General features: G+C 35.9%; 1 protein-coding gene across 10 annotated transcripts; it reads right to left on the bottom strand.

Annotated features, from left to right (window-relative positions):
- Positions 1 to 14,708: 14,708 nt before the first annotated feature.
- LOC127086001 (uncharacterized) lies at positions 14,709 to 66,599 on the bottom strand. Of its 10 annotated transcripts, none has more exons than XM_051026617.1 (6): positions 66,442 to 66,599; positions 65,150 to 66,121; positions 43,826 to 43,894; positions 43,343 to 43,687; positions 15,143 to 15,280; positions 14,709 to 15,073 (listed from the first exon to the last, which is right to left on the bottom strand). In XM_051026617.1, exons 1-6 carry the CDS (start codon positions 66,493 to 66,495, stop codon positions 14,903 to 14,905), a joined length of 1,749 nt encoding a protein of 582 aa, XP_050882574.1. In that variant the 5' UTR covers positions 66,496 to 66,599; the 3' UTR covers positions 14,709 to 14,902. The 10 variants fall into 10 exon arrangements, with proteins under 10 accessions (XP_050882574.1, XP_050882572.1, XP_050882575.1 ...); XM_051026615.1 differs by having other exon boundaries at positions 15,143 to 15,418; positions 43,412 to 43,687; XM_051026618.1 differs by having other exon boundaries at positions 43,412 to 43,687.
- Between the last annotated feature and the right edge of the window lie 5,490 nt (positions 66,600 to 72,089).

The following is a 72,089-nucleotide window of genomic DNA, read 5'->3' as shown; positions in this document are numbered from 1 at the left end:
CTCTGATCAACGGAACCAATAGTCACCATCAAAGTCACCATCTGAACCTGCATCTGAAAGAATCACCCTCCCCTCACAGGTAAATTCTAATCAGATCATCCTAAGGCGGATAATAGTCTCGACAATCGGGCAGAGATACTCAATGGGTTTGCCCTTTCGGGTGTGCCATCGTAGCTCTCCTGAGATCGTCTAAACCAAAGATCCGGGAAATGATCGGTGACCAGAGTCAATACTTTAGATGAAGTGACTCAACCAAAGTGGAGTACCCCACAAAGGAAGAGCACTATCAAATGAACCTCGTCCGGCTTGTGGTACATCACGTTGCCAAACACATGTTGACCTAACATGAAGGAGGCAACATGAGACCACACTAATCCTAGGTGTATACTCGGGCCGGGGTTTTAGCCCCACTCAGAACACCCACCCCAAACAGAGGAACCACCTGCACATAGGACGGCAACATGATAGTATGATGCATGCAAATATTTATGCAAATATATACAGTCAGAATAATAATAAATGCAATAAATAAAGCACAAGCAACCTAAACTATCCTAGAACGCTAGGAGAGACTCGCTTAGGGAAAATGGACCAGCACAGGTCAACATCTATGGTATCCCCAGCAGAGTCGCCAGCTGTCGCATCCGCGAAAAACAACCGGTGGGCTAAAACAAAACAACACAGAGCCGCCACCGTGCGTTATTTATCCCAAAAGAGGGAAAGGAAACGCTCAGAGTAAACCTGGGAAAAGCATGGTCTCGCGACCAAAGAGAATGGGATCGGGAGTCGGTTACGCAAGGGGAAGGTATTAGCACCCCTCACGTCCGTCGTACTCGACGGGATCCACGCTCTAAAATAGAAAAAGGTTGCTAAAACAAACATCACACACACAAGAAACACAACGCAGGTGGGGATAAGAGGAACGGGCTCGCTAGGACATCGCGTCCTATGCCTACGTATCTCGTCTGGAACGAGAATCAGAGCGACCGTAGTTCGGCTCACGCACGCCGAAACAGACACACACAAACTCAGGCAAACATGGAACCCGAACGCCAATAGCTGGACTTATATCGGCTTCCGAACCAAACAAACACAATCAAGATACGGACAGCCAATCGCTGGGCTTACATCCATATCCTGACACACAAAAGGGTTAACAAGCAAACACACACAAAAAGGAAAAAAGTGCCCGGAGAGACCTCGCACGGTCTCCTGCCTACGTACCTCATCTGGTATGAGGATCAGGGCGACGTAGTTCCCCCCAACGGGGAAGAAAGACTAGCCAGACACAAAGGGAGACGCACTACTAGGGAGCTGGACTCGAGCCTAGGTGTTATCATGCATCATTGCCCTATGTTAAGGTTCACTATCTACTTGCACCACAGCAAGCTAATCCTATCCAGGAAAAACAGGCATGCAAGCATAAACAAAACAAATCAAACATTTCAGATAGCACACACTATATCCAGTCAAAGTGGGCTCAAACAATGGGTCAGACTGCCAAGGCAAGTCATCTGTACAAGGGTGGTGTTAGCTCTTAACCCTGACATTGAGAGTCAGGGTGAAGCCAGATGAAAGGTGAGTGAAGATTAGACTTCACAGCTCTTATCCCTGTCCAGGGAGAGCTTCAGACAAAGGAGTGTGGGTTCAGAAAGGAGGAACCCTTCTACACTCATGACTCTGACACAACTGTACAAATGTACAAGATCTTGGGTTAATGTCCCAATGCGTCAACACAGTGGTGTGAGCAGAGGGGACTCAACAAGAATAGCAGGGGATGGATTGCACATCCCTTGGGTTCTGCCAATTGCCTTAATCAAGGTCTTTTCCTGCTTGGGGACAAAATTAAACAATCACAAACATCGCCTCTTAAGGAGGACTTCAGACAGTTGCCTGGCCAAGTAACAGGCCAGGTCTTCCAGACTACATGGAGACAAGAGAGTCTACCTCAATTGGTTTATACAACCAAGCAACAGCAAGCAAGTTCTTAAAGAACTGTTGGCAACTAATGTACCTGAAATCAATCAAATATCATCAGTATACCAGACAAACCAACAGTAAACAGCAAAGGTCAATCTGTACAGTCAAACACAAGTTAATGCACACAAGTGCAAGCCATGAGCTCAAACTCAAGCATCAAACCCTACAACACAAAGTCAAGGTTAATCATAAACAATTCACAAGTCAACTTAATTAACTTGAAGCAATCTCCTTAAACCATTTGCATCTCAACCTGAAAATCCAAACCAAACATGAGAAACAAGACCACTAGGCCAAGCCTAGGGTCCAAAGGAGGTAAAAAATCAAAACAGCAAGTGAAAATTATCCAAAATCACAATTACACAATTTAGAAGCAAATGCAATTGGTCCCATGCTCATATCAATCACCATTATCATTTCATGCACAAAGAGGTATCACACATGCAATTTGCAACTTCAAAAGACCAAACAGAATGATCAACATCAAATCCATACCAAAACGTTTCAATAAATTCCACAAAAATTCAAGTATCAATAGAACATCTGGAATGAATAGCATATCAAATTTCAGCTCATTTGGATTAAGGGAAGTAGGTCAATGAAAATCATAAAGTTCATGCAAGTTCAAACAAGCCAACACAAGGCATCAAAACAAGCATCAACTTCCAAAAATCATAAAACAGTGACAATACATGATAAATGAATGGGATCAAAACCATAATGACCTATAATGTGTCTAGAATTCACATGTCAAATTTCACATCCATCCAATTAATCATGAAAATTTCACAAATCAAATGCCAACATGTGTCACAAAATGTCACAAAATGATCCAACAGAAGAGAAAATCTCAATCAATTAGGAAATGCCATCAATAAATCCAGAAAAATTCACATGTTATCTCAACATACATATGCTCATACATGCAATATTTCAGCTCAATTCATCATCCCTAAGCATACCAAATAAAATCATGAAGTTCATCAAGCATGGTGTGACACAAATTGTCACACCTCTAATCAAAAATTCATATCTCCTCAACCAAGTATCCAAAAATTACAAACTACATACCAAAATCACCATCAAAGAGTCCAGAATAAGCACAAAACATTTCATGAATTTATTTGGAAACATCATCATTTCATGAGTGATATGGCAAAGCATGTACAAATTGCATACATCCAAACAATCCCTAAGCATTTTTATTTTCCACATGTGCACAAAAATATTAAAAATCATCATTAAAATCTACACATCACAAGGAGAACAATGCAAAAAGTCTCACTAATTTTGGACAAAAAATGAATTAGATATGAATTTCTAAAGATCATGTACCAAAGTGAAATGGAAATTGAAAAAAGAAATGAAATAAAATGAATTAATATTGAAACAATGGCAAATTCGTAAATATGCCCAGCGAAACTCAAAACAATGTGTTTCATTTAACTTGTTGGCGCGCCATGATTGGACAGTGGTGGCGGTAAACAGAATTTGAAATGAAAAAAGCCAGGCGCAAGATCAAACACGCGTGTTGCTCATCATCTTCAACAAACACACTTCCAGAAAATCCAGAAAATTGACATGATCATTTTTTCACCAAAATGAGCAAACTCTATATCATTGGAACCGTCTCTCAACCTAGATCATGGATATGTAACTAGTTTCTCCTAACTCTCAACATGTTAACCGGATCGATCGAAAAAAGAAATGCACATCAAACTTCAACGCACGATTTCTCATCCAATACTTAACCAAATCAAAAACTATAAACAGCATGATAATCTACGTTGAAAGATCTACAAAAGCCATATGATAGTTCATGCAATGGAGGTAATCGAAACTCTACCTCTTGGAGATTGCAGATCGTGATTTGTGCTTTTCAAGGTCCAATTATGCGAAACAGATGAAGTGCAAGGCTATGGAAGATGTTTGGAAAAGATTCCTCAACTCAACGATGCTCCAGTTGCAAGAATCTTCAAAACTCCATTGATGAGCATATGTATGACAGTCCAAATCCAGCAATGTTTAGCCACGAATTCAATGGAACAGTCCTTCACCAAGGCTTATGGAGTGTAGACCAAGCAAGGATCAACAAGATTGATGAAGATTTGGACCAGAATCGATGAAAAAGTTGAAGAAGCTTTGGAGAATTTGGAGAGAATTTGATGAAAAAGTTTGTTAGATCTTGGAGAGTGTGATGTAGTTAGCATTTTCTGTTACAGTTAACATTATATACCAAGGCTTAATCAACTTCTTTAATCCAAATTAGCAAATTGAGATGATTAGTGCTAATGAGATTCTTAATGAAATGTCCAAAATGCCTTTTGCCAATTAACCAATATAACAGTAAAATGACAGTTCACACAAGTCATATTTGGCATTTGGAGTGTGTTAGAATTGGTTCCATGTGCATAGGCCTTGTATTTCTCAATTTCACCATTCCACACCAAAAATACAAATGAATTCACTTGAAAAATGACTTTTTGCCTTGACCATTTTTGATGAATCTTGATCATGCATCATGAAAGTACATGTGAAATGGGGTTTGCTCAAAGAAAGATCATCCATTTTGGTCATTCCATGTGAAAGTTATGCCACTTTGAATTTAGGCATTTTTGGAAAATGATTTGATCATAACTTGCCAACCATTCATGAGAAATTCATGTTCTTGGACTTTTTGGAAAGGTGAGAGCAAGATCTACAACTTTCATGTTGAACAAAATTTCATTTGAAGCATTTTTGGACATGTAATTTTGAGGTGAAAAACTTTCCATTTTTGGAAACTTTCATTACAAGTCACTTTCCATTTTTGGAAAGTTTTCTCCTGACTTTATTTTCTTCATTCTTGATGTTTGAAATGTCAAATGAAACTTGTTTCAACATGAATGAAATGTATCCAACCCTCTCCCTCCTCCAAATCCATAAAATCAAGCACAGTTGACCACAATTGACTTTTCTGATTGATAGATGAATTTGGATATGCACTGATCAAGTTGAGCCCCAAACTTCTGATGAAATGGCTCAATGATGAAACCCTGGCTCCCATAAGCTCAATATAATCACATGATGATCCCCATATCCATTGTAGACCCCATCTCCATGCCATGCCCTGATTGGCCCAATACAACTGATTAGGGTTGACCAGTGGTCAAAACCCTAATCTCAAGGCATCTGATCAATCTCTTGAATCTCTTGGATGATAACAAGACCATGATGATGATGATGTATCATTTCCACCAAGATAAAGACCAATCTCCTTGAGAAATCATGAAACCCTAATTTGAACCACCACCCTCAGATAGTTAGTGATCAGTCCATTCAATCAAACCCTAATTTGCATCATGACCTCTTATCTTCTGACCAAGACTTAGGAGGATGACTTGCACAATGTAACCACATGATATGCAATATGCAATGCCTAATGACCTAAAATGATATGCAATATGTTAAGCTAGTCCCAAGAGAGGAGGGCAAATTTTGAGGTGTTACAAGATGGCTCGAGTTCAACCTCCAACGATGGATCGTGAGTTTGTTGATCTATTTATGGGAACTCTTCAAGGAGTTTACTATGATTGTTTGGTTGGTTGCGCTACTGCTGGTTTCCCAGATTTGGTCACGGCTGGTGAGCGTGTTGAAGTGGGTATCAAGCTTGGCAAGATTCAGGTTCCTAGTTCTAGAAGTTCATCTGATAAGGGTAAGAAGCCTTTCACAGGCTTTTCAAAGAAGAAAGAAGATTCTAGTGATGCTTATATGGGTAAAGGTAAATCGATAGCCTATTCCGAACAAGTAGTTGTTGTCATAATTCCTACTGTTGCGTGTCGTCAGCAAACTCAACAACCTAGACAATAACAACAGGCTGCTCCTCGCCAGAGAAATGCTCAACAATGGACTAGGGGTCCACCTAGGAAATTCACTCCTCTGCCTATGACCTATGCTCAGTTGTTTAATCATCTTCGCCAGATCAACTTGACTGAATTGAGAAATTGGACAGTGCTAGACCCTTTCTCTGCTAGTCATAATCCAAATGCCAGATGTGTGTTTCACTCCGGAGGTGTTGGGCACGACATTGAGAACTATTGGGCGTTCAAACACAAAGTGCAATACCTTATTGAAATAAGAATATTGAGTTTGAGCCTCCTAATGGACCAAATGTGGTACAGAATCCCATGCCACCTCATAGAGGTATTGTTGTGAGTGTTATTGAAGTAGATGAAGAGTTAAATATGATCATGGATGTTAGTCTTGTGACTACCCAACTGCCTTTTGTCAAAGAATATCTTTTAAAGATGGGGGTCTTTCCTGGTTGTGCTGCTGATTGTAAAAATTGTTTATATCAGTGTAATGGTTGTGATTGTCTGAAGTCTGAAATTCAGAATCTAACTAACGAGGGGTCTCTATAGTTTGACCCTCTGAAAAAGAAAGTTGTAGAGGAAGTTGACGTTATCACTATTCTTGTGCCTCCAAAGAAACCCACTATTCGTATTACATTACCAGGCCTTGTTCCTTATAGCAGTGATAAAGGTGTTCCATGGAACTATGGGGCAGAAGTATATTACCAAGGGCAGAAGGTTGATGTTAAGACTCCTAATTCTGATGTTAATGATGTTGGTGGAACTAGTCGAATTACTAGAAGTGGCCGTGTGTTCTCTCCTGTTCAAAAGACTCATGAGGTAAATGTTGAGGCTTTGGATAAAGCCAAAGGAAAGAGAGTTTGTAGTTGAAGGAACTGATGCTAAGCCAGAACTTTCTGTTCCCGAACCTCCTGTGCAGAACACTCAACCTTCCGATTCGAATTCGGGGATCCCATCTAATGAAGAAGTTGAAAAGCTTATGAGATACATCCGAAAAAGTGACTATAGAGTGATTGATCGGTTAAGCAAGACACCGTCAAAAATATCTATTTTGTTCTTTCTGCGAGATTCAGAAGCTCATAGAAATACCTTAATAAACCTGTTGAACACTTCCTTTGAACCACAAGAGATATCAGTAAATCAGTTTGAACATGTAGTTACGAGCATTACTACAAGTAATGGTTTAGGTTTCACTGATTTTGATTTGCCTCCTGAGGGGAGAAAGCACAACAAAGCTCTTCATATTTCTTTGGAATGTACAGGTGTGACTTTGTCCAGTGTGCTGATTGACACGGGTTTGTCTTTGAATGTACTCCCAAAAGCAACGCTGATGAAATTAAACTATCAAGGGGTGGAGATTCGACCAAGTGATTTGATTATATTCCTAGAAATCCGGGAAGAATATCCACAAGTTTGTCAATTTTGTCCCATGTCCAAAAAATTATTATTTTGAGACTTGTGGAGCAAGACATTATAGTTCACTTTTGAGAATTATGAGTCATTTTCACCATTCAGCCATTTTCTAGCCACTTTTTGGGACTTTAAAGGTTTCAAATCAAATTTCTTCCAACATGAAACTTGTAGGGCATCTCAATAAATTTCAATAACATACAAGAACTTGAGCTAACTCTCAAAATTGAGAAAATTATGGTCATGAGGCCAAGGGGTGGTTTTTGTGAATTTACTAAAACCTAGTTTTACATATACTCCGTTTTCTCAAAATGTAGCCATTCGTTTTGACTCAAATCAAGGCCATAACCTATTTGTGTCTTGGATGAGAGTACCTTGCCTTCTATTTGCACCCATGCAACCATTTTGGCCAATTTTGCAATTAAAACCTCATTTTTTCCAAAAATGGTAACTTTGATATTTCTCTCTCCATACTCCAATGACCTGTACCATCTTTTTCTCATGTACTACAACACTTATGAGGTTTCCAAAACACACAAACCCCTAGCCAAATGTGAGCAAAATGTAACCTTGCTTAACAAGTTAATTTTTGGTCGTATCTTCCATTTATGCCCACCAACATCTCTTTGCTTGCAATGCCTCTTCTACCCTTACTTTGGGGGCCTATAAAAGCAATCCAAGTCATCCATTTTACAACACACAAGCTCTCTCTTCCCCTTTCACAAAAACCACCAAATTGGTCTTATCTTTCTACCTCTTGAATCAAGCTTTTTATCCATAATTTTTCAATATCAAAACTCTTTATTTGAGTTCAAGGAAGAAGATTTTACAAGAGTTTCTGGGTTTCTTTTGGTTTTGGAAGCACAAGAGGGCAGTGGACTCTTTCTCCACTTGGTAAGCTTGCAAAACCCTAACCATGGTATTTAAAAATCTGGAAATTGTTGTGTGTGTTCTTGATGGTGTTTAGAACATTTTTCATGTTGAAACTTTCCATTGATTCTTGCTTGATTCTCTAGTTTTTGGATTGGAAGTTATTTGATGAAAATGATTTTTAGCCAACTTCTCGCCCAAAATTCTCTCTCATCTTTCATCCTTTTGAAAAAATTTATAAACCAAAGTTGTAGATCTCTCTGAGATCTACAACTTTGGTGTTTACAGATTTTAATTTCATCAAGAGATGAATGAGAAAAATGGAAGTGAAGTTACCTGAGTGAAAATCATGAAACACGATTTCAAGTGAAAAAAAATACTTTTTAGCCAACTTCTCGCATAGATTTCTCTCTCATCTTTCATCCTTTTGAATAAATTTCTAAACCAAAGTTGTAGATCTCTCTGAGATTTATAACTTAGATGTTTACAACTTTTTATTTCATCAAGAAGTGAAGAGAAAAATGGATTGGAAGTTGGCCTGCTGGGAAATCGTGAAACACGATTTTGGTAGTGTTTTTGAAGATTTTTTCATGTTGCATGGCCACATGGCGTGTTTTGACCGGCTCACCTTGTTTTTGTCCTCTAGCATCCAATGATTTAGTTTGTTTTCATTGGCTGACACGGAATACCATGTGGATTTATTTGACAAAACATTTCTTTTTAGTTATTCATTTTCATTTATTTTCTTTTACTTGTTTATTTTATTAAAAATATTTTTAATTATCAAAAAAATACAAAACATATATGTGTTGAAAGGTATTTGTGTCTACTTTTTATTTATGATTTTTTTTCATTTAGTTTGCTATTTTTGGTATTTTAATTGCTGAAATGTGTTTATTTTGTTATTTCTTTTATATAGCTTGTGTATTTAATTATTTCTGGCCAATTTATGAATCCTAAAAATCCCAATAAAATATTTTCATGTTCCCTTAAGTTTTCTTGAATTTTTGGTGGTCTTCGACCAAATTTATTTTTAGTTTTGCTTTGTTTTCAAAATTTGATAAGATTTAAATGGTTTTTTTTAGGTTTTATGGCTTCTACATGAAGTGTCAATGTAATTCCTCCACTTCCATTGGTCATAAAAATTCATAAAAATATTGTATAGCTTCTCTAAGATGTCAAGTTAATGTTTGTTGTTTTTGTAGAGTTTTTGCTTTTGTTTTTGTACCTTATTCAAATTTATTTTGTTCAAAGGTCTTTTTTGACTAGTTTGTGAGCTAGTTTCAACGTTTCTTTTTGTTTTGGTGCTTCTTGATCTTTTGGCTTGAGCAAGTATATGTCTTTGATTTGTTAGAGGTTTGATCTCCTGTAAATATTTTTTTTTGGATTTTATATTCTATTTTTCTATTTGCTTTGGTTTTTTGATCATGAACATCCCTTTTGCCTAGTGTAATTGGACCCAACTTCATTTTGAAGCTTGTAGACATAATTTAATGCTTATTTTTGGGTATGTTATGATCATATGGATGTGTCAACTTATTTTCAATTGTTGGAAATTTTAAGTTGATCATTTGGTTTTTACCTTAAGCATATAAGTTTGTGTGGTTTGTAAAACCTAGTTTCTTATCCTTTTGATCTTTTGAGCCAACTTTTGTTTTGACCTTGACTCCATTGATGCTTAGAAGAATGATAAGCTCAAGGATAGTCTTCTAAAAGACTTGAGAGGCATTTGACTTCATTTGATCACTTGATCTTTCTCTTTGAATGTGTTTCTTTCTTATGCTTATTTGTGGATTTTGGGAGATACATGGAATACATTGATGCAAACCATTAAGGATTTGATTCTAATTTCTTTATCTTATTCTCATGACATGTTTAGGGACTTAAGATCAATTTGGTTGATCCATTTAAGCTCCCTAACTTGTGTTTGTTATGTTTTTCTTTGTTTCTTTATTTTCATTCATATGTGATCAAGGTTAAGAGATTGTTTTGATGCATTCCTTTGCCAAATACATTTGATCCATATTGAATTGAACCTTGTGTGTTTTCTACTGACTTCTAAAGTCATAGTACCTTTAAGGTATATCTTCTATGATTCTATGGCTTGCATTCAATTACAAATCCATTTTGATGACTTTTGGAAGCAACATTTATCCTCCTCCCACTTTGTTTTCATTCCTCTTTGATGGTGAGACCTTTAGGGTTGAGGATCCATATTTGGATTGATATTTGAAGTATGTTTTCATGTGTATGTGAATGTTGAACTACTTTCATCTTTGTCCTTCCTTTTTGCTTGCATTACAAGTTTGCTTCCTTTGAGCTTTGTTTGATGTTTTGGCTAGTTAGTTTTGTATCTCGAGGACTATTTCATTTGTTGAATGGTGTTCAATGATTGATACTTATTCGTATGTCTTAGCTACTGCCTTATCTTTTTTATTTTGATCCTTTAGTGATCATACCTTCCTTGTTTGACCTTTGATACATGATTCCTTTGTGCGATGATATTTTTCACTTGTGTGAATTATGTTTGTTTTGTGTTTTAGCCTTAGTTCTTTGATCATTTGGCATCCTTTGTGATATATTGCTGACTTTGGGATTGTCATTGCCTTGTCACATGGATATTTAATCATACATTGGTTTGTTTTGTTTTGCATAGATTGCTTGAGTATTGCTTCGTGTGCATTACATCTTGTAGTAATCTTGTGCATCCTCTTCGTGAGTTGTTTTGTTGCTTGACCACGTCATGCATGTTGCTTATCCTTGATTATTTCCTTATTCTTTGTTTGCCAAAATCCCTTAGGATTTGACTTCATCTTGTGCAAGATAAGTCATTAGACCTTAGGATTCTATCCATGCATGCAAATATTAGGGTTTTTCTTAGTCTCCCCAATCCTCGACTTTAAGGGCCACTATTGCATGACAACACTAGGGATTTGTGTAGTCTCCCCTTAGTCTTTTCTTCTTTATTTTGCATTAGACCTTCTTTTTCTTAATAAAATTCAAAACACTAAGCTATAAACTAGTTGGTTCACATGTTATGAGACTTAAGTAATAGGAGGGTAACGAGGCGGTACATTCCGTTTACCATTATTTCTCTTATTCATAGCCTTTTATTGTGGACCAATTCTCAAATCTTTTTTCATAAAAGTAGAGAAGGAAGAGTGTCCCTACATTGGGATTAACTCATCACTATCCATAAACAAAATTACAAACCAAATCAAACTCTTTTTGGCCTCTTGATCCTTTTTTCTTTTGCAAACCTTTTTTTTAAGGATATGTTATTTCCATTCCACGCAATGAGACGTGTAAGTCCCCAAAGGTCGGGCAGTAAGTTGTAAAAATACTAGAGTGTGAATGTAACATTATCCGCCTAAAAAACACAAACAAACCAACTTTTAAGGTGAACTACGAATGCCCTAATCCCTCAGGGGTACGTAGGCATAAAAGTTCACAACCATGTCGGGCACATTAATAAAAACCTTTTCTTTTTCTTTGTAAATAAATCAACTTTCTACCATGCATTGCATTCCCCCTTAGCTTTTAAGCTTTAGATTTAGACATCTTTAGAACAGACAGACTTGTGTGGATACCATAGAGTACTACAGACGTGAGGGGTGCTAATACCTTCCCCTTGCATAACCGACTTTCGTGCCTAGCTTTCTTTAGGGTTTTCTCGATATTTTTCCCTTTTCCTTTTGGAATAAATAAAAGTTCGGTGGAAACTCTGTTTCAATCGAGTTAGGTTAATCAATAGCTTACACTCAGAATTTTCCCACCACGACAATGGGTGAAAGATAAAGTCAAAGAGATATTGCTTCTGTTTCCATCCAAACCATCCATGAGCATCAAGCCTCTTGAACCCGTGATCAATCATACTTATGAAGTCGATGAGCTGAAAAGAACTATCAAGACCCTAGAGAAAGAGAATGTCAATCTCAAATCTAAACTTGGTAAGCTGTCCTTGGAGAAAGAGACTTTGAAGTTCAACCTGAATCAGAAGAGAGATAGAGCACGTCAGGAAGACTGCGAGGTGAAGGCCAAATTGCACAAGAGAATGAAAGTGGGTAAAACACTAAAAGAAACTTATACTAGCCTGTCACCAAATAAGAAACAGCTAGCAGAAACTCAAAACCAGGCTTGTAAAGTGGAGCTCAGTTACAAAGAATAGATCATGAAAGTTCAAGACCAGCTGGAAGCTTACAAGAAATGTCTGAAGGATGAACAAAGTCGCGTCAAGTAGCTAGAAGTCACTTTTCATCATAACCAGAGTGAGCTAAACCAGAGGTTTGAAGAGATTCGTGAGTTAAAGGATCAAGCACGCAAAGATTTGGAAAAACACCAACCTACTCAAACAAGAGAATGATCGTTTGGAAAAGCATAATGGACACCTTCAAGGGCTCCTAGACCAAAAGGCTACATTTGTAAGAAGAATTCTAGATGGACCTGAACACATCCTACCGCACAACCTCCTCGAAGGGCATGCAGTACTGGGGGGAAAGGCGTGCACGCCTGACCCAATTCGTTGAACACGCCATAGAAGACTTCCCAGATTTGTTGCACGAAGCTTTTGTCGAATTGTTTCCGCATATTGTCCTTTGGGCTGTATTTCATTTCATTCTTGTTTATAGAATGGTATGCATTAGACTCAAAGCTGAGATTATTATAGCCAGTCGGGCAGATTCTTGATGTGTATTTGTACTCCACTTTCTAATATTGAATAAAAAGAGTTTCTTGGTTATTGACTTCACATACTGTCTCTCTCTTTATGCTTTATGATTGCTTATGTTAATGAACAAACTCAAGGATTCCTTGGAAATTTTTATTTATAAAAATAAATGTTGAAAATGAACAAATATGCATATGTCAAAACTATTTACATACATTCATGCATCCACACATTTATTTGCTTAAGCCTCCAGAAAACAAAATGCTTACCCTCTCCATCTTCCTGCAGCAAAAATGAAGACTCGTCATCGCTACTATACCAGTGCAAACAAATCAAAGATTATAGCTGATTACGAATCTGATAATGCTATTGTCAGGGAATCTCTTGATCAGGTTTAAGGTGAGATGAACCTCTTCATGAGCAACATGGATTCCATCTTGGAGATTCTCCAAACTCGGAGGGACTTTACCTCTGTTAACTATGTTGCTGCCAACGTCACTCATATTGCTGGGGTGACCAATGCTACTGTTGATGTTGCTGCTACGGTCGAAACTCCTGTGGAGACTATAACACCGACCATTGTGACATCACTTGGTTCCTTATATTGTGAATAGGCTTGTTGTGCCTATCCCTGGGGGATACCCCAGAACTTTGCTTCTCAGTTTGCTAATGGGGATGCCTTTAACACTCATCAAACTCTTGTCGCCCCCAATGCTGCCAAGAATGCTATTTTCCCATGGGGTGCACCCACGATTTAGACTCCTCCCACGGTTGATGCTACCAACCCCGAGGATAACCAAGGTCAGGTTCCTGCTGAAACTCCTAAAAATGAAGATAAATACTGAGGCCCGCGCCTCCACTTTTGTGTTCCATCCCAGGATGCTCAACCTGTGAATGTGAACTAATTTCAAGCTGCTCCATTTGTTTACCCTGGGGAAACCTCTATACCAATGCAGACCTATGCACCTAACAACCCTGCACTTCAGTATGTGCAGACTGAGGCACCTCAGGCCCCTGATGCTCAAGTTGGAGGGCAGTTCCCTCATATGGCGCATGTTGCTTCCCAAACAGTGCCTATAGGTATCTCTTATCCTCCGCATGTGTTGTTTGCTCCTCAAAGTGCCCTTGTTTAGGAGATGGCTCCATCCACCTCTCGACCATCCAGTTAGGTCGGCATCCCCACTACTATTCCGGCCCAGCCTACGGATTACCAGTCCTCACCGAGAACTTTATCTATTTCTTTTCCTTTTTCTATTCTTTTGCGAGTAATCTTTAGATATAACACTAATTCGAGCGAGAACAATCAAAATGGTTCCCATGGAGTACCATGGATGTTTGGGGTGCTAATACCTTCTCATTGCATAACCGACTTCCTTACCCAGCATATCTCTTAACCAAGGGTTTTATCGATGTTTTCTCTTTCCTTAGGGAATAAATAAAGTTCAATGGAGACTCTATTGTATGTTTGAGCGTGCGATACGTTCAAGTATATTTCTGCTAGTTTCATCCATCATAAAAAATACACCAAAGTTATGAAAGTTACCAAATAGCTTGGATTTGTGTAAGGTGGAGTTTGACAGGTCATGTTTTTAATACATATAATCCTTTATTCTATGGCATATATATTTCCTTGTAATCCTTTTTGGTGTTTTAGTCCGATCTTAGACGAGGATAAAGTGAGATTAATAGATATTTATTTTTATGATTAGATAATGATAAAAACTGATTCTTTACAGAATAGAATTTGAACACATAAATCACACTTAATATATAATACTAGAATAATTGTATTATAAGGTTTCAAGAGTCTTGACATCTCATCTTCTCAAATGTATGAGAGTTTGATATCTCTATTCCTTTATTTATTTTAAGAGTAAACATGTTGAATTAATAAAACATAACTTCACCTCTAAGGTTTGAAAAACTAAAGAGACACCAACTCAATCTTTATCGAATTAAATTAAGGTTTATTTTAAAAGACAAACATCTAGTTCATAGTAACAATAGCTCATTAAGCACATAAACGAGACCTTACCTAGTACATAGAAATAAGATCTTGCGGTACATAGAAGTTAAAAACATAAGTTTTTTGAATGACATAGACATTGGCAAACAAAGATATGAACTAGTTTCGAGTATCTTTTAACCATCCATCAAGGTAAACTTGTTTGGAGTCAGGGGCGGATTTCGCTTTCTCAGCTCGAATATCTTTCAACCATCCATCAAGATAAGCTTGGTTGGAGTCAGATGTGGATTTTGCTTTCTCAGCTCGGATATCTTTCAACCATCCATCAAGGTAGACTTGGTTGGAGTCAGATGTGGATTTTGCTTTCTCAGCTCGGATATCTTTCAACCATCCGTCAAGGTAAACTTGCTTGGTGTCAGAGGGAGATTTTATTTTCTCAACTCGGGTATCTTTCAACCAACCATCAAGATAAACTTGTTTGGAGTCAGATGAGGATTTTGTTTTCTCAGATCGGGTATCTTTCAACCATCCATCAAGGTAAACTTGGTTGGAGTCAGGGGTGGATTTTGTTTGCTTTGCTCGGGTATCTTTCAACCAACCATCAAGATAAACTTGGTTGGAGTCAGAGGTGGATTTGACTTTCTCAGCTCGGGCATCTTTCAACCATCCATCAAGGTAAACTTGGTTGGAGTTTGAGGTGGATTTTTCTTTTTCTGATCGGGTATCTTTCAACCATCCATCAAGGTAAACTTGGTTGGAGTTAGGCGTGGACTTTGCTTTCTCAGATCTGATGTCTTTCAACCATCCATCAAGATAAACTTGGTTGGAGTCATCAGTAGATTTTACTTTCTCAGCTCGAATATCTTTCAACCATCCATCAAGGTAAACTTGGTTGGAGTCAGAGGTGGATTTTGCTTTCTCTGCTCGGGTATCTTTCAACCATCCATCAAGATAAACTTGGTTGGAGTCAGAGGTAGACTTAGCTTTCTCTGCGATTGGTTTTGTTTTTTCAGCTCGAGTATCTTTTAACCATCCATCAAGGTATACTTGGTTGGAATCAGGGGAATATTTTTCTTTCTCAGTTCGGGTATCTTTCAACCATCCATCAAGGTAAACTTGGTTGGAGTCAGAGATGGATTTCGCTCTCTCAGATCGGGTATCTTTCAACCATCCATCAAGATAAACTTGGTTAGAGTCATGGGTGAATTTTTGATTCTTCAATGGATTTTTGAGCCAACCATCAAGGTAAGGCTGATCAGCGTGTTTTTCTTCTACATTCTCTTGCTCAAGTTTCATATATCGAGCAGAGCTTCCTTGCCCATTCTACAATACAATTGAATGAAGGGATATTATTGAGTGATATTTAGATGGTAGATTTGATTAAAAAATGTGACATATTTTATTGCACAATTAAGAGATAATCATTATAGCATATGGATACAAAATTTGAAATAAAAATAAAAGAAAATTGATTATGAGTGAATGCGATGAATGCAAATATAGATAATGAAAAATGATAGATTACGATATTTAGCTGATGAAAAATATAAATTTAAGAGATAAAAGCATGCAGTAACTTACAATCAACAAGAGCAGGAGAAAAGGTAGGAGAAACAAAACATCTTTGTGTGTCATTTCTTTTCTGCTCTGTTATTGTTGAAAAACTATTTTAGTGTAAAAGATGCATTGAAGTGGAATTGAGTTGGCCTATTAATAGCTGAATGAGAAGAAAAAGTACAAATAATAGGACTTTAAGACTTTATTTGGCAAAATTATTTCTTTTAATTATAATTTATATCTTTTACATTATTTATAAGTGAATAAAAAGAAAATGAATAAATAACCAAGATATTGAGATTTTAGTTGTGAAGACTATTTTTTAAAATTTATAATTTATAAGTTCATACATCTAAATACAGTTTATTTACTAACATTTATTTTTTTCTAAGATCTTTTAGGTGTGTTTTTTGAGTTTTTAAAAAAATGATTAGTTTCTTTTAATTTTATAAATTCAATGAGTTAGTGTGATAAAATGTCCAATTAATTGAATTAGAATATTATTCAAATATACATGTAATATAATAATAGTGTTGGGATAGAGGAAACCTATGCTATGTAGTCTGTGCTCAGAAGTAGTATGTGGAGTCCACATCCTAGGTTCTTGTATTTTGTGCAAGAAATAAGACCCATTTAATTTTTAATATTTAATTTTTATTATTTAACAAATAAGAAATAGTAATGAAAATAAAAAAAATTCATTTACTACTACATAGCCAACAATAAATACAAAATAGTCTTAGGAAGAGACTTGCATGTTTAAGATGTTCACGTGAGTCAATTGAGAAGAAGTTACAGCATTTTTTGTTTATTCTAATCAAATATTATAAGGTGCAGAAGTTATGTGATGGTAAAAACCAAAAGATTGAAGGGTTTGAATTAGTAATAATATAAGGACAGAGATTTTATGATGAAATAATGCTCCAAGTACTCGTTCCATCTCATAATAAATATTATATTTGAAATATAGCAGGTTATATTGATGATGTTAATTTATAAAAAAAATCAACTATAAATATTTGTTTTGTGTATTTTTAATACATTTTTATTATTCACATTATTATTTAAAAGATATAAATTAATTATAAAGATTTGGTTGTAAATGTGATGGTGGTTTAGGTAACTACATAAGATTAACCGTTAAGCAAAAAGGAAAAAAAATAAAAGAAAAAATATAACAAATTTAAATATTCATATTCAAAAGATAATATAATATACTTAGATGTTTAGTCTCCTTAAAAGATATATATCAATGTCGATCTAAAGGATATTGAGACTTATGACGAATTTTATAACAAAAATAAAAATGATAATATTTAACATTTAAATTAAAAAATAATTAATTATTATGCATTGTTAATATAAAAAAATTTATAGTGTCGGTTTATCACCATCACCCGTTTGTATTATTTTATAAATTTTTAAAATAAAAGTCAAATTTTTTTTAATATCCGACAACCATGATTAACTGACGGTATAAAATTATTTTACACTGTCGATGTATTTCAATTAATTGTTACAAAATGAATTAATAACTAAATTATCATAATATTTTCATTTAATATTTATTTTCCATCGTTAATAAAATAAACATATCTAATCCTTATTAAAACACTATTATTAAAACATTATTGATATGAAATAAAATTTTATTAACTTTAATTTATAAACCATTAATGGAAGAGTTATATTACTGCACTATTTTAAAATTCTTATTATATTATTGTCATATAAATTTTTAGTGGTGTCTACTATCAAACATTTTTTTTATCAATAAATCAATATTTAAAAAGTTATCATTATCTATGTTTTTAAATTTATCTGTATATCTGACTACTCCTAATAAGTTTTTATTTTTATTTCTTAAGTTATAATAATATATTTGTAGATGATTCGTAAAAAGTGGTGTGGAAAATTCACTAATGAATGATGGGGGCTCTTCTTCAAATAAAATATTTGGAAATATTTTTTTTAACAATTTTGTTTCAAAAAGAGGCAAAGCAAAAAAAAATATATTTTCTAAATTTTACAAAATCAAAGTTCTATCGGATAGAGGAAACCCTATCCTATGTAATCGGCTAAGAAGTAGGTGGAGTCAATATTCTTGGATTTTGTATATTGTGAATCATGAGTCATGTTGTTTACCATAAGCTTATGAATCTTCTGCTTCCAACTCCTAGGATTTCACTACATAGCTAACAATAAATAAAATAGTCTCACAATAAACACTTAAATAGTGTGAAGAGACTTGCATGCTTGTTAAGCTCACATGTTTGCAAGTAGGCTGACATGCTTATGTAGTTAACTGAATTGAAGAAGTTACAATATTTTTGGTTTACTATTAAATTGTTGGTTTAATCAAAGATGATAAAATATTTCTCCAAATAAATTAGTAGTCATTCCTTTTCATAACAAGTATTCCCTTTGAAATAATTTTTTTGTAAAGATAATAATTTAAAATATTAATTTTAATGATAATATTATAGTAATCTTATAATTAATAATTGATTAAAACTAAAATTCATAAATAAAGATATATCAATACCATTGATGTGCACACTCTGGTGCAATTCTACGACCCTCCGTTGATATGCTTCACTTTTCAAGATTATCAGTTGACACCCATGTTGAAAGAGTATTCACATATTCTGGGTATTGGGATCAAGAACCGAGTGCCCTATGTCTGCACTAAGGAACTCCCCAAATATCAAGTCCTTGTTGAAGCCCTCCACGTAGGGAAGAAGGAAGTGGAGTTGGACCTAAAGCCTAAAGGTGGAACCCATGGTTTTACCTCAAAGTTTCTAGTGGATAAAGCTACTACCTTTGTTGATGATGAGAGTTGGACACCTTTCAACGTCATTCTAGCTCTACTTATGTATGAGATCATACTGTTTTTGAACATGGAAGAATTCGTGGATCTGGCTGCTATTCATATTTTCTTAACTCAGAATCCCGTTCCTATTATTCTTGTTGATACTTACTACTCCATCCATGCAAGGACTTAGAAGAAGAAGGGAACCATCATCTGCTGTACCCCTTTGATGTATAAATGATTCATTTCGCATTTACCCAGCAAAGGTCGTTTCATTGAAAACAAAGACAATTTGAAGTGGTCCTAGAGGATCATGTCCTTGAATGCCGAAGATATTTCCTGGTACTCTCGAGTCTACGACAACGTCAAACTCATCCTCAACTATGGTGACTTCCCTAATGTACCTCTTCTTGGTACAAAAGGGGGATTCAACTACAACCCGAGGTTGGCACTGCGACAGTTTGGATACCCCATGGTAGATAAACCTAATTCTAAGAGTGTAGAAGGTTTTGTTTTACATGAAGGGGTTGATGATCCAGAGTTACTCAAGAAGATTATCAAGGCTTTGGGAGAAATTTATCCTCAAGGAAGAGCATAAATGGGTAAGAAGAACAGCATAGCCATGGAAGCTTACACCAGATGGGCGTTGCACCCCAAAATTTTCTCACTTAGTTTTCAACCATCATATGCTTATTGCTTCTCATACATTGCATTTACATTAGTACTTGTGGGCGGGATCAAGGATTCCTAGAGCTTGTGATCATCAGTTGAAGATGAAAGTTTTCTAGAGCTTGTGATCATGAGTACCTTATTGATTCAAGATCATTGGATTTCTGAATTCCCCAAGAGAAGAATCTCTGAGGAATCAGGGTGTGGCTTCAAGTTACTTGTCCCCTAAGCCTTTTGATCAGGAATTAGGGTTTTGGCCCCTTTCAAGAATTGAGTTGAATTTTCATCAAGACTTGGTTTCTTTGTTCAATTGATGGTCCAAGGTATCAAGTATGACCATTGGATTCATCACAAGACTTCTCAAAGCATTGCATTCGATGATTGTTGAATTTTGACCTGATTAGTGAAAAAGTCAATTGTTGGTCAAAGGCTGTTTCTAACAAATTTCTTGAGCAACTTGGTTATCAATGGCTTTTATGTGTACTAGGGCATCCTCATTTGAATCATGGACCTTTGGTTGGTATCATTTGATGTTCAGTGGCTTATTCTTGATTATTTGATTATTTGAGGCAAAAGTCAACAAAAGTCAACTATTGACCAAGTGGACTTTTGGTCAAAGTTGAAGTCAAAAATCATTTTTCAACATCATATGGATTTTGATGGAAGAAACTCAAGGGAAATGTGGTTTTGGAAGCTAACTTGTTCATGAAGTAACTTGGTGAAGTGAAAATTTTTCTAAGTATAAAAGTTACTCCATAGTGTTGATTTTGTAAAATTCATAACTTCCTCATTTTTTATTGGAAATTTGAAAACTTTATATTCCTGGAAATATGGTAAGAATACCTACAAGTTTTTCAATGTGGTCCCATGTCCAAAAAATGCTTATTTTGAGACTTGTGGAGCAAGACATTATAGGTCACTTTTGAGAATTATGGGTCATTTTCACCACTCATCCATTTTCTAGGACACTTTTTGGGACTTTAAAAGTTTCAAATCAAAAATTTCTCCCAACGTGAAAGGTGTAGGGAATCTCAATTCATTTCTAAAATGTGCAAGAACTTGAGCTAACTCTCAAAATTGAGAAAGTTATGGCCATGAGGCCAAGGGATGGTTTTTGTGAATTTACTAAAACCTAGTTTTGCATATACTCCATTTTCTCAAAATGTAGCCATTCTTTTTGACTCAAATCAATCCCATAACCTATTTGGGTCGTGAATGATAGTATCTTGTCTTCTATTTGCACCCACGCAACCATTTTGGCCAATTTTGCAATTAAAACCTCATTTTTGCCAAAAATGGTAACTTTGATGTTTCTCTCTCCACACTCCACTAACGTGTATCATCTTTTTCCCATGTACTACTGCATTTATGAGGTGTCCAAAATGCACAAACCCCATAGCCAAATGTGAGCAAAACACAACCTTGCTTAACAAGTTGATTTTTAGTCTTATCTTCCATTTATGCCCTCCAACGTCTCTTTGCTTGCACTGACTCTTCTACCCTCACTTTGGGGGCCTATATAAGAAAGGCAAGTCGTCCATTTCACAACACACAAGCTCTCTCTTCCTCTTTCACAAAAAATTACCAAATTGGTCTTATCTTTCTCCCTCTTGAATCAAGCTTTTTCTCCAGAATTTCTCAACATCAAAACTCTTTATTTGAGTTCAAGGAAGAAGATTTTACAAGAGTTTCTGGGTTTCTTTTGGTTTTGGAAGCACAAGAGGACAGTGGACTCTTTCTCCACTTGATAAGCTTGCAAAAACCTAATCATGACATTTAAAAATCTGCAAATTATTGTGTGTATTCTTGATGATGTTTAGAACATTTTTCATGTTGAAACTTTCCATTGATTCTTACTTGATTCTCTGATTTCTGGATTGGAAGTTATTTGATGAAAATGATTTTTAGCCAACTTCTCACCCATATTTCTCTCTCATCTTTCATCATTTAAAAAAAATTCTAAACTAAAGTTGTAGATCTCTCTGAGATCTATAACTTTGGTGTTTACAATTTTTTATTTCATCAAGAGATGAAGGAGAAAAATGTAAGTGAAGTTACTTGAGTGAAAATCGTGAACCATGATTTCAAGTGAAAAATGATTTTTAGCCAACTTCTCTCCCAGATTTCTCTCTCATCTTTCATCCCTTTGAAAAAAATTTCTAAACCAAAGTTGTAGATCTCTCTGAGATCTACAACTTTGGTCCTTACAACTTTTTATTTCATCAAGAAAAGAAGGAGAAAAATAGATTCAAAGTTGACCTGGTGGAAAATTGTGAAACACGATTTTGGTAGTGTTTTTGAAGATTTTTTCATGTTGCATGGCCACATGGCGTGTTTTGACTAGCTCACCTTGGTTTTGTCCTCTAGCATCCAATGATTGAGTTTGTTTTCATTGGCTGACACGGAAGACCATGTGGATTTATTTGACCAAACATTTCTTTTTAGTTATTCATTTTCATTTATTTTCTCTTACTTGTTTATTTTATTAAAAATATTTTTAATTATCAAAAAAATACAAAACAAATATGTTTTGAAAGGTATTTGTGTCTACTTTTTATATATGATTTTTTTTTTCCATTTAGTTTGCTATTTTTGGTATTTTAATTGTTAAAATATGTTTATTTTGTTATTTCTTTTATATAGCTTGTGTATTTAATTATTTCTGGCCAATTTATGAACCCTAAAAATCTCAAAAAAAATATTTTCATGTTTCGTTAAGTTTTCTTGAATTTTTGGTGGTCTTCGACCAAATTTATTTTTAGTTTTACTTTGTTTTCAAAATTTGACAAGATTTAAATGGTTTTTTTTTGAGGTTTTATGGTTTCTACATGAAGTTTCAATGTAATTCCTCCATTTCCATTGGTCATAAAAATTCACAAAAAAAAATTCTAGCTTCGGTAAGATGTTAAGTTAATATTTGTTATTTTGTAGATTTTTTGATTTTGTTTTTGTGCCTTGTTCAAGTTTATTTTGTTCAAAGGTCTTTTTAGACTAGTTTGTGAGCTAGTTTCAACTTTTCTTTTTGTTTTGGTGCTTCCTTGATCTTTTGGCTTGAGCAAGTATATGCCTTTGATTTGTTAGAGGTTTGAACTCCTGTAAATATTTTTGTTTGGATTTTATATTCTATTTTTCTATTTTCTTTGGTTTTTTGATCATGAACATCCCTTTTGCCTAGTGTAATTGGACCCAACTTCATTTTGAAGCTTGTAGACATAATTTAAGGCTTATTTTTGGGTATGTTGTGATAATTTGGAGGTGACAACTTATTTTCAATTGTTGGAAATTTTAAGTTGATCATTTAGTTTTTACCTTAAGCATATAAGTTTGTGTGGTTTGTAAACCCTAGTTTCTTATCCTTTTGATCTTTTGAGCCAACTTTTGCTTTGACCTTGACTCCATTGATGCTTATAAGAATGATAAGCTCAAGGATAGTCTTCTAAAAGACTGAGAGGCATTTGACTTTATTTGATCACCTTGATCTTTCTCTTCGAATGTGTTTCTTTCTTATGCTTATTTGTGGATTTTGTGAGATACATGGAATGCATTGATGCAAACCATTAAGGATTTGATTCTCATTTCCTTATCTTATTCTCATGACATGTTTAGGGACTTAAGATCAATTTGGTTGATCCATTTAAGCTCCCTAACTTGTGTTTGTTATGTTTGTCTTTGTTGCTTTATTTTCATTCATATGTGATTAAGGTTAAGAGATTGTTTTGATGCATTCCTTTGCCAAATACCTTTCATCCATATTGAATTAAACCTTGTGTTTTTGCTACTGACTTCTAAATTCATTGTAACTTTAAGGTATAACATCTATGATTCTATGGCTTGCATTCAATTACAAATCCATTTTGATGACTTTTGGAAGCAACATTTCTCCTCCTCCCACTTTGTTTTCATTCCTCTTTGATGGTGAGACCTTTAGAGTTAAGGATCCATATTTGGATTGATATTTGAAGTATGTTTTCAAGTGTATGTGAATCTTGCACTCTTTCATCTTTGTCCTTCCTTCTTGCTTGCATTACATGTTTGCTTCCTTTGAGCTTTGTTTGATAATTTCGCTAGTTAGTTTTGTATCTTGAGGACTATTTCATTTGTTGAATGGTGTTCAATGATTGATACTTGTTGGTATGTCTTAGATACTGCCTTCTCTTGTTTTTTTTTATCCTTTAGTGATCATACCTTCCTTGTTTGACCTTTGATACATGATTCCTTTGTGCGATGATATCTTTCACTTGTGTGAATTGTGTTTGTTTTGTGCTTTGATCATTTGGCATCCTTTGTGATATTTTACTGACTTTGGGCTTGTCATTGCCTTGTCACATGGATATTTGATCATACATTAGTTTTTTTTTGCTTTGCATAGATTACTTGAGTATTGCTTCGTGTGCATTACATCTTGTGGCAATCTTATGCATCCTCTTTGTGAGTTGCTTTGTTGCTTGATCATAACATGCATGTTATTTATCCTTGCTTACTTCCTTATTCTTTATTTTCCATGATCCCTTAGGATTTGGCTTCATCTTGTGCAAGATAAGTCATTAGACATTAGGATTCTATCCATACATGCTAATATTAGGGTTTTGCTTAGTCTCCCCAATCCTCGACTTTAAGGGCCATTATTGCATGACAGCACCAGGGCTTTGTGTAGTCTCCCCTTAGTCTTTTCCTCTTTCTTTTGAATTAGACCTTCTTTTTCTAAATCAAATTCAAAACACTAAGCCATAAACGAGTTGGTTCACATGTTACGAGACTTAAGTAATAGGAGGACGAAGCAGTACATTCCGTTTACCGTTATTTTTCTTATTCATAGCCTTTTTATTATGGACCAATTCTCAAATCTTTTTTCATAAAAGTAGAGAAGGAAGAGTGTCCCTGCATTGGGATTAAGTCATCACTATCTATAAATAAAAATACAAACCAAATCAAACTCTTTTCGGTCTCTTGGCCCTTTTTCTTTTGCAAACCTTTTTCTTAACAAAGGATATGTTATTTCCATTCCGTGCAATGCGATGTGTAAGTCCACAAATATCGGGCGATAAGTCGTCAAAATGGTAGAGTGTGAATGTAACATTATCCGCCTAAAAAACACAAACAAACCAACTTTTAAGGTGAACTACAAATGCCTTGATCCCTCACTAAGGGGGTACGTAGGCACAAAGGTTCACAATCACGTCAGGCACATTAATAAAAACCTTTTATTTTTCTTTGTAAATAAATCAACTTTCTAATATGCATTGCATTCCCCCTTAGCTTTTAAGCTTTAAATTTAGACACCCTTAGAACAGACAAACTTATGTGGATACCATAGAGTACTACGGACGTGAGGGGTACTAATACATTCCCCTTGCGTAACCGACTTTCGTGCCTAGTTTTCTTTAGGGGTTTCTCGATATTTTTCCGTTTTACTTTTGGAATAAATAAAATTTCGGTGGCGAATCTATTTCAATCGAGTTAGGTTAATCAATAGCTTACACTCAGAATTTTCCCACCGCGACAGCTGGCGACTCTGTTGGGGACTGAGGCAATTGCCCTAAGCGAGTCAATCCTAGCACTTGTTTGTTTTGTTTCTTTGGGTGTTTATCTGGTCATTGCTTTATTTTCTATCACTGTTGTATATATGTTTGCATGCATCTGCATCTGGGATACCCGGTTATATACACTGTTGTTTTGCTGTTGTTTTCTTGGTGGGTGGGTAATACTATGAGGTAAAAGGCCCTGTACCCAGGCAATAGATGTCACTTAGGAAACCTACGAATAGAGTAGAGACATGACGACTATTCAGGGGAAGATCTATTTAGTGCGGTCATGTGAGCTACACACATATGAGGTTTTCGATGTGGGATGCTATCGTTATGCACACTATGCTTCTACTATGATAGTACTTTCACACAGACCGATGAATCTGTGGACCTTTCGACCTTACCCTAACCAGGTTTTACCTATGAGTGGGGTGAGAATTCTTGAACATGTACATGCTACAAAATTTTGGTACTTGGTTCCGTGGTATTTCTCAGTTGACATCGAACTTTTGGTCCTATGATATCTGGTTATTTCAAGACACAGACAACAGAACTTCAGTGTCCATCAACCTTGATCCCACTTGCTTGTGTGACATACACATACATAACATTCATTTTATTTTTTGTATAAAAAAGAATCTAACCATGCATACACATATCATTTCTAGGAAATTCAAAGTTCTTGTTAACTCTTAAGATGTCAAACAACAAAGATACATGCACGAGACTCCTCATAAACAAGACCACCTACACCTTTTATCCATTTGACTTATCTAGGCTGCGAGGGTTGAGTAAGAGAGTGGTTGACAGAAATGTTGAGGCATTCGCAAGTGAGTATGGGAACATCATGTTCTTTCTGCATTCTGGGATTGATGACCAAGCTATTAACATGTTGCTGCAATTCTATGACCCTGAGCTACGATGCTTCACCTTCCAAGATTACCAGTTGGCTCCAACGTTGGAGGAGTATTCTTCTCTTCTCAGAATTCCTATCAAAGAGGAGGTTCTGTTTGTGAGTGTTCCTGAAGATCCAGATTTTCAGCTGATCGCAAATACCCTTTATTTGGGTATAGGAGAAGTTAAGGAGCATTGAAGTGTGAAGAAGAATGGTGTCTGTGGTGGAAGTTAGGTGATTTTTAATAGATCGCTAGCTATGATGGTGTATGGAGCTGTATTATTTCCCGATGTGGAGAATTTGATTGGTCTAGCTGCTATTTGCATCTTTATAGGAAGGAACCCTGTTCCTACTATTCTCGCTGATACTTATTATGCTATTCACTCCCAACATGGAAAGAGAGGAGCCGTGGTTTTGTTGTCTACATTTTCTTTACAAATGGTTCTTGATTCATCTTCCTATAAAAGGACCATTCGTAGAAACACGAGGTACTTTGAAATGGTCCAAAAGGGTGATGGATTTGACTTCGTTTGATATAACATGGGCTAATGGTATGCATGTTACTGAGATGATCACTAGTTGTGGGGAGTTCTCCAATGTTCCTCTCATGGGGACGAAAGGGTGTATCAACTATAATCCTGTATTGGCTATCCGTCAGTTGGGATTTGCTTTGAGAGGTGAGCCCAATGAATGAGAGATAGAAACTTCAGTTTGCTTTGCTAAGAAGGAGAAACCCGAGTTGTTGAAAAGAGTGAAGACATCTTGGCGGAAAATCCATAAGAAGGGTAAAGCATTCTTTGGACCAAAAGAGAATGTGGCTTTACATCCATATGTTGCATGAATCAAGAAAAGGGTTGAGGTGCTCATGTTACCTTTTGAGAGAGAAGAACCATTCTACAAACAACTTTCTCAGTTGGATTATGATGAGCCTATCATGATACCCATTGAGAATTATCAACAGTTGCAAGCGGAAAACTACCAAACTCAAGCTAAGAAAGATGAGATGGGGATGCAACTCTACCAGGTTGATCAAGAGAAGAGACAACTGCACAAGCTTAAAGAGGCAAGAGGAATTGTTCCTACAAAGAGGCAAAGGCTAGAAAATTCAAGAGCATCTGAAGACAGAAACAAAGAAACGTAAGAGCTAAAGAGAGAATTATTCAAAGCGCAACAGAGGAATCTCAAATTGGAAGCGTCAAAAGAAAAGTCAAAAGCTAAGCACAAGAAAGAGTTGAAGATCCTGGAAAATAAGTTGCAAGATGAACAAAAGGAGGTTGGTAGAGTCAAAGGTGAAAATAAGAGACTTGAGTTTAATCTCAAGGAATGTCAGAAGTACCTTGACAAAGCTCTTGAAAAGAATAAGAAGCTTGAAGAAGAGCTTGAAAGAAGAAGAGGAAATCCTAGTGAAGACTGTGATAGGTGTGACCAATTATGCAGAGAGTTCCAGTACATGGAGGTTATGATGCGTCACAAGGACCTTATCATCAAAAGTTTGATTGAACAACCTAGACATAAAGACACAAACAAGCTGTTCGAGGAGTCCAAAGCTTGGAGCCAGAATCATTTGAAGGTTGGACCTCTATATTATGTAGAGATGTCTGATTAGCTTACTTTTGGTTGTATTTTTATGTTTTGTACTTTGTGAGCACCTCTAGACTTGTTGGATGGGGAACCTATCTTTTAGCATTTCCGTATTTACTCTATGTTGAACTCAGTTGTGTTCTTGTTCTGATAATTTTAATGAGATGAGCAGTTATTTTCGGCAGTGTTTCCTTTTATCGCCTATGGTATTTTGTTGTTATCATCTTAATGAGAGACAAAACTTTGAGTTCCTGGAAGTGATAAAACATAGCATACACATAGCATACACATTTCATGCATAACAGGTTATTTGTGGTCATCTTCTTATTTCTTCTGTAGAGAAATTGCAATTTCTAGTTTTCACCGTTACTCAACTCGTGCCAACGAGCAACGAAAGATGGAACGAATACAAGCAGACATGGCAACAATGCAAGAGCAAGTTGCTGCACAGATGAGTCAGTTCATGGAACTAATGCAGAATATGGCTATCAGGCAAGAAGAATTAAGGGCGATTGTCCTTAGGACCACTAAAGGGAATCCATTTCGTGAAGACGATAATGAGAACAATTGGAATCCTCCTCCCCCTCCTCCTCCTCCTTCTCATCCGCCCACACCTCGACATGATGGGAATCCTCCACCTCCTTCGCCACCTCCTCCTCCTCCGACACCTCTGCATGTTGGGAATGTCTGTATCAGAAATCCAATTGAGCAAGTGTTCGCTCATCCTAGGAGGACCATGCAGATTCTTGTCCAAGAAGATGATCAATATAAGGATTACTATTCCAATGCTTAAGAGAATGTTGCTGATGAGAAATTTTGTATGCTGGAAGAAAGGTTGGGTGCTATGGAGAACCAAGATGTCATGGGGATGGATTTCAATGACATGGGTCTTGTTCCCGGGCTTAGAATTCCAAACAAATTCAAGGTACCCGAGTTCATCAAGTACAAGGGTAATTCTTTCCCAAAGACTCATATGCGTGCTTATTTCAGAAAAATGTTTGCATATTCCAATGATGAGAAGATGCTGATGCATTTCTTCCTAGACAGTCTGACAGGAGGATCTCTTTATTGGTACATGTCTTTGGAGAGGGATAATGTATGAAGCTGGAGAGAATTGGTGAATGCCTTTGTAACACATTACCACTACAACTCTGATATGGCTCCCAATCACACTCAGTTGCAGAATTTGACACAAGGGCACAATGAATCTTTAAAGAGTACACGCAAAGATGGCTCGAGTTCAACCTCCAACGATGGAGCGTGAGCTTGTTGATCTATTTATGGGAACTCTTCAAGGAGTTTACTATGATTGTTTGGTTGGTTGCGCTACTGCTGGTTTCCCAGATGTGGTCACGGCTGGTGAGCGTGTTGAAGTGGGTATCAAGCTTGGCAAGATTCAGGTTCCTAGTTCTGGAAGTTCATCTGATAAGGGTAAGAAGCCTTTCACAGGCTTTTCGAAGAAGAAAGAAGATTCTAGTGCTGCTTATATGGGTAAAGGTAAATCGATAGCCTATTCCGAACAAGTAGATGTTGTCACAATTCCTACTGCTACGTCTCGCCAGCAAACTCAACAACCTAGACAATAACAACAGACTGCTCCTCGCCAGAGAAATGCTCAACAAAGGACTAGGGGTCCACCTAGGAAATTCACTCCTCTGCCTATGACCTATGCTCAGTTGTTTAATCATCTTCGCCAGATCAACTTGATTGAATTGAGAAATTGGACAGTGCCAGACCCTCTCCCTGCTAGTCATAATCCAAATGCCAGATGTGTGTTTCACTTCGGAGGTGTTGGGCACGGCATTGAGAACTACTGGGCGTTCAAACACAAAGTGCAAGACCTTATTGAAATAAGAATATTGAGTTTGAGCCTCCTAATGGACCAAATGTGGTACAGAATCCCATGCCACCTCATAGAGGTGTTGCTGTGAGTGCTATTGAAGTAGATGAAGAGTTAAATATGATCATGGATGTTAGTCTTGTGACTACCCAACTGCCTTTTGTCAAAGAATATCTTTTCAAGATGGGTCTCTTTCCTGGTTGTGCTGCTGATTGTAAAAATTGTTTATATCAGTGTAATGGTTGTGATTGTCCGAAGTCTGAAATTCAGAATCTAACTAACGAGGGGTCTCTACAGTTTGACCCTCTGAAAAAGAAAGTTGTAGAGGAAGTTGACGTTATCACTATTCCTGTGCCTCTAAAGAAACCCACTATTCGTATTACTTTACCAGGCCTTGTTCCTTATAGCAGTGATAAAGGTGTTCCATGGAACTATGGGGCAGAAGTATATTACCAAGGGCAGAAGGTTAATGTTAAGACTCCTAATTCCGATGTTAATGATGTTGGTGGAACTAGTCGAATTACTAGAAGTGGCAGTGTGTTCTCTCCTGTTCAAAAGATTCCTGAGGTAAATGTTGAGGCTTTGGATAAAGCCAAAGGAAAGAGAGTTTGTAGTTGAAGGAACTGATGCTAAGCCAGAACTTTCTGTTCCCGAACCTCCTGTGCAGAATACTCAACCTTCCGGTTTGAATTCGGGGATGCCATCTAATGAAGAAGTTGAAGAGCTTATGATATACATCCGAAGAAGTGACTATAGAGTGATTGATCGGTTAAGCAAGACACCGTCGAAAATCTCTATTTTGTCCTTTCTGCGAGATTCGAAAGCTCATAGAAATACCTTAATAAACCTGCTGAACACTTCCTTTGTACCACAAGAGATATCAGTAAATCAGTTTGAACATGTAGTTACGAGCATTACTGCAAGCAATGGTTTAGGTTTCACTGATTTTGATTTGCCTCCCGAGGGGAGAAATCACAACAAAGCTCTTCATATTTCTTTGGAATGTACAGGTGTGACTTTGTCCAGTGTGTTGATTGACACGGGTTCGTCTTTGAATGTACTCCCAAAAGCAGCGCTGATGAAATTATACTATCAAGGGGTGGAGATTTGACCAAGTGATTTGATTATATTCCTAAAAATCTGGGAAGAATATCTACAAGTTTGTCAATTTTGTCCCACGTCCAAAAAGTTCTTATTTTGAGACTTGTGGAGCAAGACATTATAGTTCACTTTTGAGAATTATGGGTCATTTTCACCATTCAACCATTTTCTAGGCCACTTTTTGGGACTTTAAAGGTTTCAAATCAAATTTCTTCCAACATGAAGTTGTAGGGCATCTCAATAAATTTCAAAAACATACAAGAACTTGAGCTAACTCTCAAAATTGAGAAAATTATGGTCATGAGGCCAAGGGGTGGTTTTTGTGAATTTACTAAAACCTAGTTTTACATATACTCCATTTTCTCAAAATGTAGCCATTTGTTTTGACTCAAATCAAGGCCATAACCTATTTGTGTCTTGGATGAGAGTACCCTGCCTTCTATTTGCACCCATGCAACCATTTTGGCCAATTTTGCAATTAAAACCTCATTTTTGCCAAAAATGGTAACTTTGATATTTCTCTCTCCATACTCCAATAACTTGTACCATCTTTTTCTCATGTACTACTACACTTATGAGGTTTCCAAAACACACAAACTCCTAGCCAAATGTGAGAAAAATGTAACCTTGCTTAATAAGTTGATTTTTGGTCTTATCTTCCATTTATGCCCACCAACATCTCTTTGCTTGCAATGCCTCTTCTACCCTTACTTTGGGGGCCTATAAAAGCAATCCGAGTCATCCATTTCACAACACACAAGCTCTCTCTTCCCCTTTCACAAAAACCACCAAATTGGTCTTATCTTTCTACCTCTTGAATCAAGCTTTTTATCCATAATTTCTCAATATCAAAACTCTTTATTTGAGTTCAAGGAAGAAGATTTTACAAGAGTTTCTGGGTTTCTTTTGGTTTTGGAAGCACAAGAGGGCAGTGGACTCTTTCTCCACTTGGTAAGCTTGCAAAACCCTAACCATGGTATTTAAAAATCTGGAAATTGTTGTGTGTGTTCTTGATGGTGTTTAGAACATTTTTCATGTTGAAACTTTCCATTGATTCTTGCTTGATTCTCTGATTTTTGGATTGGAAGTTATTTGATGAAAATGATTTTTAGCCAACTTCTCGCCAAAAATTCTCTCTCATCTTTCATCCTTTTGAAAAAATTTATAAACAAAAGTTGTAGATCTCTCTGAGATCTACAACTTTGGTGTTTACAATTTTTTATTTCATCAAGAGATGAATGAGAAAAATGGAAGTGAAGTTACCTGAGTGAAAATCATGAAACACGATTTCAAATGAAAAAAATGATTTTTAGCCAATTTCTCACATAGATTTCTCTCTCATCTTTCATCCTTTTGAATAAATTTCTAAACCAAAGTTGTAAATCTCTCTGAGATTTATAACTTAGGTGTTTACAACTTTTTATTTCATCAAGAAGTGAAGGAGAAAAATGGATTGGAAGTTGGCCTGGTGGGAAATCGTGAAACACGATTTTGGAAGTGTTTTTGAAGATTTTTTCATGTTGCATGGCCACATGGCGTGTTTTGACTGGCTCACCTTGTTTTTGTCCTATAACATCCAATGATTTTGTTTGTTTTCATTGGCTGACACGGAATACCATGTGGATTTATTTGACCAAACATTTCTTTTTAGTTATTCATTTTTTTTACTTGTTTATTTTATTAAAAATATTTTTAATTATCAAAAAAATACAAAACAAATATGTGTTGAAAGGTATTTGTGTCTACTTTTTATTTATGATTTTTTTTTTCCATTTAGTTTGCTATTTTTGGTATTTTAATTGCTGAAATGTGTTTATTTTGTTATTTCTTTTTAATAGCTTGTGCATTTAATTATATCTGGCCAATTTATGAATCCTAAAAATCCCAATAAAATATTTTCATGTTCCCTTAAGTTTTCTTGAATTTTTGGTGGTCTTCGACCAAATTTATTTTTAGTTTTGCTTTGTTTTCAAAATTTGATAAGATTTAAATGGTTTTTTTTTAGGTTTTATGGCTTCTACATGAAGTGTCAATGCAATTCCTCCACTTCCATTGGTCATAAGAATTCACAAAAATATTGTATAGCTTCTCTAAGATGTCAAGTTAATGTTTGTTATTTTTGTAGAGTTTTTGCTTTTGTTTTTGTACCTTATTCAAATTTATTTTGATCAAAGGTCTTTTTTGACTAGTTTGTGAGCTAGTTTCAACTTTTCTTTTTGTTTTGGTGCTTCTTGATCTTTTGGCTTGAGCAAGTATATGTCTTTGATTTGTTAGAGGTTTGATCTCTTGTAAATATTTTTTTTTTGGATTTTATATTCTATTTTTCTATTTTCTTTGGTTTTTTGATCATGAGCATCCCTTTTGCCTAGTGTAATTGGACCCAACTTCATTTTGAAGCTTGTAGACATAATTTAAGGCTTATTTTTGGGTATGTTATGATCATTTGGATGTGTCAACTTATTTTCAATTGTTGGAAATTTTAAGTTGATCATTTGGTTTTTACCTTAAGCATATAAGTTTGTGTGGTTTGTAAAACCTAGTTTCTTATTCTTTTGATCTTTTGAGCCAACTTTTGTTTTGACCTTGACTCCATTGATGCTTAGAAGAATGATAAGCTCAAGGATTGTCTTCTAAAAGACTTGAGAGGCATTTGACTTCATTTGATCACCTTGATCTTTATCTTTGAATGTGTTTCTTTCTTATGCTTATTTGTGGATTTTGTGAGATACATGGAATACATTGATGCAAACCATTAAGGATTTGATTCTAATTTCTTTATCTTATTTTCATGACATGTTTAGGGACTTAAGATCAATTTGGTTGATCCATTTAAGCTCCCTAACTTGTGTTTGTTACGTTTGTCTTTGTTGCTTTATTTTCATTCATATGTGATCAAGGTTAAAAGATTGTTTTAATGCATTCCTTTTCCAAATACATTTGATCCATATTGAATTGAACCTTGTGTGTTTTCTACTGACTTCTAAAGTCATCGTACCTTTAAGGTATATCTTCTATGATTCTATGGCTTGCATTCAATTACAGATCCATTTTGAGGACTTTTGGAAGCAACATTTGTCCTTCTCCCACTTTGTTTTCATTCCTCTTTGATGGTGAGACCTTTAGGGTTGAGGATCCATATTTGGATTGATATTTGAAGTATGTTTTCATGTGTATGTTAATGTTGAACTACTTTCATCTTTGTCCTTCCTTCTTGCTTGCATTACAAGTTTGCTTCCTTTGAGCTTTGTTTGATGTTTTCGCTAGTTAGTTTTGTATCTTGAGGACTATTTCATTTGTTGAATGGTGTTCAATGATTGATACTTATTCGTATGTCTTAGCTACCGCCTTATCTTTTTTGTTTTGATCCTTTAGTGATCATACCTTCCTTGTTTGACCTTTGATACATGATTCCTTTGTGCGATGATATTTTTCACTTGTGTGAATTATGTTTGTTTTGTGCTTTAGCCTTAGTTCTTTGATCATTTGGCATCCTTTATGATATGTTGCTGACTTTGGGATTGTCATTGCCTTGTCACATGGATATTTAATCATACATTGGTTTGTTTTGTTTTGCATAGATTGCTTGAGTATTGCTTCGTGTGCATTACATCTTGTAGTAATCTTGTGCATCCTCTTCGTGAGTTGTTTTGTTGCTTGACCACAGCATGCATGTTGCTTATCCTTGATTATTTCCTTATTCTTTGTTTGCCATAATCCCTTAGGATTTGACTTCATCTTGTGCAAGATAAGTCATTAGATCTTAGGATTCTATCCATGCATGCAAATATTAGGGTTTTGCTTAGTCTCCCCAATCCTCGACTTTAAGGGCCACTATTGCATGACAACACTAGGGCTTTGTGTAGTCTCCCCTTAGTCTTTTCTTCTTTATTTTGCATTAGACCTTCTTTTTCTTAATAAAATTCAAAACACTAAGCTATAAACGAGTTGGTTCACATGTTACGAGACTTAAGTAATAGGAGGGTAACGAGGCGGTACATTCCGTTTACCGTTATTTCTCTTATTCATAGCCTTTTATTGTGGACCAATTCTCAAATCTTTTTTCATAAAAGTAGAGAAGGAAGAGTGTCCCTACATTGGGATTAACTCATCACTATCTATAAACAAAATTACAAACCAAATCAAACTCTTTTTGGCCTCTTGATCCTTTTTTCTTTTGCAAACCTTTGTCTTAACAAAGGATATGTTATTTCCATTCCACGCAATGAGACGTGTAAGTCCCCAAAGGTCGGGCGGTAAGTTGTAAAAATACTAGAGTGTGAATTTAACATTATCCGCCTAAAAAACACAAACAAACCAACTTTTAAGGTGAACTACGAATGCCCTAATCCCTCACTAAGGGGGTACGTAGGCGTAAAAGTTCACAACCATGTCGGGCACATTAATAAAAACCTTTTATTTTTCTTTGTAAATAAATCAACTTTCTATCATGCATTGCATTCCCCCCTTAGCTTTTAAGCTTTAGATTTAGACATCCTTAGAACAAACAAACTTGTGTGGATACCATAGAGTACTACGGACGTGAGGGGTGCTAATACCTTCCCCTTGCGTAACCGACTTTCGTGCCTAGCTTTCTTTAGGGTTTTCTCGATATTTTTCCCTTTTCCTTTTGGAATAAATAAAAGTTCGGTGGAAACTCTGTTTCAATCGAGTTAGGTTAATCAATAGCTTACACTCAGAATTTTCCCACCACGACAATGGGTGAAATATAAAGTCAAAGAGATATTGCTTATGTTTCCACCCAAACCATCCATGAGCATCAATCCTCTTGAACCTGTGATCAATCATACTTATGAAGTCGATGAGCTGAAAAGAACTATCAAGACCCTAGAGAAAGAGAATGTCAATCTCAAATATAGACTTGGTAAGCTGTCTGTAAGACCCTAATTTTGTCCCTAAGATCCCTCATGGCATCATAACATTGCATTGCATAGCCTCAAGGATCATTGAGCATCTTGGTTCCCTTTCCCTTTGGGTGGGACTCCTTGTGAGTTGTTTGAGATCACCAAGCATGCTTGAATTGTATATCATTGCTTTTCTCATTTTTTGTTTACTAACCAAAAGCACAAAAATATGTCACTAGCATCTTGTGTTTGTAGCTTGAGCAATCACAAAGTCCAAAGCCTCTAGGAGATCATTTGTACAAAGACATGGTCAAGAGAAGATGATAGCAAACATGGTAATGGTTCCCAAAGCTCTCATCCATCAAATATGCCTCCCTAGTACCTCAATTCATCATTTTTTATCAAAGCAAGTCAAAGGATTTGAGGTTTGATCCCCAGAGAAACCCTAATTCATTTGTGCACCATAATGCCTTGCTCATGAAGCAACCTCAGCCCATGGTCAAATACAATCAAGGGAAGTTCTTTAATTTATCATTTAATGCATATTTGAACTTATTTGAGTATCCTCAATCATCAATTCATCAAGGTATGAGTTGTGGACTTGAGAAGTTGATCAGTCAATTCATCTAACTATTTTGAAATGCATTGAGACCTAACGTTTTATGTGTTGGTCAAATGGAGATGGTTCCCAAAGCAAAAATGTTCTTACGGACAATAAGAACAACTTTCATGTTCATCAAAAATTGATTTAAATCTTGGAAGACCATCTGCCATTCCAATACATTATAGGTCATTTTGACTAAAACCCTAATTGTGGGTCAACTTCCCAAGGACATAACTCATTCATTTTTTATGATTTTGAGGTGGGATCAAATGCATTTGAAAGCTTAAGATGTCTAATTCAAATGTTATGTTGAACAAAATTTCAAAATCCTAAAAACAATACATGTGATAATGCAAGACATTATAGGTCCTTTTGGGACAAATGCATTAAAAGTAAAAAAAGTCCAACTTCAAGTGCCCATAACTCTTTCATAAAAAATCCAAATGATGCAAACTTTAAGTCCATTTTGAGTGTCTTGGAAATATCTACAACTTTGATGTTGGAGGTTGTTTCATTTGAGGCTTGCATCATCAAAACAGAAGGGCTTGAAAGTTGGCCAATTTTAGAAACCTTGCCTTGACATGTTTTGCACATCACACTTTAAACTCAAATTTCATAACTTTCCACACTTCAAATGAGTTTTTTTCCAACATAACATTTGTTCCTTATACAAAGACCTTTCCAACCATTACTCACATGATCATATTTGGATTTTTTAAGTGGTACTTTCGAAGAGATGAATTTTTAGGTACAAAGAAGGAATTAATTTGAAATCTTGGTGCATAAGCAATTGCCTTGCAATTCACACGCCCAATTCCATTTGGATGATGCTCAGAGTTCATTTGGCATTGTTTTTGGGCCTTGTGCATGATCATGCAAGCCCATGCAATGAAGCTTCACATGCCATGCACACGGATCATTTCACACCTTCCTTGCCAATTCCTCTATAAATAGAGACCTCATTCCCTCCATTTCACATGCCTAATTCGACCTGAAATGCTGCAGAATTCTTTCCCTAGCCATCACTAAAGAAGCAAGCTCACTTTTCTCATTTTTTTTCAGATCTGAAATTCAACTTCATCTGGTTGAATTCTCAGATCTAGTGCTTCTAAACCTTCATCATTTACCTCATAGAACTTCTGTTTAAGCAAAGCAAGCAAGGTATAATGCTCAAATTACCAGAACTCAAGCTTACATTCCAACTGGTATTTTCTTCGATTCTCCTAATCCCTTGACCTTTTGGCTTAGATTTTGTGTTGGATGAAGTCCTCTCAATAGAGGCATCATGTTTATGCTTTTAATTTTTGAAATTCATTGAGTTCATGATGAACATCAGATTTTTCCATCTCTGATTTCTCACACTATGGAGATCTAGAGGGAAAATGGATGGTACAGGGATGATGTACATCATCCCAGCTTTCTAATGATGTTTAGATCGCACGATTTGGTTGCCTTTTGAGTTTCTGCAATTTGGCCGGAATCTGCAAGCTCACCGGAGAAGACGGTGGCTCCGGTGGCTTCATCATCCCCAGTTTGAATCCTGGCCATTGGATCTGTTTTCCAGATTGAATCCCAGCCCTTTCTTGTTATGACTTTCTATTGTTTCACATGTGCACGCATTGACCGTGGATCACCATAGGCGCGCGCCTTAGGAGCGTGAGATCTGCCAGCTCAATTAATGAGCTCATATCCAACGCTCCTCCTTTTTTTGCATTTTATAATTTCTGTTTTTATTTTCTTAAATTCCTTTTATTTCAAAAATGCATATCTCTCTCATTTATTATCCAAAAATTATGGGACCAATTGCATTATTTCCCAAATAATTTCTAGTTTCTATTTTTGATTTTTAATATTTTTTATTTTGTTATTTGATATTTTTTGTGAATTTTCTCTTTTCTGGTTATTTTTAATTCATTTTAAATAGTTTTTGACATTCAAAAAATACAAAAATATTTTCCTAACCTATTTGAATGATGATGGATCTATGAAAAATATTCTCATCAATTTTTGAATTGATTTGAGATTTATTTGAGATTTTAATTCAATTAGGTCATTTTTATTCATTTTTAATTGATTAAAATTAGTTTCTGACTTTTAAAAATGCTGAAATTTTTTGTCAAACTTTGTTTGACCTTGTTGAACTTAGGATAAATCACTTGGACCTTTCAAGGTTGATTTGAAGTGATTTTGAAGTTTGACCTTTCTTTAATATTTTAATTCAAGTTTATTTTAAATATTAAAAAATGCCAAAAATATTTTATTCTTTTCTTGACTTCCAATCTTCATCTCACTTCTGTTTTTGATTGTTTGACCTTGACTTTCAATGTTATTGGTCAACATATGAGGATTGGTACATTGTATTTCATTTAATGCATTTTAATTTTGTCATTTCCATTTCTCTTATCCATCTTCTCCTTCTTCTTCTTCTACTTCTTTTCTTTTTTATCAATGAGTTGAAGGTTGATAAGTTGGCATTGATTATGGAGATTTAACCTTCCTTGATTCAAATCTAATTCATATTGATCAATTGATCAAGTGAATGGCTTTGCATTAAGGATAGGTTGTCTTTTAAATCATGCAAAAGGCTTAAACCAATACAATATCAATTCTCATTTTTTCTTTTTGGCATGGCAAGTTGTTGGGACTTGGTTCACTAATCAAGACTCCTAACTTGTGTTTGTTGCCTACATTATTATTGACCGGCCTCAGATAGTTGTGACTTCTACATAAGTCCAATTACGATTGCTTAACATAGCGCTAAATTTGCCTTATGGCACACTAACTACTAACACTAACTATTGACAATTAACATTTACTTTATGCAATTTACTATTCTTGCACATATTATTCATTTGCCTTTTCTCTTTGCTCACTTGAGCATATGTTTATGTTAATGCCATTTGCCTTTTGCTCACTTGAGCACATAATTGTGTATATATTATTGTACTTGTGTTTTTGTTTTTGATTATTGTGAACCAAATGCAAGGAAATGGACTTAGTTTCTAGGACTTTCCCTATTCAAAGAAATGGAGAATTGGACTTAGATTCTAGGATTTTCCTTATGCAAAATTGGAGTAAATGGACCTTAATGATGAAGATGGATTAGAAGGACCAAATCTCTAAACTCACTCTTCTTGTTTTACTTCATGGAACTTTTGATGTGTGTGCTTTTGTGCTAGGAGTTTCCATTTGAGCTTGATTGGAGGACCATTGCCATGTTCATCCAAGTGGAAGATACAAGATACGTTGAGGATCTCTTATGAGACTTGTTTGATTGCTTATGCTTTATGCTTGCTTATTCCAAAGGATGGGAGCTACTTGGATCATCAATATAATCTCAAGAGAGGGACTCCATTGTGGTTTTGATTCTTCATCCCTTATCTTTTTGTTTTATTTAGGACTTAGCCCCTTCTTCTTCATCTCTCCACTCTAACCTCAAGCCAAAACCCTTTTTGTGCAAACATTTAACTATTGTTTTCAAACATTAGAAACCTAAGCCTTATGCTTTTGATTTTCAAACTTTCTTTTCATAACACTTATTTTGAATTGAATCTTTAAGTCAACTTTGACCACTTTTGTATATACTTCCAATTGGTAAATATAACCCATTCAAATTTCTTTTTGTGGTTCCAATGGCCACTTCTTAATCAAATTTTCCATAACCTTTAGCTATTAGGTTTGAGTTATCCTTGTGGTAGATATAATACTCACCTATATCCTTAGTGATGGACAATGAGTCTTCCATGCTTATTATAGGGTTAACCCCTCACTAGCATGTTGAAGCTATCCTCACATGGTGGATTTGTGGTTTGATTGAGTTTTCTCCCTTTGATAACAAAAGACCTTAAGGCTTTTGGACCAATCAATTCACCAACTCATTTTGAAGTTTTACCCCGAACTATGAGGTTTTGATCCTAATCTTTTATAAGATGGTACGTAGGCAATGAGTTTATCCATCCAAACACAAAATGTAAATAAACTTGTACATTCTCCTCTCATCTCTTCAATCATGTTTGCACAAACAAATTTTTCACAAGACAACAACCTTGCAACAAGTGTGAAAAGGGCTCCCTAGGAGTACCTAGGATGTTTTGGGTGCCTAACACCTTCCCATTACATAACCAACCCCCTTACCCAGATCTCTGTTTCTTTTACTATTTTTTGTTAAAACTATTAGGTTTTTGTTCGCTTTCTGGATAAATAGAAGTGCGGTGGCGACTCGACTTGTATGATTTACCTTGGATTTAGTCAATATCTCTAATGGTAACGAATACCCCGCTACACTTTCCTTGGAGAAAGAGACTTTGAAGTTCAACCTGAATCAGAAGAGAGATAGAGCATGTCAGGAAGACGGTGAGGTGAAGGCCAAATTGCACAAGAGAATGAAAGTGGGTGAAGCACTAAAAGAAACTTATGCTAGCCTATCTTCAAAGAAGAATCAGCTAGCAGAAACTCAATACCAGGCTTGTAAAGTGGAGCTCAATTACAAAGAATAGATCATGAAACTTCAAGACCAGCTGGAAGCTTACAAGAAATGTCTGAAGGATGAACAAAGTCGCGTCAAGTAGCTAGAAGTCACTTTTAATCAGAACCAGAGTGAGCTAAACCAGAGGTTTGAAGAGATTCGTGAGTTAAAGAATCAAGCACGCAAAGATTTGGAAAAACACCAACCTACTCAAACAAGAGAATGATCATTTGGAAAAGCATAATGGACACCTTCAAGGGCTCCTAGACCAAAAGGCTACATTTGTAAGAAGTATTCTAGATAGACCTGATCACATTCTACCGCACAACCTCCTCGAAGGGCATGCAGTACTGGGGGGAAAGGCATGCACGCCTGACCCAATTCGTTGAACACGCCATAAAAGACTTCCCAGATTTGTTGCAAGAAGCTTTTGTCGAACTGTTTCCGCATATTGTCCTTTGGGCTGTATTTCATTTCATTCTTGTTTATAGAATGGTATGCATTAGACTCAAAGCTGAGATTATTATAGCCAGTCGGGCAGATTCTTGATGTGTATTTGTACTCCACTTTCTGATATTGAATAAAAAGAGTTTCTTGGTTATTGACTTCACATGCTGTCTCTCTCTTTATGCTTTATGATTGCTTATGTTAATGAACAAACTCAAGGATTCCTTGGAAATTTTTCTTTATAAAAATAAATGTTGAAAGTGAACAAATATGCATAAGTCAAAACTTTTTACATACATTCATGCATCCACACATTTATTTGCTTAAGCCTCCAGAAAACAAAATGCTTACCCTCTCCATCTTCCTGCAGCAAAAATGAAGACTCGTCATCGCTACTATACCAGTGCAAACAAATCAAAGATTATAAGTGATTACGAATCTGATAACGTTGTTGTCAGGGAATCTCTTGATCAGGTTCAAGGTGAGATGAACCTCTTCATGAGCAACATGGATTCCATCTTGGAGATTCTCCAAACCCAGAGGGACTTTACCTCTGCTAACTATGTTGCTGCCAACGTCACTCATATTGCTGGGGTGACCAATGTTACTGTTGATGTTGCTGCTGCGGTCGAAACTCCTGTGGACACTATAACACCGACCATTGTGACATCACTTGGTTCCTTATGTTGTGAATAGGCTTGTTGCTGCCTATCCCTGGGGGATGCCCTAGAACTTTGCTTCTCAATTTGCTAATGGGGATGCCTTTAACCCTCATCAAACTCTTGTCGCCCCCAATGCTGCCAAGAATGCTATTTTCCCATGGGGTGCACCCACAATTTAGACTCCTCCCACGGTTGATACTGCCAACCCCGAGGATAACCAAGGTCAGGTTCCTGCTGAAACTCCTAAAAATGAAGATAAATACTGAGGCATGCGCCTCCACTTTTGGGTTCCATCCCAGGATGCTCAACTTGTGAATGTGAACTAATTTCAAGTTGCTCCATTTGTTTACCCTGGGGAAACCTCTCTGCCAATGCTGACCTACGCACCTAACAACCCTGCACTTCAGTATGTGCAGACTGAGGCACCTCAGGCCCCTGATGCTCAAGCTAGAGGGAAGTTCCCTCATATGGTGCATGTTGCTTCCCAAACAGTGCCTCTAGGTATCTCTTATCCTCCGCATGTCTTGTTTGCTCCTCAAAGTGCCCTTGTTTAGGCGATGGCTCCATCCACCTCTTGACCATCCAGTTAGGTCGACATCCCCACTACTATTCCGGCCCAGCCTACGGATTACCAGTCCTCACCGAGAACTTTATCTATTTCTTTTCCTTTTCCTATTCTTTTGCGAGTAATCTTTAGATATAACACTTATTCGAGCGAGAACAATCAAAATGGTTCCCATGGAGTACCATGGATGTTTGGGGTGCTAATACCTTCTCATTTCATAACCGACTTCCTTACCCAGCATATCTTTTAACCAAGGGTTTTATCGATGTTTTCCCTTTCCTTAGGGAATAAATAAAGTTCAATGGAGACTCTGTTGTATGTTCGAGCGTGCGATACGTTCAAGTATATTTCTGCTAGTTTCATCCATCATAAAAAATACACCAAAGTTATGAAAGTTACCAAATAGCTTGGATTTGTGTAAGGTGGAGTTTGATAGGTCATGTTTTTAATACATATAATCCTTTATTCTATGGCATATATATTTCCTTGTAATCCTTTTTGGTGTTTTAGTCCAATCTTAGACGAGGTTAAAGTGAGATTAATGGATATTTATTTTTATGATTAGATAATGACAAAAACTGATTCTTTACAAAATAGAATTTGAACACATAAATCACACTTAATATATAATACTAGAATATTTGTATTATAAGGTTTCAAGAGTCTTGACATCTCATCTTCTCAAATGTATGAGAGTTTGATATCTCTATTCCTTTATTTATTTTAAGAGTAAACATGTTGAATTAATAAAACATAACTTCACCTCTAAGGTTTGAAAAACTAAAGAGACACCAACTCAATCTTTATCGAATTAAATTAAGGTTTATTTTAAAAGACAAACATCTAGTTCATAGTAACAATAGCTCATTAAGCACATAAACGAGACCTTACCTAGTACATAGAAATAAGATCTTGCAGTACATAGAAGTTAAAAACATAAGTTATCTGAATGACATAGACATTGACAAACAAAGATATCAACTAGTTTCGAGTATCTTTTAACCATCCATCAAGGTAAACTTGTTTGGAGTCAGGGGTGGATTTCGCTTTTTCAGCTCGAATATCTTTCAACCATCCATCAAGGTAAACTTGGTTGGAGTCAGATGTGGATTTTGCTTTCTCAGCTCGGATATCTTTCAACCATCCATCAAGGTAGACTTGGTTGGAGTCAGATGTGGATTTTGCTTTCTCAGCTCGGATATCTTTCAACCATCCATCAAGGTAAACTTGCTTGGTGTCAGAGGGAGATTTTATTTTCTCAACTCGGGTATCTTTCAACCAACCATCAAGATAAACTTGTTTGGAGTCAGATGAGGATTTTGTTTTCTCAGATCGGGTATCTTTCAACCATCCATCAAGGTAAACTTGGTTGGAGTCAGGGGTGGATTTTGTTTGCTTTGCTCGGGTATCTTTCAACCATCCATCAAGATAAATTTGGTTGGAGTCAGAGGTGGATTTGACTTTCTCAGATCGGACATCTTTCAACCATCCATCAAGGTAAACTTGGTTGGAGTTCGAGGTGGATTTTTCTTTTTCTGATCGGGTATCTTTCAACCATCCATCAAGGTAAACTTGGTTGGAGTTAGGCGAGGACTTTGCTTTCTCAGATCTGATGTCTTTCAACCATCCATCAAGATAAACTTGGTTGGAGTCATCAGTAGATTTTACTTTCTCAGCTCGAATATCTTTCAACCATCCATCAAGGTAAACTTGGTTAGAGTCAGAGGTGGATTTTGCTTTCTCTGCTCGGCTATCTTTCAACCATCCATCAAGATAAACTTGGTTGGAGTCAGAGGTGGACTTAGCTTTCTCAACTCGGATATCTTTCAACCATCCATCAAGATAAACTTGGTTGGAGTCTGCGATTGGTTTTATTTTCTCAGCTCGAGTATCTTTCAACCATCCATCAAGGTATACTTGGTTGGAATCGGGGGAAGATTTTTCTTTCTCAGTTCGGGTATCTTTCAACCATCCATCAAGGTAAACTTGGTTAGAGTCAGAGATGGATTTCGCTCTCTCAGATCGGGTATCTTTCAACCATCCATCAAGATAAACTTGGTTAGAGTCATGGGTGAGTTTTTGATTCTTCAATGAATTTTTGAGCCAACCATCAAGGTAAGGCTGATCAGCGTGTTTTTCTTCTACATTCTCTTGCTCAAGTTTCATATATCGAGCAGAACTTCCTTGCCCATTCTACAATACAAATGAATGAAGGGATATTATTGAGTGACATTTGAATGGTAGATTTGATTAAAAAAATGAGACATATTTTATTGCACAGTGAAGACATAATCATTATAGCATATGGATACAAAATTTGAAATAAAAAATAAACAAAAATAATTTTTTAAATTTCATTACAACAAAAAAAATATTATTTTATCAAATCAAATAGAAGCATTTGATTATGAGTGAATGTGATGAATGCAAATATAGATAATGAGAAATGATAGATTACGATATTTAGGTGATGAAAAATATAAATTTAAGAGATAAAAGCATGGAGTAACTTACAATCAACAAGAGCAGGAGAAAAGGTAGGAGAAACAAAACAATTTTGTGTGTCATTTCTTTTCTGCTATGTTATTGTTGAAAAACTATTTTAGTGTAAAAGATGCATTGAAGTGGAATTGAGTTGGTCTATTTATAACTGAATGAGAAGAAAAAGTACAAATAATTGGACTTTAAGACTTTGTTTGACAAAATTATTTCTTTTAATTATAATAATGAATAAATAACCAAGATATTGAGATTTTAGTTGTGAAGACTATTTTTCAAAATTTATAATATATAAGTTCATACATCTAAATACAGTTTATTTAGTAACATTTATTTTTTTCTAAGATCTTTTAGGTGTGTTTTTTGAGTTTTTAAAAAAATGATTAGTTTCTTTTAATTTATTGATGAAGTGATAATAATTATGAACTCAGACTATTCATATTTTCAATTTTAAAATTAGTTAAGCTACTTTAATAATTAATTTGATTAAATATTATAAATTCAATGAGTTAGTGTGATAAAATGTCCAATTAATTGAATTAGAATATTATTCAAATATACATGTAATATAATAATAGTGTTGGGATAGAGAAACCTATGCTATGTAGTCTGTGCTCAGAAGTAGTATGTGGAGTCCACATCCTAGGTTCTTGTATTTTGTGCGAGAAATAATTCCTATTATATTGTTCACATATCCAACAATAAATACAAAATACTAGTCTTAGGAAAAACACTTATATACTCTGAAGAGACTTGCATGCTTAAGATGTTCACATGAGTTAAAACAGAAGAAGTTGCATGCTTAAAACAACGTGTCCATTGAATTTTTTAAAGGTAACCTCAGTCATCCATTGGCCGACTGTTTTATTTTTTAATTTTCTTTTTAATATTTTTTATTTTTTACAGATTTAAATTAGTTTTTACTTAATAAAATAATGAAAATAATATTTAAATTATAATATTTTTAATAATTTCAAAATATACTAACTAAATGTTGTATTATTTTTTTAATATTAATTATGATATTTAATCAATTAAATATAATATTATAAAATTGGATAGATCATAAAATCGATGAAAGTATTGGGTCAACGATTTTGGTTGATTCTAGTCGGTTCATACTTATTCAATAGCTTACATGATTTAACAATCAAATCTGACTGATGACTCATTCGATTCGTAGTTCAACATGTTCGATCGACTGATTTGGTTCGATTTACAACATTTACAAATATACACTACAATATTTAAAAAATAATATATTTCAAAATTATTAAAAAAATATTTTAATTTAAATATTTATATTTTTATTTTAATTAAACAACTAATTTAAATTTAAAAGAATAAATAAAATATAATCTTGGCCCATGGATAGACGAAGATACCTTTAGAAAATTGCATGCATTAACGAGTGTTTTCAAAAAAATAGACCACTTTCAATAATTTATTTTCAAATATTATAAGGTACAGAAGTTATGTGATGGTAAAACCCAAAAGATTGAAGGATTTGAATTAGTATCGTAATGTATTTATTTTTATATTGATGATGTTAAATTTTGTTTTTAATTTTTCAAATATAAATATTTGTTTTGTCTATTTTTTTAATATAGTTTTATTATTCTCATTATTATTTAAAATATATAAATTAATGATAAATATTTGGTTTTAAATGTGATTGTGATTTAGATACAACTAATTATGGTTTACCATTAAACAATGAAGGGTAAAGAAATTAAAAAAAAATCTAAATATTCATATTCAAGAAATAACATAACACACTTAAATACTACTTAGTCTTGTTAAATCCATTTAAGTATCAAGGCCGGTCCAACCGATATTCAGACTTAGGGCGAATTTTATAATGAAGCTTTTAAGAATAAAAATTATGACCATGATAATTAAATTTAAAAAAATTAAGCGATGCAAAATTAATTATTAATTAAGTTATCATAATATATTTAGTTTAATATTTACTTTCAATCAATAATAAAATAAATATATTTAATCCTTATTAAAACACTATTATCAAAACATTATTGATCTTGAATAAAATTTTATTAACTTTCATTTTTATACAAGGAAGGATTATATTATTGCACTATTTAAAGATTTCTATTGTCATATAGTTTATTTATTTTTGTATAAATATGGTATCATCTACGTGCAATTGTATAGATTAATCTCTCAAGTCTTGTAGGACCATAATAAACGACAAGCTCTCACTAAAAGATTTAACACTACTGTATTTTTAGAGCTGAATTCAAATTCAGGACCTCTGGTTAAGTTGGAAGCGACTTCCTCCTCTCACCTATGGGAACCTCTTGTAGAACATGTTTCGCAGGTTTAAACCCTAGTACACTCCCTTTGGGTGGTTCTTAACCTAAACTCCATGCTCGTGACTTGCAACAAACCCTTGATTCATGGTTGATCCGTTCATGTATCCTTAATATCAATGGAACTTGGGTGTTGATAAGGTGTAAATCATAATCCACCAAAATGGATGATTGATATTAAGGATAACATGATCCATCCCATGGCCTTTGTTTGGTGTGCTTTGCTTGATCCTTGAGTGTGATTGTTGCATTCATGCATTCATGCACTCATTTGCATGCATATCATCAATAATGAAGAAAATTTTCAAGGAACTTAAGGGGTTTATTTGCAAAATTTTCAGACATGGAAAGACAAAGAAGGAATACAAAGAAGTACAGCTTCAGGCAACCAGATTTGAAAGAGTTAAGGAATCTGACATCCTATGTATTAGATCCTTTGGGCTTTAAAGCTCGTTTTGGGAAGCTTCTTCCTCTTCTGACTACTCAGGTGGATGAAGGGTTGATGAGTGTATTGGTGCAGTTTTATGATCCCTTGTACCGTTGTTTCACGTTTCCGGATTTTCAGCTTTTGCCTACGCTTGAGGAGTATGCCTATCTTGTGGGTATACCTATTCTAGACCAATTGTCGTTCAGTGGCTTGGAGAGTATTCCTACTTCTCAAGAGATAGCAGACATGTTGCACATAGATGAATCTCTGGTTGGTGCTCATATGACTACCAAAGGAGGAATTCAAGGTCTCCCTTCTGAGTTCCTCATTGCTCAAGCTACTATCTATGGGAAGGCCATGAGTGAGGATGCCTTTGAAGCTATATTTGTACTTCTCATCTATGGATTGGTATTGTTCCCCAACATCGACAAGTTTGTGGATGTGAACGCTATTAGGATCTTTTATACTCTTAACCCCGTGCCGACTCTGTTGGGTGATACCTATTTCTCTTTGCATATGAGAAATGCAAAGGGTGGTGGCGCCATTGTGTGTTGTTTGCCCCTGTTGTATAAGTGGTTTATTTCTCACTTACCTAAGACGGTCGCCTTCAAGGAGAACAAGGGATGTCTACGGTGGTCCACGAGACTTATGTCTCTCACTAATGATGATATCTCTTGGTACAACCGCATGTATGATGGTGTGCAGATTATTGACTCTTGTGGTGAATTCTCCAATGTACCTCTTCTTGGTACATGTGGTGGGATTAACTACAACCCTGTTTTGGCACATCGTCAGCTTGGGTTCCCCCTAAAGGATAAGCCTAATAACATTCCGTTAGAGGGTGTGTTCTTTCAGGAGGGTAAAGATCCCCAAGGCTTGAAGGGCATAATGGTCGGCGCTTGGCGCAAGATTCATAGGAAAGGAAGGAAAGAGTTGGGTCCTAAGAATTGTGTTGCTATGGAGCCTTACACTGCTTGGGTTAGGAAGAGAGCTTCTGAGTATCCCATGCCTTACGAGTATCCGAGACCTACACCTTTGGTTATGGTTGGGCCTTCAACCCTCCCTAACCAAGGAGTAGAGGAGTTGAGAGACGAAGACCTATCACGCGCCTGGATCTGTGAAAGGGAAGAGTTGCTTCAGCAGATTAAGGAGAAGGACGCTTTGATTGAGTTCCTCGAGCATCAAGTTATTGACGATCCTGATGATGCATGGACTTCTCTACTTCCTCAGTCTTCCAAGTATTGGAAGAGGAAGTATGATCGACTCGCCAAAGAGAAGGCGGATATGGAGGCAGCCTACGAGAGGGAGGTGAAAAGGCTTCGCGCATCTTATCTTCCTGTGTCCCGAGCTTTAGATGATTGTCTCTAGGGATCCATAGGATGATTATTTTCCTCTTCTCTTTGTATATGATTGACAATGTTATACTTCTTTTCTCTGATATTATTTGATGAGATGTTTCCATATATGATAAATGTTAATATTTCCAAAATTTGCAAATAAAACCCTAGAGTTCCTTTGAAATAAAAATAAATCATATGCACAAGCATTGCATGCATCATGTGCATAAGCAGGTTTTGTTCCCGGCTTTCTTGTCCTGTGATCTGACTTTGTGTTCTTCATTTATTTTGAAGACAAGCTGACTCACCGATACTACACCAGAGCCAACATTTCAAGACTAATGGATCATCTAGAGCAAGAGAACCGCGAGCTGAAAGAGGAGGTGGCCAGACTGAGTGCCTTGATGGAATCATTCTTGGCTGCCCAGAGCCAGTTTTCTCCGACGTCTTCAACTCCTCCCCAGAGGACAGTCATCTCTGAGATTGTCTCCTCAACTGTACCTACAGCCAGTGCACACTTTGTTCCAACGTCCATGCCAGTCGGATTCCCTTGGGGGATGCCTCCTAGTTTCATGCCCGAGGGTCCTGCTCCAACTTTTGCTTCTATGTCGGCATCTAGCCCGGTCTTTGTTGTTCTACCTCCTGTCGTGCATACTATACCTAGAGTAGACGACACCATCTATCATTCTGAGCCGTCTGAGGGCCCATATGTCTATGAGAAGATGGACGCTATGAACGATCAATTTCATGAGCTTCGCAAGGAATTGAAAACTCTTAGAGGAAATGATCTTTTTGGCAAGTTTGCTGCCGAACTGTGTTTGGTTCCCAATGTGAAGATCCCAGTGAAATTCAAGGTCCCTGACTTTGAAAAGTACAAGGGAAATACTTGCCCTCTCAACCACCTGGTCATGTATGCCAGGAAGATGTCAACTCAAACCGATAATGACCAGTTGCTCATCCACTACTTTCAGGACAGTCTGTCCGGTGCCGCTCTGCGTTGGTACATGGGTTTGGACAGTGCGAACATCCGATCCTTCAACGACCTTGGCGAGGCCTTCGTCAAGCAGTACAAGTATAATATGGATATGGCTCCCGATAGGGATCAATTGAGGGCCATGTCCCAGAAGGACAAAGAAACATTTAAAGAGTACGCCCAGAGGTGGCGAGAGTTGGCAGCACAGATCGTGCCTCCGCTAGAAGAGAAGGAAATGACCAAGATCTTTCTAAAGACCTTGAGTTCATTCTATTACGAGCGGATGATTGCTAGCGCTCCTTCTGAATTCACCGAGATGGTCAATATGAGGATGCGTCTAGAAGAAGGGGTTAGAGAAGGACGTCTAACCAGGGAAGAAGGCTCTTCTGTCAAACGTCATGGGACGTTTGCGAAGAAGAAAGATGGAGAGGCACATGTTGTGACCTCCCATGTGAAACCAAGAAGACCCTCTGTGAGGAGGAAGACCATGTGTCCCGCCGGTAACTAGCACCAGGTGGCTCACATAGCACCTGTTTTTAGAGACAATCAACAGTATCAGCAACATAACAACAATCAGCAACCACATCCGCAATATCAGCAACAACAGCACCAACCGCAACAGCAGGCCTACCAGCCTCGAAACAGTAATCAAACCAGCACGAGTTACGAGAGGAAAAGGGTCACTTTCGATCCTATTCCAATGACGTACGCAGAGTTATATCCCTCTTTGATTGAGAGGAAATTGATTACTCCGAGAGACCCACCGGCTATACCTGCTAACCCCCAGTGGTGGTATAAGCCTGAATTACATTGTGTCTACCATTCTGGTGCTCCCGGCCATGACGTGGAGAATTGTTACCCTTTGAAGACCAAGGTTTAAGACCTTGTGAGGTGTGGCATTCTGTGTTTCGAGGATGTAGGTCCTAACGTGAAGAAGAACCCATTGCCCGAGCATGGGAAATCTGTCAACATGGTCCAGGGTTGCCCTGGCAAGTACGAAGTCAAATATGTCAGTCATATTCGACAATCTCTGGTTGAGATGCATCGTTTTCTATGCGAGTACAATCATTATAAGCACGACCATGATATTTGCCGAGTATGCTCTATTAACCGATTAGGTTGTCACCAGGTGCGCAAGGATATTCAGGAAATGCTGGATGAAGGAGTCATTGAGATCCTTCAGAATAGGAATGTCGACGAAGATGAGCCTGAGGTCAACGTAATTTCCCCGGTGTTCCGGATGCCCGAGTCTGTTATCATTAAGTATGATGGTAGAAAGCAGAAGGCTTCTCCTGTGCTTATCATTAAGCCTGCCGGTCCATTACCGTACTCTTCCGAAAAGGCAATCCCCTTTCGTTACAATGTTGTTGCTGTAGAAGATGGGAAAGAGGTGTCTTTGCCATCCTCCTCTGTTATTAATATTGCGGATGTTAGTGGTTTGACCCGCAGCGGTCGTGTGTTTTCCGCACCTCCCAAGCCCCAGGCTAATGCTGATTTTGTTGAACGCCCGATTGGGAATGCTGTGAGCACTCAGAATCCGGCACTTGTTGTTAAGCCCTCCTCTACATTGATAACTCCTACTTCTGTTGGCCCAAGCGGCAATGTGAAAGAAGACTGTGATGAGATGCTGAGGCTCATCAAGAGAAGCGAGTACAATGTTGTAGACCAGCTTCTACAAACGCCATCCAAAATATCAGTATTATCTTTGCTATTGAATTCAGAACCACATAGAGAGGTATTGCAGAAGGTATTGGATATGGCATACGTAGATCATGATGTCACAATAGAACAATTCGATAGCATTGTTGCAAACATTATTGCTTGTAACAATTTGAGTTTCTGTGACTCTGATCTCCCTGAGGAGGGAAGAGACCACAACTTGGCTTTACACATATCTATGAATTGCAAAGACGACGTCATGTCCAATGTGCTGGTGGACACTGGATCATCACTGAATGTATTGCCAAAAACCACTCTCTCGAAGCTGTCTTATCAAGGGCCTCCCATGAGGCAGAGTGGAGTTGTTGTGAAAGCTTTCGATGGGTCGCGTAAAACGGTGATTGGGGAAGTTGATCTCCCAGTCAAAATCGGACCAAGTGATTTCCAGATTACCTTCCAGGTTATGGATATCCACCCATCGTATAGCTGCCTCTTAGGTAGACCATGGATTCACTAGGCGGGCGTCGTGAAATCCATCATACACCAGAAGCTGAAATTTGTGAAAAATAAGAAGCTGGTAGTGGTAGGGGGAGAAAAGGCTCTCCTGGTTAGCCATTTGTCTTCCTTCTCATATATAGATGCTGAGGACGAAGTTGGAACTCCTTTCCAAGCTTTATCTATAGCTGAGCCTATTGAGAAGAGAGCTCCTTCATTTGCTTCCTATAGAGATGCAAAGTTGGCCATTGAGTGTGGTGCAACTGTCGGCTTAGGAAAAATGATTGAGCTAGAAGACAATAAGTCTCGGGCTGGCATAGGTTTTTCATCTGGGGTGTTCAACGAGAAAGGGCTATTCAAGAGTGGAGGGTTCATCCACACTGGTCAAGATGAAGAAACTGTTGCTGTCTTGGAAGAAGATACAGAGGATTCTGGCAATTTCATCATCCCTGGAGGGGTCTGCAACAATTGGGTCGCTGTGGACATTCCTACAGTTATCCATATGTCAGCGTAATGATCACTTTGTTTAAAAACCCTTCTCCCATGCCAAAAGGAGGAGTGATGACATTATTGGCACATAAATACAATGATATTTTCATTCAATAAACTCATGTTAAATGTTTGTTTTCCCAATTATTTTCCCTTTTTGCTTTTTTGCATGAAATTGGTGATCACATAAAACCTAAAAATAAAATAAAATCAATCTTTCATCTGCATAATGATTTGCCTTGTTTGAATTCTAAAAGCTTTTCATATCCAAAATCATTATGCAGGTTGATCAAACCCATTGAACATAATGATCCAACACCATCTCCCAATTTTGAGTTCCCTGTGTTTGAGGCGGAAGAAGATGATGTTGAAGAGATTCCTGACGAGATTACCCGTATACTTGAGCATGAAGAGAAAATCATCCAGCCGCATCTTGAGAATCTGGAAACAGTCAACTTGGGGTCTGAGGATTGTGTTCGTGAAGTGAAGATTGGGGCACTCCTTGAAGAATCTGTTAAGAAGGGGTTGATTGAATTGCTACGAGAATACGTTGACGTCTTTGCTTGGTCATATGAAGACATGCCAGGTCTAGATACTGATATTGTGCAACATTTCTTACCCTTGAAGCCTGAGTGCGTGTCTGTGAAGCAGAAGCTCAGAAGAACTCATCCTGATATGGCAGTGAAGATCAAAGAAGAAGTTCAGAAGCAAATTGATGCGGGGTTTCTGGTGACTTCTACGTATCCTCAATGGGTGGCCAATATTGTGCCCGTGCCTAAGAAAGACGGAAAAGTCCGGATGTGTGTGGACTATAGAGACTTGAATAAAGCTAGTCCCAAAGATGATTTCCCTCTACCACATATTGATATGTTGGTGGATAATACAACTAAATTCAATGTCTTCTCTTTTATGGATGGATTTTCCGGATATAACCAGATCAAGATGGCACCCGAGGATATGGAGAAGACAACATTCATCACACCTTGGGGAACATTCTGTTATCGAGTGATGCCCTTCGGTTTGAAGAACGCCGGAGCCACGTATCAACGAGCTATGACCACCTTGTTTCATGATATGATGCACAAAGAGATCGAGGTGTATGTTGACGATATGATTGCGAAGTCAAAAACGGAAGTTGAACATGTATAGCACTTGTTGAAGCTTTTCCAGCGTTTGAGGAAGTATAAGCTTCGTCTGAATCCCAACAAGTGTACATCTGGAGTCCGTTCTGGCAAGTTATTGGGCTTTATTGTTAGTGAAAAAGGTATTGAGGTTGATCCTGCAAAGGCCAAAGCAATACAAGAGATGCATGCGCCAAAAACTGAGAAACAAGTCCGAGGTTTTCTTGGCCGCTTGAATTATATTTCTAGATTCATATCCCACATGACTGCCACATGTGCGCTGATATTCAAGCTCCTCCGGAAAGATCAATCTCATGATTGGACCGAGGATTGCCAAAAAGCCTTCGATAGTATTAAAGAGTATCTGTCCGAATCTCCGATCCTGTCTCCGCCCGTGGAAGGAAGACCCTTGATCATGTATCTGACCGTTCTTGAAGACTCAATGGGTTGTGTCCTGGGTCAGCAAGACGAATCAGGGAAGAAAGAATATGCTATTTACTACTTGATCAAGAAGTTCACTGATTGTGAGTCTCGATACTCAATGCTTGAGAAGACATGTTGTGCTTTGGCTTGGGCTGCTAAGCGCTTACGTCAGTATATGATAAATCATACGACTTGGCTGATATCCAGAATGGATCCAATCAAGTATATCTTCGAGAAGCCTGCTTTAACAAGGAGGATTGCCCGTTGGCAGATGTTATTATCTGAGTATGATATTGAGTATCGAGATCAGAAGGCTATTAAAGGTAGCATCTTGGCTGACCACTTGGCACATCAGCCGATCGAGGATTATCAGTCAGTTCAGTATGACTTCCCAGACGAGGAGATTCTGTATTTGAAGATGAAAGATTGCGACGAGCCTACACTCAATGAAGGGCCAGAGCCTGGTTCCAGATGGAGTATGGTGTTTGATGGCGCTGTAAATCAGTATGGAAATGGTATTTGGGCAGTGATTATTACTCCTCAGGGCACACATATTCCTTTTAAAGCAAGGCTAACCTTCAAATGCACAAATAATATGGCTGAGTATGAGGCCTGTATTATGGGTTTAGAAGAATGCATTGATTTAAAGATCAAGCATCTTGATGTATATGGTGATTCGGCCCTCGTTGTTAATCAGATTAAGGGTGAATGGGAAACGAATCAGCCTGGTCTCATTCCGTATAAAGATTATGCGAGGAGGATTTCAACGTTCTTTGCTGAGGTTGACTTCCATCATATTCCTCGAGATGAGAATCGGATGGCAGATGCTCTTGCTACGCTAGCTTCGATGATTGTGGTAAAACTTTGGAATGAAGTCCCCAATATCACTGTGATGCGCTTGGACAAACCAGCTCATGTATTTGCAGTAGAATAAGCGAAGGATGATAAGTCATGGTATTATGACATCAAGTGTTTCCTTCAGAACCAGGTTTACCCGCCCGGGGCATCTGTGAAAGATAGGAAGACTTTGAGGAGATTGTCAGGCAGTTTCTACCTCAATGGCGAAGTGCTTTATAAGAGAAATTTTGACATGGTTCTGCTCAGATGCATGGATAGACACGAAGCAGACCTGTTGATGACTGAGGTCCATGAGGGTTCATTTGGTACTCATTCCAATGGACATGCCATGGCTAGAAAGATGTTGAGAGCAGGCTACTATTGGCTGACAATGGAGTCTGACTGCTGCAAATACGTGAAGAAATGCCATAAGTGTCAGATTTACGCGGATAAGATTCATATTCCTCCGACACTTCTGAATGTGATTTCATCACCATGGCCTTTCTCCATGTGGGGAATCGACATGATTGACATGATAGAGCCGAAAGCGTCCAACGGGCACAGATTTATTCTCGTACCAATTAATTACTTCACCAAATGGGTTGAAGCGGAGTCATATGCAAATGTGACCAGGCAGGTGGTTGTGAAGTTTATCAAGAATCAACTCATATGCCGCTATGGTGTGCCAGATAAGATCATTACTGATAATGGATCTAACTTGAACAACAAAATGATGAAAGAGCTGTGTAGTGAGTTCAAGATTGCACACCATAATTCTTCTCCTTATAGACCCAAGATGAATGGGGCTGTTGAAACTGCTAATAAGAATATCAAGAAGATTATTCAGAAGATGGTTGTCACGTATAAAGATTGGCATGAGATGCTGCCATTTAGTTTACATGGATATCGTACATCTGTCCATACTTCAACAGGGGCAACCCCTTTTTCTCTTGTTTATGGCATGGAAGTCGTACTCCCAATAGAGGTGGAGATCCCATAAATGAGAGTCTTGATGGAAGCCAAGTTGACTGATGCTGAATGGATTCAGAGTCGTTATGACCAACTGAATTTGATAGAAGAGAAGAGATTGACCGCCATGTGCCACGGTCAGTTATATCAGCAGAGGATGAAGAAAGCTTTTGATAAGAAGGTCAAGCCTCGTGTGTTCCGAGAAGGTAACCTTGTGCTCAAGAAAGTCTTGTCTTTCGCGCCCGATTCTAGGGGCAAGTGGACTCTAAACTATGAAGGTACATATGTTGTTAAGAGAGCCTTTTCAGGCGGTGCTTTGATACTTACAACTATGGATGGGGAGGATTTCATTCGTCCTGTGAACTCAGATGCAGTCAAGAAATACTTCACCTAGAAAATAAAAACAGAATAGCTCGCTAAGTTGAAAACCTGAAAGGGCGGCTTAGGCAAAAATGAGCGTCTCGGTGGATTGAAAACCCGAAAGGGCGGTCCAGGCAAAAGTTAGAGACATGAAAAAAATGAATATTTGTATCCCGCTAGATTGAGTACCTCACCCTGGGGCAATCTAGGCAAAAATTAGGGATTTGGCAAGTAACTGCATCCTGACAAGACTTTGTTCTACAACTGTCATCCTTCGGAGGTTCTTGCTCATTCGTCATCAACCAAAGCTTCGAATACATCGAATTCAGAATTGGTGGAGAAATGGTCATTATGTTCAATGTAGCCCTTTTCTAATATATATCACCAATTTCAAACTTGTAAAGATCTATGGAGTCTTGCCATTTGCAGACTACCATTCCATCAAATAAATTCGAGCCTGTTATCCAATTATTTGCACTCTTATTTGTTTCTATTCAACAAATGCTTTGCATGTTTTAATTGAGAAAATATCATTGTTTTGAATAAACGAATTTTTCATAACTTGTTTTTAAACAAAGTGAATGTTCACCATGACAAAAAGATACTTAGGAGATCCCCAGTGCTCTCCCAAGGACGGTATGATCCCCATTCAGCGGGGTAGCAACCTTTTCTCCTCAGCAGATGTGATCTCTTTGGTGGGTACGGTAGTTGGTGGTTGATCCCCAGAATCCCTTTATCTCTCAGATAGATTCCCCAGTAGAGTTGCTTATGTGGGAGATTCTACCTGTGCAATAAACTCTTTTCCCCAGCTGTGACTGATGATTCACCCCATGCGGAGATTTCATTGTTTCCCGGTATCTCTGATTCCCGGCAGATTGGATACTCTCTGGTGATTTGGCTCTCTTGAGGTGTAGTATCGGATGTTTGTATTCCTGTGAAGCCTGTTTGTGTTAGAAATGTCTGTTTGTCAGCATTCATCATACATTAACCACACACATGTGAGCACATAATTTTCGAACATTCGGATATTCATATTGCATTTTTGACATATATCTTTTGTTTGTTATCCTCTGTTAGTTGATAATACATTCTCCAAGCAGATGTCAGCGGCTGATCCCTCAATATAGAGAGTCAGCTCATTAAGCAGAAAGTGTTTATCTTTCCTTCCGCATTCCCCACTGAGTTATATCCTCGTGGAAGACGGTTGTTTTCGCTTCCTCCCAACACATATATTGGGATGGGTTCCCCTATTGAGTTATATCCTCACTAGGACGAGTCTTGATTCAGTTTGCCTCTTTGGTTTGATCATAAATTGGCCTCTTGTGACTGTTTCCTATGCTTCCCCGTGGTATAAATGAATAATTGCTCAGTAATCGGTAATTATTCATCTTATCCCCGACGGAGTCTGTGGTTTACTACCCTTATACCGATAGTTGTAAACCCTATTTTTTCCCCTTTGCAGAGTTAACCTTTTTGTTTATCCTAAGTTGATGACGGTTACTTTTCCGTGGTTTTCTACCCAGTATCCGATAGATGTAATCCCCTCCTTGATGGTTATCATTATCCAATATTCGGTATTGATATTCCCTCATTCTTTTGGATAATTGCTCTGATTAAGCAAATTTATCCCCAACAGGTCCTCTTTCATCTACCGGTTGCCGGTAAGGTTTGTTGCTCCCTTTGATTGGTCATCATTATATACCTAGTTTTGGTATCCCGATGCTTTTCTTTTTCGGTCGATCTATCATTTATTAACCCAGTAATCAGTTGTTGATAATCTTCCATGCGAGTATATTATCTACGTTCTGACGGTAATAGATAATATATCTCATGCACTCTTTGGTCGAAGCCTTTTGTTCTTCCCTAGTCGAGTAAGATTCGTATCCCTGTTTTGGAATCGAATGTCCATCCCTTAATCGAGTTTGCTTTTTGCCCTCTTTTTGGATGATGAGTGTTTTGGGAATATTCCCCAATTCACGCTTTGGTTGGTCACCTATTATATGCCCAGTAACCGACATCCCTGGTGTTCCTTCCTTCTGCTCCCTATTATGACTTTTTGTCCCCTGTGGAGTCAGATTTTCCTGAGTCGAAATATACCTTTCTAGGTGTTCCTCAGGTGATTTGGTTGATTGATATCTCTCACCCTTATACCGGTCTTAGATATTCATTCTTCCCGAGCATGTTGTTCTCCCACCCTTATACCGGTGTTCAGATCACACGTCTCTTTGAGCTTATTACCCAGTAATCGGTAATACCTCATCCCGTTGCTTCCCTAGGAGATTCCTTTTTGGATATCCCCAGCAAGGTCCCTCAGTGGATTATTCTCACCTGAGTCCGGATTTTTATCCGGAGTATCTATTGTGGATAGTGTTGTTGTGTTGGCATATTCCCCAACACATGCACCTTCGAGTCGGCTCGATGTCTTTCCATTGGATTTACTCCCTTTGGAATTCTATTCCCCAAGCTTTGAGTCGTGCCCTGCTCACGCATTTCCTTCTTATCCCCATTAGAGTCCCCAGAGTCTCTATCCCATTTTATGAGCATATTACTCATATGGAATTTCAATTTCCTCCTGATCTTTACCTTTGTGGACAGATATCCCCACAGAGTGTTACCATTTTGCATACATTTGCATCATGAGGTCTCTTAGGGACCAAAATTCGTCCCTTTATTATTATTTAAGCCCATTCTACCTCGTCGAAACGAAGATTTTAACCTTCACTTCTCCGGCTAGAATGACCTTAAATAGGGGCATCTGTAAGACCCCAATTTTGTCCCTAAGATCCCTCATGGCATCATAACATTTCATTTGCATAGCCTCAAGGATCATTAGCATCTTAGTTCCCTTTGCCTTTGGGTGGGACCTTCTGTGAGTTGGTTTGAGATCACCAAGCATGCTTGAAGTGTATATCATTGCTTTTCTCATTTTGTTTACTAACCAAAAGCACAAAAATATGTCACTAACATCTTGTGTTTGTAGCTTGAGCAATCACAAAGTCAAAAGTTTCAAGAAGATCATTGGTACAAAGACATGGTCAAGAAGAGATGAAAGCAAGAATGGTAATGGTTCCCAAATCTCTCATACATCAAATATGCCTCCCTAGTACCTCAATGCATCATTTTTGATCAAGCAAGTCAAATGGTTTGAGGTTTTGTTCTTCGAAAAAACCCTAATTCATCTGTGCATCACAATGCCTTGCTCATGAAGCAACCTCAGCCCATGATCAAATAAAATCAAGGGAAGTTATTTAATTCATAACTTCATGCATATTTGAACTTATTTGAGTATCCTCAATCATCCATTCATCAAGATATGAGGCATGGACTTGAGAAATTGATCAGTCAATTCATCTGACTATTTTGAAATACACTGAGACCTAACGTTTTATGTGTTGGTCAAATGGAGATGGTTCCAAAAGAAAAAAAGTTCTTAAGGACAATATGAACAACTTTCATGTTCATCAAAAATTAATTTGAAGCTTGGAAGGCCATCTTCCATTCCAATACATTATAGGTCATTTTGACTGAAACCCTAATTTTGGGTCAACTTCCCAAGGACATAACTCATTCATTTTTTATGATTTTGAGGTGGGATCAAATGAATTGGAAATCTTAAGATGTCTACTTCAAATGTTATGTTGAACAAAATTTCAAAATCTCAAAGGAAATACATGTGATAATGCAAGACATTATAGGTCCTTTTTTACCAAAGGCATTAAAAGTCAAAAAAATCCAACTTCAAGTGCCCATAACGCTTTCATCAAAAATCCAAATGATGCAAAATTTAAGTCCATTTTTATTTTCTTGAAAAGATCTATAACTTTGATGTTGGAGGTTTTTCCATTTGAGGCTTGCATCATCAAAACAGAGGGGCTTGAAAGTTGGCCAAATTTAGAAACCTTGTCTTGACATATCATGCACCTTGCACTTTAAACTCAAATTTCATAAATTTCCATACTTCAAATGAGTTTTTGTCCAACATAACATTTGTTCCTTATACAAAGACTTTTCCAACCATTACCCATATGCCTATGTTTGGACTTTCTAAATGGTACTTTCGAAGAGATGTATGTTTAGGTACAAATGAGGAATTCACTTGAAATCTTGGTACATAAGCAATTGCCTTGCAAGTCACACGTCCAATTCCATTTGGCTGATGCTCAGAATTCATTTGGCATTGTTTTTGGGCCTTGTGCATGATCATGCAAGCCCATGCAATGAAGCTCCACATGCCATGCACACGGATTGATCACATTCTCCTTGCCACTTTCTCTATAAATAGAGACCTCATTCCATTCATTTCACACGCCTGATTAAACCTGAAATGTTGCAGAATTCTTTCCATAGCCATCACTAAAGAAGCAATTGCATTTCTCTCAAATTTTTCAGATCTAAAATTCAACTTCATCTGGTAGAATTCTTAGATCTAATGCTTCTAAACCTTCATCATTCATCTCATTGAACTTCTGTTTTAGCAAAGCAAGCAAGGCATCGAGCTCAAGCTACCAGAATTCAAGCACACACTCCAACTGGTATTTTCTTCGATTCTCATCATCCTTGGACCTTTTTGCTTGGATCTAATGTTTTTTGAAGTCCTCACTTGAGAGGCAAGCTAGTGGTAGCTTCGATTTTGTTTTTCCTTGATCTGCATTTTCCATACCTGAATCTTCCACCTCAGATTTCTCCATTTATAGGAATCTTGAGTGTGATTCAAGGTTACAGGGGTGATGTACATCACCCCAGCTTCATTTTGGTATAAGGATCGTGCATTTCCATGAAGGTTTGAAGACCTGCAAAATTGGCCGGAATCTGCAGGCTCACCGGAGAAGAAGGTGGCTCCGGTGGCCGCCTCTCTCCAGTTTGAATCCTGGCCGTGTGATCTATTTTCCAGATTCAATCAGGACCCTTGCTTGTTATGACTTTTATTTGTTTTCCATGTGAGTGCATTGACCGTGGATCACAGTGAGCGCGCGCCTCTGGATCCTTGGATCTGCCAGCTCAATTAATGAGCTCAGATCCAAGGGCTCTCGTTTTTTGCATTTTCTAATTTCTGTTTTTATTTTCTTAAAATCCATTTTATTTCAAAAATCAATATCTCTTTCATTTTTAATCCAAAAATTATGGGACCAACTGCATTATTTCCCAAATAAATTCTAGTTTCTATTTCTGATTTTTATTTTGTCATTTGATATTTTTTGTGAATTTTCTCTTTTCTGGTTATTTTTAATTCATTTTAAATAGTTTTTGATATCCAAAAAATACAAAAATATTTTTCTAACCTATTTGAATGATGATGGATCCATGAAAAATATTCTCATCAAATTTTAAATTGATTTGAGATTTATTTGAGATTTATTTGAGATTTTAGTTCAATTAGGTTATTTTTATTCATTTTTAATTGATTAAAAATAGTTTCTGACTTTTAAAAATGCTGAAATTTTTTGTCAAACTTTGTTTGACCTTGTTGAACTTGGGATAAATCACTTGGACCTTTCAAGGTTGATTTGAAGAGATTTTGAAGTTTGATCTTTCCATTATTTTAATTCAAGTTATTTTAAATATTAAAAAAAATGCCAAAAATATTTTATTCATTTCTTGACTTCCAATCTTCATCTGACTTCTGTTTTTGATTGTTTGACCTTGACTTTCAATGTTATTGGTCAACATATGAGGATTGGTATATGTCATTTCATTTAATGCATTTTAATTTAGCCATTTCCATTTCTCTTATCCATCTTCTCCTTCTTCCTCTTCTACTTCTTTTCTTCTTGATCAATGAGTTGAAGGTTGATAAGTTAGCATTAGTTAGGGAGATTTAATCTTCCTTGATTCAAATCTAATTCATCTTGATCAATTGATCAAGTGAATGGCTTTGCATTAAGGATAGGTTGTCTTCTAAATCATGCAAAAGGCTTAAACCAATACAAGATCAATTCTCATTTTCTTTTTGGCATGGCAAGTTGTTGGAACTTGGTTCTCTAATCAAGACTTCTAACTTGTGTTGTTGCCTATATTATTATTGACCGGCCTCAGATAGTTGTGACTTCTACATAAGTCCAATTACGATTGCTTAACATAGCGCTAAATTTGCCTTATGACACACTAACTACTAACACTAACTATTGACAATTAACATTTACTTTATGCAATTTACCTTTTATGCAATTTACTTTTCTTGCACATATTATCCATTTGCTTTTCTCTTTGCTCACTTGAGCACATGTTTATGTTAATGCCATTTGCCTTTTGCTCACTTGAGCATATAATTGTGTATATATTATTGTGCTTGTGTTTTTGTTTTGATTGTTGTGGACCAAGTGCAAAGAAATTGACTTAGTTTCTAGGACTTTCCCTATGCAAAAATGGAGAATTGGACTTAGATTCTAGGACCTTCCTTATGCAAAATTGGAATAAATGGATCTTAATAATGAAGATGGATTAGAAGGACCAAATCTCTAAAGTCACTCTTGTCCATTCTTGTTTTACATCATGGAACTTTTGATGTGTGTGCTTTTTGTGCTAGGATTTTCCATTTGAGCTTGATTGGAGGACCATTGCCATGATCATCCAAGTGGAAGATACAAGATACATTGAGGATCTCTTAAGAGACTTGTTTGATTGCTTATGCTTTGTGGTTGCTTATTCCAAAGGATGGGAGCTACTTGGATCATCAATATGATCTCAAGAGAGGAACTCCTTGTGTGGTTTTGATTCTTCATCCCTTCTCTTTTTGCTTTACTTAGGACTTAGCCATTCTTCTTCTTCTCTCCACTCTAACCCGAGCCAAAACCTTTTGTGCAAACATTTAACCTTTGCTTTCAAACATTAGAAACCTAAGCCTTATGCTTTTGATTTTCAAACTTTCTTTTCACAATACTTATTTTGAATTGAATCTTTAAGTCAACTTTGACTATTTTGTACATACTTCTAATTGGTAAATATAACCCATTCAAATTTCTTTTTGTGGTTCCAATGGCCACTTCTTAATCAAAATCTTTCATAACCTTTAGCTATTAGGTTTGAGTTATCCTTGTGGTAGATGTAATACTCACCTATATCCTTAGTGATGGACAATGAGTCTTCCATGCTTATTATAGGGTTAACCCCTCACTAGCATGTTGAAGCTATCCTCACATGGTGGATTTGTGGTTTGGTTGAGTTTTCTCCCTTTGATAATAAAAGACCTTAAGGATTTTGGACCAATCAATTCACCAACTTGTTTTGAGATTTTTATCCCGAACTACGAGGTTTTGATCCTAATCTTCTTTATAAGATGGTACGTAGGCAATGTGTTCATCCATCCAAACACAAAAATGTAAATAACTTGTATATTCTCTTCTCATCTCTTCAATCATGTTTGCACAAACAAATTTCCACAAAACAAATAACCTTTGCAACAAGTATGAAAAGGGCTCCCTAGGAGTACCTAGGATGTTTTGGGTGCCTAACACCTTCCCATTGCATAACCAACCCTCTTATCCAGATCTCTGTTTTCTTTTACTAGTTTTTGTTAAAACTATTAGGTTTTTGTTCGCTTTCTAACCATTCCTTTGGATAAATAGAAGTGCGGTGGCGACTCGACTTTGTATGATTTACCTTGGATTTAGTCAATATCTCTAATGGTAACGAATACCCCGCTACACCTATGTTTAAGACTTGATAACTCCTTATCCATGATCCATGAGATGTGATCATCAGTCTATAAACATAATAGTCTTCATGCTTTAATGTTATCCCACTTCACAATAAAGCTCGACTACGGATACTTCAAGAATAATGTCCTTATGTTTAATGTGATCTCATGATTAAGTCATACTCGATACATTAAACGGACTAGATATTCTAGGGACTTTATTAAAAAAATATAATAAAGAAAAAGCCTTTTATTATTAACAAATAATTCGATACAAGTATCAAAAGTATTGGCCTCTAGGGCTTACACCAACACTAATACCTTCTCATTGCATAACTGACTTCCTTCCCCAGCATATCTCTTTCCCAAGGGTTTTATCGATGTTTTCCCTTTCCTTTGGGAATAAATAAAGTTCAATGGAGACTTTGTTGTATGTTCGAGCGTGCGATACGTTCAAGTATATTTCTGCTAGTTTCATCCATCATAAAAAATACACCAAAGTTATGAAAGTTACCAAATAGCTTGGATTTGTGTAAGGTGGAGTTTGACACGTCATGTTGTTAATACACATAATCCTTTATTCTATGGCATACATATTTTCTTGTAATCCTTTTTGTGTTTTAGTCCGATCTTAGACGAGGATAAAGTGAGATTAATGGATATTTATTTTTATGATTAGATAATGATAAAAACTGATTCTTTACAGAATAGAATTTGAACACATAAATCACACTTAATATATAATAGTAGAATAATTGTATTATAAGGTTTCAAGAGTCTTGACATCTCATCTTCTCAAACGTATGAGAGTTTGATATCTCTATTCCTTTATTTATTTTAAGAGTAAACATGTTGAATTAATAAAACATAACTTCACCTCTAAGGTTTGAAAAACTAAAGAGACACCAACTCAATCTTTATCGAATTAAATTAAGGTTTATTTTAAAAGACAAACATCTAGTTCATAGTAACAATAGCTCATTAAGCACATAAACGAGACCTTACCTAGTACATAGAAATAAGATCTTGCAGTACATAGAAGTTAAAAACATAAGTTTTCTGAATGACATAGACATTAACAAACAAAGATATGAACTAGTTTCGAGTATCTTTTAACCATCCATCAAGGTAAACTTGTTTGGAGTCAGGGGTGGATTTCACTTTCTCAGCTCGAATATCTTTCAACCATCCATCAAGGTAAACTTGGTTGGAGTCAGATGTAGATTTTACTTTCTCAGCTCGGATATCTTTCAACCATCCATCAAGGTAAACTTGCTTGGTGTCAGAGGGAGATTTTATTTTCTCAACTCGGGTATCTTTCAACCAACCATCAAGATAAACTTGTTTGGAGTCAGATGAGGATTTTGTTTTCTCAGATCGGGTATCTTTCAACCATCCATCAAGGTAAACTTGGTTGGAGTCAGGGGTGGATTTTGTTTGCTTTGCTCGGGTATCTTTCAACCATCCATCAAGATAAACTTGGTTGGAGTCAGAGGTGGATTTGACTTTCTCAGCTCGGGCATCTTTCAACCATCCATCAAGGTAAACTTGGTTGGAGTTCGAGGTGGATTTTTCTTTTTCTGATCGGGTATCTTTCAACCATCCATCAAGGTAAACTTGGTTGGAGTTAGGCGTGGACTTTGCTTTCTCAGATCTGATGTCTTTCAACCATCCATCAAGATAAACTTGGTTGGAGTCATCAGTAGACTTTACTTTCTCAGCTCGAATATCTTTCAACCATCCATCAAGGTAAACTTCATTGGAGTCAGAGGTGGATTTTGCTTTCTCTACTCGGGTATCTTTCAACCATCCATCAAGATAAACTTGGTTGGAGTCAGAGGTGGACTTAGCTTTCTCAACTCGGGTATCTTTCAACCATCCATCAAGATAAACTTGGTTGGAGTCTGCGATTGGTTTTGTTTTCTCAGTTCGAGTATCTTTCAACCATCCATCAAGGTATACTTGGTTGGAATCGGGGGAAGATTTTTCTTTCTCAGTTCGGGTATCTTTCAACCATCCATCAAGGTAAACTTGGTTGGAGTCAGAGAGGGATTTCGCTCTCTCAGATCGGGTATCTTTCAACCATCCATCAAGATAAACTTGGTTAGAGTCATGGGTGAGTTTTTGATTCTTCAATGGATTTTTGAGCCAACCATCAAGGTAAGGCTGATCAGCGTGTTTTTCTTCCACATTCTCTTGCTCAAGTTTCATATATCGAGCAGAGCTTCCTTGCCCATTCTACAATACAATTGAATGAAGGGATATTATTGAGTGACATTTGGATGGTAGATTTGATTAAAAAAATGATACATATTTTATTTCACAGTTAAGATATAATCATTATACCATATGGATACAAAATTTGAAATAAAAATTAAAGAAAATTAATTTTTTAAATTTCATTACAGCAAAAAAATATTATTTTATCCAATCAAATAGAAGTATTTGATTATGAGAGAATGCGATGAATGGAAATATAGATAATGAGAAATGATAGATTACCATATTTAGGTGATGAAAAATATAAATTTAAGAGATAAAAGCATGCAGTAACTTACAATCATCAAGAGTAGGAGAAAAGGTAGGAGAAACAAAACAACTTTGTGTGTCATTTCTTTTCTGCTATGTTATTGTTGAAAAACTATTTTAGTGTAAAAGATGTATTGAAGTGGAATTGAGTTGGCCTATTTATACCTGAATGAGAAGAAAAAGTACAAATAATTGGACTTTAAGATTTTGTTTGGCAAAATTATTTCTTTTAATTATAATTTATATCTTTTACATTATTTATAAGTGAATAAAAAGAAAAAGAATAAATAACAAAGATATTGAAATTTTAGCTGTGAAGATTATTTTTTAAAATTTACAATTTAAAAGTTCATACATCTAACACAATTTATTTAGTAACATTTATTTATTTTTCCAAGATCTTTTAGGTGTGTTTGTTGAGTTTTTTTTTAAATGATTAGTTTCAAAAAATTAAAAAAAAATTAACATTTTTGGTTTTTAGTATCATGTATTTTTCTTTTTTAATTCGAAGCTCCTAAATTAAAATCTTTTAGCCCTTCTTTTCTACTAAAAAATAAATAAATAATTTAGAATAACTATTAGAATTAAATTATTATTTTAAAATTAAAAATGATTTTCTAAAAAACTTAAACAAACATATTAAAATAATCAAAGTGGTTATCTGAAAAATTACTTCAGATAAGTTAAATTTTCTTTTAATTTGTTGAAGTGATAATAATTATCATAATCTTATACACAAAATTATGAACTCAGACTATTCATATTTTCAATTTTAAAATTAGTTAAGCTACTTTAATAATTAATTTGATTAAATATTATAAATTCAATGAATTAATGTGATAAAATGTCCAATTAATTGAGTTAGAATATTATTCAAATATACATGTAATATAATAATAGTGTTGGGATAGAGGAAACCTATGCTATGTAGTCTGTGCTCAGAAGTAGTATGTGGAGTCTACATCCTAGGTTCTTGTATGTTATGCAAGAAATAAGACCCATTTACTACTACATAGCCAACAATAAATACAAAATAGTCTTAGGAAGAGACTTGCATGCTTAAGATGTTCACGTGAGTCAAAACAGAAGAAGTTGCATGCTTAAAACAACATGTCCATTGAATTTTTTAAAGGTAACCTCGGTCATCCATTGGCCATGAATTTTCTAAAGGTAACCTCTTCTTTTTAATATTTTTTATTTTTTACAGATTTAAATTAGTTTTTACTTATTAAAATAATGAAAATAATATTTAAATTATAATATTTATAATAATTTTAAAATATACTAACTAAATGTTGTATTATTTTTTTTAATATTAATTATGGTATTTAATCAATTAAATATAATATTATAAAATCGGATAGATCATAAAATCGATGAAAGTATTGGGTCAACGATTTTGGTTGATTCTAGTCGGTTCATACTTATTTAATAGCTTACATGATTTAACAATCAAACCCAACTGATGACTCATTCCATTCGTAGTTCAAAATGTTCGATAGATTGATTTGGTTCGATTTACAGTATTTGCAAATATAAACTACAATACTTAAAAAATAATATATTTCAAAATTATTAAAAAAATATTTTAAGTTAAATATTTTTTATTATTACTTTAATTAAACAACTAATTTAAATTTAAAAAAATAAATTAAAATATAATCTTGGCCAATGGATAGACGAAGATACCTTTAGAAAATTGCATGCTTTAACGAGTGTTTTCAAAAAAATAGAGCACTTCCATAATTTATTTTCAAATATTATAAGGTACAGAAGTTATGTGATGGTAAAACCCAAAAGATTGAAGGATTTGAATTAGTATCGTAATGTATTTATTTTTATATTGATGATGTTAAATTTTGTTTTTAATTTTTCAAATATAAATATTTGTTTTGTCTATTTTTTTTAATATAGTTTTATTATTCTCATTATTATTTAAAATATATAAATTAATAATAAATATTTGGTTTTAAATGTGATTGTGGTTTAGATTCAACTAATTATGGTTAACCATTAAACAAAGAAGGGTAAAGAAATTAAAAAAAAATCTAAATATTCATATTCAAGAAATAACATAACACACTTAAATAGTTAGTCTTCTTAAATCCATTTAAGTATCAAGGCCGGTCCAACCGATACTGAGACTTAGGGCAAATTTTATAATGAAGCTTTTAAGAATAAAAATTATGACCATAATAATTAAATTAAAAAAAAAATTTAAGCGATGCAAAATTAATTATCAATTAAGTTATCATAATATATTTAGTTTAATATTTACTTTCAATCAATAATAAAATAAATATACTTAATCCTTATTAAAACACTATTATTAAAACATTATTGATCTTGAATAAAGTTTTATTAACTTTCATTTTTACAAGGAAAGATTATATTATTGCACTATTTAAAAATTTCTATTATATTATTGTCATATAGTTTATTTATTTTTGTATAAATATGGTATCATCTACGTGCAACCGTATAGATTAATCTCTCGAGTCTTATAGGATCATAAAAAACGGCAAGCTCTCACTAAAAGATTTAACACTACTGTATTTTCATAGCTGAATTCAAATTCAGGACCTCTGGTTAAGTTGGAAGCGACTTCCTCCTCTCACCTAAGTGCTCTTGTGTTTTATCTATAAATTTTAGCGGTGTCTACTATCAAACCTTTTTTTTATCAATAAATCAATATTTGAAATTTTATCATTATCTAAGTCTTTAAATTCATCTCTTTGACTTCTATTAATAGATTTTACTTTCATTTTTGTAAGATGTAACAATATATTTATAACTGGTGACAATGTAACATGTCTTTCTTGAGACCTATTTATTGAAACTATCACCTATCATTTGGTTATGGCGCCCATTTTCCATATCACCCGTATTTCTATGAAAATGTCACTACTACGAATAATCTATTTTATCTCGGTTGAAAAAAAGTTATTATCTCGATTTTTGGGCGACGTAACGAAGAGTTTCGTGGAAAGTAACCATTTTTCTCTTTGAACAAGATTACAGATGTTACATAATAACGAATAACCTCTCTCACCCTAATTAGGATTTGCTCTTTTTAATGATGAGAGACTAGTATGCTATTTATAAGAAAACTAACACACTAAATTAATGAGCTTTTAGACACATGCCCATTACACAAGCTAACTTAAACAATTAGGCATAACAAACATGCTTAACTCAACATGCTAACAATCCTAGCATACTTCAACTACAACATGTGAACAAACTTCGACGACATGCTAATGATCATGTCGAATTGTCGAACCGAGAAGTTACCCTTCAACCATACTAGAGTTTGATCTAATATCTCACAAATCTTCACCTTTGAACAAACTCTATAACATCAAGGAAACAAACTAGCTTTCTTCATGCAGCTTTATCATTTGCATACAGTGGCTATCATGAAAAGACTTTATCTCATCATTCATGGCCTTCGTCCATTCAGTCTTATTTCGACTCCTCATAACTTCCTTATAGTCTCTAGGTTCTTCATCTAGAACCTCACTTATAGAGATTAAGGCATAAGCTATGAGATCTGCATACCCGATTCTTTGAGGTGACTTGATGACTCTTCTCGACCTATCTCTTGTCAGCAGGTAGTCATCGACAATTTTCTCAGTTTCTGCAACATCTTGCTCTTCTTCTTCAATTTCATCTGGGTCATGAAATTCAGCATCACATGATCCACCCCAACAAAAATTTCTCCCAGTTCTAGCTCTTCTCCAGAGATTTCTGCACTTCGACCAACATTACCTGTTTTCTTGAATGCCATCACGACTTCATTGAAAACTACATTGCGACTTGTGATACATCTTTTGTGACCTAGTTCTAGGCACCACAAGCTATAAGCTTTAACTCCCTCAAGATATCCAAGGAACATGCATCTCAGAGCTCTAGGTTCGACATTGTCTTGCCTAATGTAAACATAGGCTAGACATCCAAATACTCTTAGTTTGTCGAGATCTGGTGGATGACCCGACCAAACTTCTTCAGGTGTCTTCATTCCCGGGGCAATTGAGGGACATCTATTTGTCAGATAAGCTGCTCTCGAAAAAACCTCTGCCCAAAACACCCTCTTTAATCCAGCACTAACCAACATGCATCTAACCCTTTCAAGGATTGTTCGATTGAATCTCTCAGCTAAGTCATTTTGCTAAGGAGTACCTGTTATATTTGTATTCCTTGAAATCCTAGAATCGACACGGTAACTGTCGAAAGCTTCATTGCAGAACTTAAGGATTTGAATTAGTATCGTAATGTATTTATTTTTATATTGATGATGTTAAATTTTGTTTATAATTTTTCAAATATAAATATTTGTTTTGTCTATTTTTTTTAATATAGTTTTATTATTCTCATTATTATTTAAAATATATAAATTAATGATAAATATTTGGTTTTAAATGTGATTGTGGTTTAGATACAACTAATTATGGTTAACCATTAAACAAAGAAGGGTAAAGAAATTAAAAAAAAAATCTAAATATTCATATTCAAGAAATAACATAACACACTTAAATACTTAGTCTTCTTAAATCCATTTAAGTATAAGGCCGGTCCAACCGATACTGAGACTTAGGGCGAATTTTATAATGAAGCTTTTAAGAATAAAAATTATGAACATAATAATTAAATTAAAAAAAATTAAGCGATGCAAAATTAATTATTAATTAAGTTATCATAATATATTTAGTTTAATATTTACTTTCAATCAGTAATAAAATAAATATACTTAATCCTTATTAAAACACTATTATTAAAACATTATTGATCTTGAATAAAATTTTATTAACTTTCATTTTTATACAAGGAAGGATTATATTATTGCACTATTTAAAAATTTCTATTATGTTATTGTCATATAGTTTATTTATTTTTGTATAAATATGGTATCATCTACGTGCAACTGTATAGATTAATCTCTCAATTTTATAGGACCATAATAAACGGCAAGCTCTCACTAAAAGATTTAACACTTCTGTATTTTCAAAGCTGAATTCAAATTCATGACCTTTGGTTAAGTTGGAAGCGACTTCCTCCTCTCACCTAAGTGCTCTTGTGTTTTGTCTATAAATTTTAGTGGTGTCTACTATGAAACCTTTTTTTATCAATAAATCAATATTTGAAATTTTATCATTATCTAAGTCTTTAAATTCATCTCTTTGACTTCTATTAATAGATTTTACTTTTATTTTTTATTTTTGTAAGATGTAACAATATATTTATAACCGGTGACAATGTAACATGTCTTTCTTGAGACCTATTTATTGAAACGATCACTTATCATTTGGTTATGGCGCCAATTTTCCATATCACCTGTATTTCTATGAAAATGTCACTACTACGAATAACCTATTTTATCTCGATTGAAAAAAAGTTATTATCTCGATTTTTGGGCGACGTAACGAAGAGTGTCGTGGAAAGTAACCATTTTTCTTCTCGGTCTAATTGAAATTGAGGAGAAAGGTGGAACTAGTAGTGGATTCGATCCCTAGTAACTACATTTTCGTTTTGAAAACACTCTACTTTATCCCCTCAGTTTTAAGAATACTTGAAGATATATATATATATATATATATATATATATAATATATATATATATATATATATATATATATATATATATATATATATATATATATATATATATATATATATA

This window comes from Lathyrus oleraceus, chromosome 5, assembly GCF_024323335.1.
Source record: "Lathyrus oleraceus cultivar Zhongwan6 chromosome 5, CAAS_Psat_ZW6_1.0, whole genome shotgun sequence".
Classification (NCBI taxonomy): domain Eukaryota; kingdom Viridiplantae; phylum Streptophyta; class Magnoliopsida; order Fabales; family Fabaceae; genus Lathyrus; species Lathyrus oleraceus.
This window is presented reverse-complemented; position numbering and strand designations above follow the sequence as displayed.

Excerpts from the sequence above, each read along its gene's own strand:
- LOC127086001 (XM_051026615.1), bottom strand. The coding sequence starts at position 66,495 with ATGACACACAAAGTTGTTTTGTTTCTCCTACCTTTTCTCCTACTCTTG. Across the intron at positions 15,419-43,411 it reads CTGACTCCAACCAAGTTTAC|CTTGATGGATGGTTGAAAGA; the intron begins CTTGATGGATGG and ends AACCAAGTTTAC. Across the intron at positions 15,074-15,142 it reads CTGACACCAAGCAAGTTTAC|CTTGATGGATGGTTGAAAGA; the intron begins CTTGACGGATGG and ends AACCAAGTCTAC.